Source organism: Gymnoscopelus microlampas (genome assembly GCF_963454915.1).
Source record: "Gymnoscopelus microlampas genome assembly, chromosome: 13".
NCBI classification, from domain to species: domain Eukaryota; kingdom Metazoa; phylum Chordata; class Actinopteri; order Myctophiformes; family Myctophidae; genus Gymnoscopelus; species Gymnoscopelus microlampas.
Window position 1 is genome coordinate 16,421,841 of NC_139950.1, and position 64,991 is coordinate 16,486,831.

Genomic DNA, 64,991 nt, shown 5'->3' on the forward strand with positions numbered 1-64,991 from the left:
GCCTATCCCAGTGTTGATTGTCAGTTGAGTTCACCTGTGTCCCGTTATCCCTGTGCCTATAAGACAGATCCTGTGGTTAGTTCATGAAAACACTTTAAGTTCATCTGATTTGCCTCCTGTCGCCTGCTTTTGGGTCCTCCTTACTCATTCCTGACAATTTGTATGTTCGTTTCAATTTGAAAAGTCCCTACTTTATTTCCTTTGTGTCTGATTAGGGCAAATAGGCCTAGGCTAATGAAGAAGTAGGCCATGATTTTGAACTAGATTTTTACAATCTTCATCATAATCAACATGTTGATAGCATATGCCTTAGCCCAGTGGTTCTCAAAGTACACAAGGGGTCCTTGAGGTTCCAGGGGTCCCCAGCTAAATTGATAGTTTCTGAAACCAAATGCACCTTTAAAGGTCACTTAGGGGTGCATTTGCTACCATATGTGTACACTCTCAGAGTTACGGGTGTCCGTGGACTAACATAGCTCATTGGTTCTCAAAGTGGGAAGTCTTTGTACATGAGATTAAGGTGCAAAATGTCAGTGCGTGTAAACCGCATAATCCACATAAAGTAGACTGACACTGGTATAATCTGCTAGTAGGTCCATGAGGAGGAGCAAAGAAAAGCATAACAATGGTCTTTAATTAAAACCGGGAAAGCACCAGTGTCATTTTTGATTTTTGCATTGGCTAATCAAAGATAGCAGATATACAAACTCACAGCGCGTCACTACTGATTTAGAAGTCATTTGTAGAATCGGTCTCAGGTCTTAATGGGTTAAAATGAAGAAAGTTTGAGAATCACTGCCTTTATAGCCTGACTCAGTGGTCCTCAACCTTTTCTGGATCAGGGCCCACTTGAAAACCTCAAAAGCGTTCATGGCCCACCCATCTGACTGCTTAAGCTTTTATTACCACCGTTACTGACATTTCGAGCGCTCTTCCTCAGCAAAGATAGAAAATATACCATGACTTTTTTTGGTATAGTGTTTTTTTTTTTATTAACGTTATACTATTATTAAAATGGTAATTATTTGGGGGCCCACTTGCAATACCCTCGCGGACCCCCAGTGGGGCCCGGCCCACAGGTTGAGAACCACTGGCCTAACTGGTCATGACTCATGAACTGAACTCATTAAATGCAAAGTCCTTTGCTAGTTAGTAGATCCTTTAGCAGCAGCAGTGGTGGAAAGTAACTAAGTACATTTACTTAAGTACTGTAGGCATACTTAAGTACAAGTACATTTTGAGGTATTTGTATGCTTTACTTGAGTATTTCCAATTTCCAATACTTTTACTTCTACTCCACTACATCTAGGATCCAAATATTGTACTTAAGAACTTACTCCACTACACTTATTTGAAAACTTTAGTTAGGCCACTTTGTAGATTTGGATTATCACATACAGTAACCCGTTCAGCCTATACATTTCGACCATTTGAAAATAGCCGCTCTACAAGCTCACAATGCGACACATTGAGCTTGTAGATCTGCTATTTTCAAAAGATTTTTATGCATTTGAAAACTTGAAATGGGACATTCCGCATAATGAGTGCTTTCTACTTTTGGTACTTCAAGTACATTTTGATTGCAATACTTTTGTACTCTTTACTCAAGTATTAATTTTGAATTCCGGACATACTTGTATCAGAGTATCGATACTTTTACTTAAGTAAAAAAAAAAAAAGTAGTACTTTTTCCACCACTGGCTAGTATGTAGTAGTCGGTCCTTTTAGCAGCAGCTATTAAATTACCCCTTTCAGCTTGTCTTTAAAACAACGCCTGATTCAATCCAACCCCCCGCCCCCCCACCCTCGGTCCGGAGGCACCCACTGAGGCACGGCCCTGTGCTGTGCACGTCACGCCCCTGCATTGGCCGCTAATTTCAGCCGTAAGAGGAGGGGATGGTCCTCCCCGATGGAGGGCTGGCCCACCACCGGAATGCTACGTGTCTTGGAGGAGTCCTTTTAAAAAGGCAGCCCTGTGCTATGGTCTCTCTACTCTCTTCTCTTCGATGAGGATCTAGTTAGTCTACTGCCCCGAAGGAGTTGTGAAATAAAGCTCGGACCGAGGAGCTCGCCGGCGGCCACACATCAAACCGAAGAGAGAGCCAGAGGGTCCATAGTGCGTCGGGGTTATAACAGGGTTATAACGATGTCTGGAATTAAAAAGCTTCGAACGGTAAGTTTATTGAGAGGTACAGTTTAGAGAGGGAAGCCTGGAGACAGTTGTCAAAACATCAGGAGTTGTATAAGAATGCACATAGGGTGTGTTTAGTCTACAACTAGGTTACAATGTATTCATGCATAATGTTATTGTCGGTCAGTGTTCCTGACACACTGTCTGATCAACTTAGTTATACAGTAACAAGTTTATGAGCGCTGTGTAGTGATTTATTGACCTAGTGATGATTGGATACCGCTTCATAGTCATGAATAAAAGGTGTAGACTGGTGCTTATAGTAACGGTCATTAGCCTACATACAGTGGTGGTAAAAGTACTATTTAAAAAAAAAAAAAACTTAAATAAAAGTATCAATACTGCCATGTAGAAATATTCTGTTAGCCTACAAGTAAGAGTCCAGAATTACAAATTTACTTGAGTAAAAGTACAAAAGTATTGCATCAAAATATACTTAAAGTATAAAAAGTAAAAGTACTCATTATGCAGAATGTCCCATTTCAAAGGTTTCAAATGTATAAAATGTATGATTTTCAAATAGACAAAGTTTAAATAGGGCTGAAGTGGTTAATGTCTACAAAGTATAAGTGAAAGTATACAAAATTGGAAATACTCCAGTAAAGTAAAAGCTCCTCAAAACTGTACTTAAGTACAGTATTTAAGTAAATGTACTTAGTTACTTTCCACCACTGGCCTACATAGTAGCCTATATGCTTCCAATGGCTCTCAAACGTTTTCATTTCAAGGACCCCCATAAGTGACTGTCAGAGTTACAGATCTGCAAGGGTCCATTTGGAAACCCCTCTCAAGGGAACCTGACTTTGAGAGCCAATGATTTATTATCCATTTGTAACACAGAGAGTGTACAGTATGGCTACACCATTAACCAAATGGACTCTCACAGAGTCGAATGAACACTGATTGAACTGTTTGGCTGGTGGGTGTTCTCAGTCTCAGTAAGAGCTCAGGGTTGCAGTAGGCTATTTGGCAAAAAACACTATACATTGTATTTTAAAACAATAGTAGGCTGATGTAGCTCTATTGAATCCATATGCATGTAGGCTACAGCACACCGGGTTCTGTGCACACTGCACACATAACTTAGTGGTGCTGCCGCTGTACATCTGGTTCTGTACATTTACAACACTCAAATAGTTACTTTGGCTCACAAATTAATCATAGGAGAGCCTCCTCTGGTGTTAAAGCACCCATGTTAAAGGTGCTCTAATGGCACCTTTGTCAAATGGTGCTATATGCTGTATTGTGCATTGTTTCTATTGCTGCATTGTTTCTGTTGTAACTAGCACCTTAGTCAAAGGGTGCAGGGGCGCCGATTTATGTGCACGCTACTTGTTATTTATTTATTATCTATTTGAACTATCTACAGGTGCCTAAACTATGCTGAAGAACCAGTACAGAACCAGTAGAGAACTTCTAAAGATGAACCATACAGTGACTTAACAGTTTTTTTTTATAGCTGTGCTATATATAGGCTACTGTAACCAACCACCCAAAGAACTGCATAAAAGGACCACTTCACACATTTTTTACCTATCTTCATATTATTGGTCCTCACGAATACAAGAACGCTCGCCCCAAAACACGCTCGCCCCGGTCAACTCCGGCGACCTCGGAACGGTCGCCACCGGGTATTCCTAAACATAACCTCAGTAAAACTATGCCTAACCCTAACCTTATTCCTAAACTTCACCTCAGTAAAACTATGCTATAACCCTAACCTTATTCCTATACATAACCCCAGTAAAACTATACCTAACCCTAACCTTATTCCTAAACTTCACCTCAGTAAAACTATGCCTAACCCTAACCTTATTCCTAAACTTAACCTCAGAAAAATTATGCCTAACCCTAACCTTATTCCTAAACTTAACCTCAGAAAAATGATGTCTACATAAACTATAATCTAATTCCTAAACTTAAGCTCAGTATAACTATGTCTAACTCTTAACTAATTTCTAACGTTATAACCTCAGTAAAACTATACAATACAAGAATGCTCGGGGGCGAGCGTTCCGGTTACCGTCCTCACTAATGCTCATTATAAGACGGCACCATTTTTGTCTACTTGGTCTGTGTCTCAGAGGAGTGCTGTGGGCAAATCCGCCTACCAGTGACATCAGCGGTTTGGTTCTCCCACCCCAAATCGGGACCCTTAAATGAATGAAAAGTAAAAGTACTCATTGTGCAGAATGTCCCGTTTCAAGTTTTCAAATGTATAAACCTCAAAATTGTACTCAAGTACAATACTTGAGTAAATGTACTTAGTTACTTTACACCACTGATAACCACTGACCCCACCCAGGGTTCAGGGTCGGATTAACCCTGGCCTTAGTGGTGTGGCTGGTGCCCTGGGCTATGACCCGGGGCACAGGATGTCTATGCAACCGGTAGTGAATGTTGAAAAACGGGACATTTGAGTGTTTTAGAGATGTTGGGAGTCGGGGATACCCAGCCTGAAACTGCATGGCACAAACCTGGCCAAACCGGGACGTCTGGTCAGCCTAATCTAACGTATCCCCATTGTTTGCAAACTGTCCCTAGAATAAACACTAAGGCATGGTGGAAAACCTGTCAACAATGTTGTAGTAGATTGTGATAACAGTATGAGCAGCCACACTTCAGGATTTTCTAAAACCAAAGAGGTCTACCGAATACCTACTGTATACCTAGGCTACTGTGTAGAATCTAACCCTGAGAGATTTTATATACTGATTTAATACTTAACAAATGTTATCTGTCCAAAAAAAAGTGTCTTTTTTTATTTATTTGTTTGCCTATAAGTTAAATGTTCTCAAATAGAAACTTGAATCAAATCTAAGTTTTTCAAATTGATTTGAACTTTTCGTACAAAATATCGGTCAACCAGTGAGCTAGGAGTCTCCAAAATAAGGATCGGCATCCGACCAAAGATTTTCGGCATCGGTCAGACACTTCATTTTCCCGAAAGTTTAAAACAATTCTGATCTACAAGCTCACAACCTCGTCGACGAGGTTGTGAGCTTGTAGATTGGCGATTTTCGCTACTTTTGGGTGACATTTTTGAACGACGAAGTACAGCATTACCACAAGGTTATGGAGATACAAGGTTTCTGCCAGACAGTGACGATAACTTGATGTTTAGCTGGTATAACTTAGTGGTTCTCAAACATTTTCATGCCAAGGACCCCCAAATTTATATGTATTTGGCCGCGGACCCCCATCTGAAAAAAAATTAAATTATTCAAAAGTTTCTAAAGATTTTTAGTATTTTTTCAAAAATGTTAAAAAATAGCAGATGTACAAGCTGATCTGCTATTTTGTAATAGCCAACGTATAAATGGATAGAGTGGTTAAAGTGATACTACATTAACCCCCCCGACACACACACACACACACACACACACACACACACACACACACACACACACACACACACACACACACACACACACACACACACACACACACACACACACACACACACACACTTTGAGAGCCAATGCTGTGACTGGTATGTTTCAGTTCAAGGACTGCATTTATCCTGACACACACAGCACTCATTCATGTGGATGCCAGCTTATACATTAAAGCATGCTCTGTGACATGTTTCTAACCAAATGTTATGTGGTGAGCTATGTCATTTAACACATAGGCCTATGTACCCTCCGTTTGAATGATGTCAAAAGTATTCCTCTATCTGTCCAATGAACATTACCAGACATAAAAAAAAGAATGTATGACCAGTGGTTGAAGAAGTACTCAGATTTTGCTACTTGAGCTAAATTAAAATGAGCAATACCACAATATAGAAATACTCCTTTACAAGTAAAAAGTTCTGATTCAAAATTTAACTTCAGTAAAAGCACAAAGGCATTGGCATCAGTATATACGCACAGTTCAAAAGTAAAAGTACTCAATCTTTTCTAAATTTATCAAATAAGCTCTACGTCATCCATTTTGCATGAACTATAAAATAAAGCTTAATTGTTAACGGATGTTTTGTAATAATAATTTAAATCTGCAAAGTAAGTTGTGAGTTCTAACTAAAGTTTTCAAATACTTATAGTACACTAAAGATATGTACTTTAGTGAAGTGAAAATATAAAGTAAATATATTTTGGTAAAGAAGACTTATTCATGAAGTAATATTCATGAAAGGCATACAAACGGTAACCCCACAAACTCACATAGTAATTACAGTATGTTCACATGCTGACACATAATGCCAAAGTGAAAGTACCTACAGTATGCTTCCATGAATGGTGCTAATTGTTTACAGCCCTCGGCCATTTTCCCTCTGTCTGTCTGTCTGTCTGTCTGTCTGTCTCACACTTTCAAGATTTCAAAACAATTCAAAAAATAGCAGATGTACAAGCTCGCAGCACTGTAATCTTGTAGATCTGATAAAATAAAAAATGACACAGATGCATCCCCGGTTTTAATGGGTCAATGGATGTGCTGTATTGTGCATTGTTTCTATTGCTAGTTAGTTACTATAAGAGTGAGTCATTTGAAATATTGTCCACTTGCAAAGTAACAGCACTGTAAATAGGGGCTTGACACTTAAAGTTTAGGGCATAATTGTCCCTTTTTTCCCCAATTTATACGGTCACACATTTAATTCCCAGCATGATGGCCATTTGCTGATGCAGCTGTACAACGGTGTAGAGGGGTTGGCTGTCTGTGTATCATACCATACATCTCTGTCGGGTGGAAACCTCATATGTCCAAAACTGTTACTTTTCAGGATTCAAAAACATCAAAAGTAGCAGATCAACAAGCTCGAAACGCTAGTAGATCTGTTACTTTTGATGCTTTTGTGTGATGCTGTAAAATTATCAAGTAGGGTGCTAATTTACGAAGAAAACCCCCCCACAAAAAGTTAGAATATGGAGATAAGAGGTTTCTGCCCGACAACAGCGATATGCATGTATACTGTATGTGTGTGTGTGTGTGTGTGTGTGTGTGTGTGTGTGTGTGTGTGTGTGTGTGTGTGTGTGTGTGTGTGTGTGTGTGTGTGTGTGAGGAACAGAGACAGACAGGTCTCTGTGTGGTCACAGTGCATGCAGTTCAGGAGGTGACAGCCAGGGAGCCCTGCGCTGTGAGGAAGGCTGAATAACAGGAGCCTGTGTGTGTGTGTGTGTGTTTGTAAACCAACACCGGGTGGGGTTGTACAGGCACTGGCAGTTTTACTGGTGTGCGTGCGTGCGTGCGTATTACTATACTTGTGAGAACCAAATGTACCCACAAGTATAGCAGAATTTGAGAAATAGACGTGAGGACAATTTTCCTGGTGCTCCGATAGGCTTACAAATTAGGAAAAGATTTAAGGTTTATACTTTCGCACTGATGTTGTGTACCAAAAAAAAATGCCGATCTACAAGCTCACAAAAATTGCCAATCTACAAGTATGACTGTGGGAAAGATCACCGCTTCTCAACATCAGGTCCGGGGACCACCAGGGGTCCAGGTGGATCCCTTAAGGATCTGTAACTCTGAGGGAAAAAAACACAGAGGATGTATTGGGGTCCCAGAGATTAAAACATTTATGGAAAAGTAACATCTACAAGCTCAAAACGCGTCGCTCCGCACTACGTTCCGAGCTTATGGATCTGCTACTTTTCATGCTTTTTTGTGTCACTGTAGTGTGATCAAGTGGAATATGGAGTTAGAGGCTTTCTGCCCGACCGCAACGGTATCAAACTGGGGTCCTTAGAAAAAAGCAAAGGAAAAGGGGATAAATGAATGGAAGGAGGGATGGATGGGTGCACAGCATGTGGGTGTGGGTATTCGGCCGGTGTGCCACATCATCACTAGGCTACCAGGACACACACTGGACACATTGTCCATGTGTACTACCTCCCTCTCTCTCTCTCTCTCTCTCTCTCTCTCTCTCTCTCTCTCTCTCTCTCTCTCTCTCTCTCTCTCTCTCTCTCTCTCTCTCTCTAGAGGTCAATGCAGCCTCTTTTAGCCACCGCCCCCCCTCCAGTCACACTTAGTCAGTGACTGCAGGGGCCCATTACATATGGTCAGAAAAATGAATGAAGTCATTCAGTGATTGTGTTCTTCTTACTAAGGAATTTATAACTGCAATCCCAGGACTTATTTTAATACATAAAACATTATTTTAACCCGTCTGTACGGTAGACCAGTAGCACCTCCCAAACCTTTTTCAGCTGTAGTAATAAAACCTTTTAAAAAACTGTGAAAATAGCCGATGCACAACGTGTCGCATCATAGTAGTTTAGGAACCAAATGGACCTTTCAGAGAATGTACACATAGAACCAAATGGACCTTTCAGAGAATGTTCACATAGAACCAAATGGACCTTTCAGAGAGTGTACACTGAACCAAATGGACCCTTATGGCCTTGAAATTAAAATGTTTGATGTGGCTTTAGCCTTTTGAATAATATTCTGTTTAGTCTTAGTCATATTTTAGTCACCTGAAATGTTTTAGTTTTAGTCTAGTTTTAGTTGACTAAACCTGCAGTTGATTAACTCGACTAAGAATTATGTTGGCAGGCCTCCGGCGTCGTAATGCCTGATTTGTACTTGGTCGTGTGCCTAAAATAGCTGAGCTTGGTTTTTATTTAGTTTTCGTCAGGAAAAAGAGGTAGTCCACAAACATTTTTCGTCATAGTTTTAGTGGACAAAATGAACACATGGTTCTAAGCAGGCATCCTTTGTATTGCAGGACCTCAACAGATCCACCAACGTCGTGTACCAAGCCCACCATGTGAGTCGGAGCAAAAGAGGCCAGGTGGTCGGCACCAGAGGAGGCTTCAGAGGATGTACCATCTGGCTGACAGGTAAAAGCATTCTAGTATAGTGGCTGCAGCTATCCATTATCTTATCAAAGTGTATTATTTATCAAATCAATGAGTCGAGTGCCGCACTATGAGCTTGTAGATCTGCTATTTCAAACATGTTTGAGGTCATTTTAACGTCTACTCAGGCTTTTGTGTTTCACCCCAGACAGTTTTTAAGTTGCTTGATTCAGTGTTTAGATATTTGATGTTCACTTTATCAGTTTGAAGTTACAAACCCATTGTAACTTCAAACTCCATTTTAACCATGTTAGATTCATTGAAAACACTCGTCCTTGGTTATGGTGTCTGATATCGTCCTTCTAATACGTGAGGAGACCGTGTTTTTTAAAGTACCTTTTTCATTTATCTTATGTTATTTTCATTTTTAAATCCCCCCCCCCCCCAAAAAAAAGAAAAAAGAAAAAACTAATTGAAAAAACACGTTCTTCTCACGTATTAGAAGGACATTATCAGTCACCAGAACCAAGGATGGGTGTTTTCAATGAATCTAACATTAAAATGGAGTTTGAAGTTACAATGGGTTTGTATAGGAAGGGGGCGTGCCTGATAAAATGAATATCAAATATCTAAATACTGAATCAAGCTACTTAAAAACTGTCTGGGGTGCTCTTTAATGTTACAATTACCCCAAACATGTTTGAAAGTGAAATATCCCGTTAACATCAAATAAATCAAATCAAATCAACATCATGCATAATGCAGGTTTGTCTGGTGCTGGTAAGACCACCATCGGCTTTGCCCTGGAGGAGTACCTGGTGTCTCACGCCATCCCCTGCTACTCCCTGGACGGAGACAACATCCGCCACGGCCTCAACAAGGACCTGGGCTTCTCTGCCACCGCCCGGGAGGAGAACATCCGGCGTATCGCTGAGGTGGCCAAGCTTTTCGCCGACGCTGGCCTGGTCTGCATCACCAGCTTCATCTCTCCATACTCCAAGGTTATTATTATTTATTCTCTCCGCCAGGAGAGTTTGTTTTCACTTTCTGAAACTGGGACTAACATTGGTCAAGCCTCACGTGACACGTGACAATCCGGTGAAATAGTGTGATCCGATTGGCTAGTGACGTATAGCGGCCTATAAAATACATGTGTCACTTTGACAGAGTCTGTGCCTCTGTCAAAGTGAGGTAAGACAGTTCCAACAATCCTGCATGCAAAGCAGATACTTTAATTAAGCTAAAGCCTCTCTAGATGGGAAGGCCTCGATCCTACAAATGCTTAGTTAACGGCTAAGCGCCCAAGCCAGCGAGCATGATTTCGAGTTGACATGGCTGAGAAATGGACAGATAGGACACTTACACAGACAGGAGGGATAGGACACTTACATAGACAGGACGGATAGGACACTTATACAGACAAGACGGATAGGACACTTATACAGACGGACTTATACAGACGTGTCTGTATAGGACACTTATACAGACAAGACGGACTTATACAGACGTGTCTGTATAGGACACTTATACAGACAAGACGGATAGGACACTTACACAGACAGGTCAGATAGGACACTTACACAGACAGGACGGATAGGACACTTACATAGACAGGACGGATAGGACACTTATACAGACAGGAGGGATAGGACACTTATACAGACAAGACGGATAGGACACTTACACAGACAGGACAGATAGGACACTTACACAGACAGGACGGATAGGACACTTACATAGACAGGACGGATAGGACACTTATACAGACAGGAGGGATAGGACACTTATACAGACAGGACAGATAGGACACTTATACAGACAGAACATTCCCAACATTCCCAACACAAGTCTTCTGGCGAAGAGTTGTGCTCCGAGGAGCACTTTTTCTAGTTATTATTATTATTACTGTTCGCTGACCAGCTTCATCTTTCCTTTGCGACAATTCTTACTTCTAACTTCTCTTTTTATCCCGGGCAGTAGAATCTCATTCCAACAGTCCAGTTTAAAGTAAAATAATCAGTGGTGTAAAGCAGGGGTTCTCAACCTTTTCAGGCCGCGACCCCCAAAATAATGATATTATTTCCCGCGACCCCCCACGTGCACGCGCGCGGTCCCGTTCGCGCGCGCAAAGGTTATTTAATTATAATAGGTTATTTGATAATTGTTTATTATCAAAACATTTTTGCAAAAAGTGGGTAAATTGAGTAAATTAACTGATAAAACATGAATTAATGATAACATAAAACAATATTTTGTTAAAAAAAAAAAAAAAAAAAAAATAATAATAATTCAAATTCACCAAAAAATCTGGCGACCCCCCCAAATTATTTGGCGACCCCCCTGGGGGTCGCGACCCCCAGGTTGAGAACCACTGGTGTAAAGTAACTAAGTCAATTTACTCAAGTACTGTACTTAAGTAACATTTTTAGGTATTTTTTACTTTATTGGAGTATTTCCAATTCTCTGTACTTTTACTTCTACTCCACTACATCTCAGAGGCAAATATTGTACTTTTACTCCACTACAATTATTTAAAAACTTTAGTTACTAGTTACTTTTGATTATCATTACAAAACAGCCCGATAAACATTTTGGCCATTTGAAAATAGCCGATCGCGACGCATTGTGAGCTTGTATATTTAAAAAAGATTTGTATACATTTTATATATTTGAAAACTTCAAAGGTTTAACTCCCCTTTGTCTGATGACATTTCAGCATCTTTGAACTTTACCAGATGTACCTGTCGGGTTTCTTCTATGCATACATTTACATAGTGGGAGGCACGCCTTTAATGAACATAACAATGTGTGTGCTGTCAGTGGGTGCATCCACACATGAGATACAAGTTGACGCCCGGAAGTCCCGTCCACTCCCATGTTATAGGAAAAACCGGACCGGAACTTCCGTTTTTTAACTTAACATGAGAGTGGATGGGGCTAGCGTCACGTAGCGTAGCTTTGCACGTCAGCGTACGCTCATGTGTGGATGCACCCACTGACAGCACACAAAATTAGTTAAATAAATGAAAAATGTCAAAACCAATCCATAAATGTTATATTATTTAAGCAGTAGTGACAAATCTACAAGCTCATAATGCAACACATTCTGAGCTTGTAGATCCGGCTATTTTCACTAGTTTGGGTCCCGGGGTCTCAAGCTAATAGGTTTGGGAACCACCGATTTTAATTTAAGTAAGTAAAAGTATCTAATTGCACTCAAGTACATTACTTGAGTGAATGCACTTACTTAGTTACTGTCCACCGCTGGAAAAGAAAAAGGATGGATACAGAGATGATTTATTGATTGATTTTATTTGGTGATATAAAAAAAAGAGCACAATAGCACTTTCCCGACATACAGTCAAATGCTGTCTTTCTTTTCCCTGCAGGACCGTGAGGAGGCCAGGAAGATCCATATGAACGCCGGCTTGCCTTTCTTCGAGGTGTTCATCAACGCCTCGCTGGAGGTGTGTGAGAGTCGCGATGTTAAAGGACTCTACAAGAAGGCTCGCGCAGGAGAGATCAAAGGTCTGTGTCCCTGACAACTTTCATATCAAAATATCTGCTGGTTAATGTTCACTTACACTCAGACCGCCAGTTAAAGGTAGGGTAAGTGATATGTTTTGGTTCAAACCAGACCCATAGAGAGAGAGAGTTACGACACGCTTTGATCTCGCCGCATAGCGGGCCGCTATGGGCTGTAGTTCCAAACATTGGAACTTCCTCATTGAGTTAGAACGAGCATTTCCGCATTCCATTCTTACAATGGGAGTCTACGCTAGTGTCGTCACTCTCATACTAGATCACGCTGGTTAAAACAAAAAGGTTGTTGTTAAAAGGTGAAACTGGAACACTATAAGATGAAGCTGATAAATGGGTACTCTCTCCTGATTGGCTGACATTTTGTCACCTACCTGAAAATTTATTTTCTGTTTTATTAAAGAGCTGGAGAGACAGGGAGACTCCTGTTACTGAACAAACACTCTATAGCAATGATTACCATCAGAATATAGTAACATACATGGATTTTTTTAAAACAACATTTTTAACTCAAATCTTTGCTTCTGGGGGTCCCTGGAACAAAATATTTTGAGATGGGGGCCGGCAACCAAATACATATCATTTTTTATGTATACATATGTTGTTCCAGGCACTTGGTGCCGCTGTACAAGCTTGTATATCTGCTATTTTTGAATAGCCAAAGTATAAAATAATGCTTATGGCTAAAATCTAAAATGACACAGATGCGTTCTCGGATCGAGTGGGTTAACTTTCCCTCCAGTGAATAAGGAGTTACAGTGTCAGTTCTCAATCTCACTTTTTTTTTTTAATCCATAAAGAGAATGAAAGAGAATATTAAATATCCGTGCATGCGTCTCCCCAGATCCGGTTTCACGTGCGTCACTGACAGTTGGCAGCAGTCTCACGCTTGCCAGCTCGCTTTGTTTGCAGACCGCTATTCTAGAAATCTTTCATGTTTATAGCTGCCCAGATGTCGTCAGACATAAATGCCATAAACCGCATCTCTTTAAATACTTTCTTCTGCTCAACTTCTGTAGTCTGTACGCTAGCTGTGGAAAGCTTGGTTTCTATTAACCAGTGTGATCCGGTCTAACCTGCCTACTCTGTATCCAGTAATTTGCACACATCAGTGACTTTCAAAGCAGGACTTGATCCTGGTCTAAGAAAACGGCTACTTTTGATGCTTTTGTGTGACACCGTAGTATGATCAAGTAGGGAGTTAATTTGGAGATACAAGGTTTCTGCCCGACAACAACGACATGGTCTTTGCACTGAACTGGCTGAGCCACCACCCCGTCTCTTAATGAAACTTCACCACTTTAACCCCTGTGTACTATATTGACAGCGGTCCTATATTACGACACGCCCAAGAAAAGGGACGTTGTTAGGGTTCATGTGGTTAATTACAGTGGTGGGAAAAGTACTCAAATGTTTTACTTAAGTAAAAGTATCAATACTGCAATGTAGAAGTACTCTGTTACAAGTAAAAGTCCGGAATAAAAAAAAAACTAAAATGTTTGAAAATAGCAGATCTACAAGCTTACAACGCGTCGCGTGAGCTTGTAAATCTCTCTGCTATTTTCAAATTGCCTAGGTATAAAATAGGGCTAAAGTGGTTAATGTATGTTTTATAATGTAATAATTTATATCTGCAAAGTAACTAGTAACTAAAGTTTTCAAATAATTATAGTGTAGTAAAAAGTACAATATTTGCCTCTGAGATAGAAGTATACTGTATAGACAATTAAAACACTCCAGTAAAGTAAAAGAACCTCAACATTGTACTTAATATTCTTCATGTATCTCCTTTTGTTGCCAGGTTTCACTGGGATCGACTCGACTTATGAGCGGCCAGAGGCACCAGAGCTGGTGCTGAAGACAGGAGAGCAGACTGTGAACGAGTGCATCGAGCATGTGCTCAAGTTGCTGAAAGACCAGGTGGGGAGGATGGAGCACACGCTACGTTCAATATTGATCGATTGAATACTTTATTAGTCAGAAATGTAAACAGCATGTGGTACAGACATGAACCCTTTAAGCATTAACCCCCAATCATCTGTGTGATTTTAGATTTCTTTGGCTTTTCAAAAATAGCAGATATACAAGCTTTTTTGAAAAATCGTAAAGATTTGTGCAAATCTTTGAAAATATGGACATTCGTGAAATATTTTGTTCCAGGGACCTCCAGAAGCAAAGATTTGAGTTACAAATGTTCGCTTTAAAAATATATATATTCAAAGATTTGCACAAATGTTGATGTTTTTCAAAAATAGCAGATCTACAAGCTCATAGCGCGGCACTTGGTGGCAGACACAAAGAGTCTCCTTTGTGTCTCCTATCGGAACCGCTGCCTACCGGTCCACTGGTCATCAAAGTCTATCTAAGTCCTAATAATGCACAATATCCATTTGTAACTCTGGGACTGTACAAACCTAACCAGTGAGGATTTTACTGTGTATTCGTGAAAGTAACGACAGTAAAAGATTTAAACTCACACACAGTCTATCTATTGGCTATTGGCCATAGCAATATTATCTCAGCATGACATACCTTGCCTTTTGTCTTTGTGTATGTAGAATATATAGTACTTATAGAATATTTTTGTTTGCCTGCATGAATATTGTAATCTTTATGGAATATTGTACATTTTCTCTTTGTGCATGTAGAATATAGTACCCAGTGGGGTCATGGAGGAGGTGAATGAACTCTTTGTTCCAGAGAATAAGCTGCATCTGGCTGTGGCTGACGCAAGCACACTACCCACCATCAATATCACCAAGGTAACACGTTTAATAACGCTCTGTTTTATAGCCTGCCTTTCTATCACATATCAGATGGACAGGGACGGGGGTCAGTACCGGTCAGTGTAAATACTGGGTCCAGAGTCCTCCTGAGTTGTTGTGACCAACACTACTCTCTAACTACTTCTAAAAACAGAATATAGGCTTTGTCTGTGTTGTCCAACCAAAGCATTTCTGAAAATATTTCAACTCTTGGAAAGCAAATACAAATGTGGTGCTCCTATTGTAAACAATTAGTGTTGTTCAATTATTTTAGCTACAGTGACATCACACCCTGTGAAATCGTAGATCTGCAATCTTCACTAGCTTTGTCATTTTTTTAAAGGCTTTTCACGTATGATGACATGCCCAAAATAGAGAAACATTATGAATGGATTACTTTATTAACTTTCCCCCTCCTTGTCCTGGTGCAGCTGGACCTCCAGTGGGTGCAGGTGTTGGCAGAAGGCTGGGCCAGCCCTCTGAAGGGCTTCATGAGGGAGAGAGAGTTCCTCCAGGTGATGCACTTTGGCAACCTGCTGGATGGTAAGACTCATTCAATAATTGAGAAGCCCGTTTTTCTGATACACTGATAATCGACTAAATCGATTAGAATGATTAACAACTTAATTAAGCCCTATTTTTTTTTACTTTCTTCGGCATGCAACAAAAAATAGTGAAAATAGGCGCTCTACAAGCTTGTATATTGGCTATTTTCACTATTTTCACTCTTGTAGATCTGCTTGTAGACCATCCAATTGAACACTCTCAGAGTTAAATTAACACTGATTATTGTACAGTGTAGATTGGGGGTCCCAGGGATAAATAAATATGGTATCTAATGGGGTTCCGTGGCCTGAACTTCAAAAAGGTTGAGAATCGCAGGACTAATGTCATGTTTTTGGACGTTTCAGGTGGGGCGATCAACCAGTCTGTTCCCATCGTGCTGCCTGTCAGCACTGAGACCAAGGAGGAGCTGGATGGGTGTGCTGCGGTGGCTCTGGAGTTCCAGGGTAACAGGGTGGCCATCCTGAGGAGCCCAGAGTTCTATGAGCACCGCAAGGAGGAGCGCTGCGCCCGACAGTGGGGAACTACCTGCCCACAACACCCCTACATAAAGGTTTGTTGCAAAGTAGATCAGTAGTTCTCAAACTTTTTCGTACCAAGTTCTTTTATTGACGTTTTACCCCCAAATTGATATATATTTGGCCACGGACCCCCATCTGAAAAGATTTAGTGCCAGGGACCCCCCAGAAGAGAAGATATATGTTTAGAAATGTCAAATGATTCAACATTTTTCAAACACTTTCAAGATTTTTCTAAAATGCTGCGACCCTATACATCTGCTATTTTTTTAGCGGCGCTAGCCGCTCTATACCTTTAGGTATAGAGCGGATATTAGCCCTCTATACCTGGCTTTTGCGTCAACGTTCTGATTGGTCAGGCTCGCCAAGGTTCTGATTGGTCAGGTCCGTCAACGTTCTGATTGGTCAGGCTCGCCAAGGTTCTGATTGGTCAGGTCCGTCAACGTTCTGATTGGTCAGGCTCGCCAAGGTTCTGATTGGTCAGGTCCGTCAACGTTCTGATTGGTCAGGCTCGCCAAGGTTCTGATTGGTCAGGTCCGTCAACGTTCTGATTGGTCAGGCTCGCCAAGGTTCTGATTGGTCAGGTCCGTCAACGTTCTGATTGGTCAGGTCCATCAACGTTCTGATTGGTCACTATTCATGACATCATAGTGATGTCATGAATAGTAACATAGTGATGTCATGAATAGTGACCAATCAGAACGTTGACGGACCTGACCAATCAGAACGTTGACGGACCTGACCAATCAGAACCTTGGCGAGCCTGACCAATCAGAACGTTGACGCAAAAGCCAGGTATAGAGGGCTAATATCCGCTCTATACCTAAAGGTATAGAGCGCGAAGTTTGTATATCTGCTACAAAAAGCTACGAAGATAGAAGCTGATAGAGTGGGTACCTAAAGTTTATTTTTTAGGTACCCACTCTATCAGCTATGACAGATCAGTTTTTGCCACTTACCTTGGAATGCATTTGGTGATTCGCTTCCAATGGCACTATTTAGTGCCACTGGAAGCCTTTTAATATTGTTTCTCTAGTAGAAACACATATCTATGACAAAATATATCAAAGGCGCCGCTACCTTCACACAGGTGTGATTTTTAATAGCTAGCGTATAAATGGATAAAGTGGTTAAAATCATTGTGATGATGTTATATATGACGCGTGTACAAATCAAGCTTGTAAGCGTAAGCCTAGCTTATACTTGGTCGCCCAATGGTATCACCATATTTAATTGTTTGCTAGAAAACATGTCATTTTCAATGAGTATAAATTTGGCTTTAGAATAAAATAATATCCATTTCCACTTACTGTCATTGTTTTTTCTCATTTTCGGAAGAAACAACACTACGTACGTTGCCATAAACAAAAACAATCTTGTTTTCCATGGACAACCAACAGTTTTGTCACACACAGAGATCATGTGGATGATTCTATGTCCTGTATCTTTTGCAGATGGTTATGGAGGGAGGTGATTGGCTGGTTGGGGGTGACCTCGAGGTGCTGGACCGAATCAGATGGAACGATGGGCTGGACCAGTACCGCCTTACTCCAATGGAGCTCAAGCAGAAGTTCAAAGACATGAAAGCAGGTTAGAAATGAAATGACATGATGCTAATACTAATAACAAATAAGATCTCAGATGTATACAACACTTATCAAAGTTGCTTTACATGGGGGAAAAGAAAAAGAAGAAATAAAAAATGGTGACCCACCTGAAAATGTATTGTCTGTGTACTAAAGAGCTGGAGGGGTGGGGGGACCCCTGTTACTGAAACCACTCTATAGCAATGATTACTATTAGCTATTAGGTATGAGCTATTTAATGAAAAACTTAATAAAAATCACTTACAGCTACTTTTGATTACACTATCAATGTACTGTACACAGCAGTCTGAAATTTGTTTTTCAGAAGCTCTTGACAAAGGACCTGGTGTAAAAGTGTGATGGTAAATTAAAAGCTGCATGAAGCCTGACTGAGTCACTGTGTTTTAAAACACTTTATGGAAGCATCTGTAAAGTGTTGAAGAATGAATGATGCAACCCTGTTCTTCTCACCTGCCCCGCCCACTTTGACTTGAATGCTGCGTTCATAGCTGTTCAACCACCCTATATGGTTGAGCAGAGTCCCTCAGGGCTCTAGTGTATTTTCTGTTTTCTTTTGTTGTGGGGAAAGCTTTTGCTGAAAATAGCCGATCGACAAGCTCACAACGAGTCGAGCTTGTCGATCGACTATATTAGTTTGCGAATATTTTCCCCACAATATGGAAGCTAGGGTTTAAGTTGTCTTAATTTGCGTATCTGCACTAGGGGGTATAAAGGTTGTGGCTCACAAAGCTACAGACGCTACAACAACAAGCTCGAGCTTGTGGATCCGCTATTTTCCCTATTTTAAAACAACACTCAAGTGGTTAATCGATTTGTTGATATATACATTTTATTTTAAAATATATATATTTAAAAACAATATTTGCAGCCCTACTCTGCACCCCGTTTTGTGAATGTTTGGAGTTTAAGTTTTGTTGTTCTTTTGCTGCTCTAGACTGTGCTCCTATCCTCTGAGCTTTGTTCATGGCTCCAGCATGTTATGTGTGATGTACACTTGCACAAAGTATCCACTGGAAATGTGAAGGTCCGGTTTGCGAACATAAAAACAATATTTACTTTTATAGTTTTATAGTTAGTTTATATTGAGTGCATACAGTGTGTGTATCTTCTACTGTAGCCACTGTTTGTTTGATTGTTTGATTGATTGAATACTTTATTAGTCATAAATGTAAACAGCACAAGGTACACACAAAAGTCCTGGGAACTTGTTTCCATTGTGGTCCTATGTATTCAATTCATACTACTGTATCTAATATAAAGCTTAATCTGTGATCCATCGCGTGACGGCGTCATAAGGCCAAGCTTTTCATCCCTATCCGAGTGGATCAGATTTGGATTTGGGGTCTTGAGGAGATTGTTTGATTAATCAAACTTGTATTTCTTTTTGACGTTTGAACGTTTGTTGACATAATTCTATGATCACAGATCGGATATCAAAGTGATCCCAGTGCGGTTCATTTTGGTTTTGTACAAACCAAAATCCAAATCTGATCCACTCGGATAGGGATGACAGGTGTTGAACTCCTGGGCCTCGTTAATCGATAAAATTATATATAATATCAAAAACTGTTGATCTGCAAACTCACAATGTGCCATGTCATTGCCATGACACTGTTGTAAGGCCAAGTATACTTGCAGCTTTTTATTTGTGTCACATGCTTTCGCAACAACAACCTTTGCTTTGATGTACCCTCCTGCAGATGCCATATTTGCGTTCCAGCTGCGTAACCCCGTCCACAACGGCCACGCCCTGCTCATGCAGGACACCAAGCGGCGCCTGCTGGAGCGCGGCTACCAGAAGCCCGTCCTGCTGCTGCACCCGCTGGGCGGCTGGACCAAGGACGACGACGTGCCTCTGGAGTGGAGGATGAAGCAGCACGCCGCCGTGCTGGACGAGGGCGTCCTGGACCCGGCCAACACCATCGTGGCCATCTTCCCCTCGCCCATGATGTACGCCGGACCCACGGAGGTGAGTTTTGATTTGATTGTAATGGCAAGGAGGAGACACTTGGTTGTCTACAGTACACCCTCCCTGGCCTCTGGTACCCATGTGTTGTTTATTTTTACACCCTCCCTAACAAACTGACCAGTAGGGGTCAGCAGCGCCAAGGGTCTACAGTGCAGTACATTGGGGTAGTGGGAATTTGCAGATTGCAGAACGATTAAATAAATAAAAAAACTAAAAATGTTTGTGATCAGGGAGGTTGTTGGTGTTACATCCAATGGTGGAAAAAGTACTCACATTTTCTACTTAAGTAAAAGTATCAATACTGCAATGTAGAAATACTCTGTTACAAGTAAAAGGCCCATGTTCAAAATGTTACTTGAGTAAAAGTACAAAAGTATTGGCATCAAAATATACTTAAACTTTAAAGTACCAAAAGTAAAAGTACTAAAATGTTTGAAAATAGCAGATCTACAAGCTCACGTATTGTGAGCTTGTAGATCGGCTATTTTCAAATAGCCCATATATAAAACGGGGCTAAAGTGGTTAATGTATGTTTTATAATATAATAATTTGTATCTGCAAAGTAACTAGTAACTAAAGTTTTCAAATAATTGTTGTGGAGTAAAAGTACAATATTTGCCTCTAAGATGTAGTGGAGTAGAAGTAAAAGTATTAAACATGGGGAAAAACTTCAGTAAAGTAAAAGTACCTCAAAATTGTACTTAAATATAGTACTTAAGTAAATGTACTTAGTTACTTTACACCACTGGTTACGTCATCACAGGTTGTCGGCAAACGTGTTATACGGAAAAGCGTGTTTTGAATGTGTATGTCTGGTGGAATCCCCCCTCAGGTGCAGTGGCATTGCAGGGCAAGAATGGTGGCTGGGGCCAACTTCTACATCGTGGGCCGTGACCCTGCGGGCATGCCTCACCCCGAGACCAAACAGGACATGTACGAACCCACCCACGGGAGTAAGGTCCTCACCATGGCCCCCGGCCTCACGTCTGTGGAGATCATCCCCTTCAGGGTAGCCGCCTACAACAAGGTTAAGAAGGCCATGGACTTTTACGACAAGGAGCGGTGAGGACGATGAGATGTTCATTGTTAACCCATCAAAAGCGGGAAAGCATATCTGGGTCATTTTAGATTTTAGCGTTGGCTATTCAAAAATGGCAGATCTACTCAGCTCACAGTGTGTCACTTTGTGCCGTGCTGCAAGCTTGTGCATCTGAATGATTTTTTAACAAAAGAACTTCTCTTCTGGGGGTCCCTGGTACATAACATTTTCAGATGGGGGTCCACAGCCAAATACTATCAATTTAGGGGTCCTTGGCATGAAAACGTTTGAGAAGCACTGATTTAAAAACATTGGCATTAATATTATTGGTATGAAATATGTTGAGGCTAAGGCTGGAAGTAGATTAACTACTTTAGCTCCAGTGATTAAGTCAACATGGATATCAGGTTTGTAAGTGGAACCTTTTGAAACATTGCAAATATTGTTGGGCAGAAAGCCACCACTGCTAGTAAGGTATGGCTTGAATGTTTGGTTTGCAACAGCAATACAACAAGATGAGGTGTAATATGTGGATCTCAGACTTCATGCAGAATGTCAACGATGTCAGTCATCTTAAGTACTATGATGGCATATATTTGGGCAAGCGTTTAACTGATTCAACCGCCAATGACTTCCGGTAATAAAGTCAATATTATTACATTTGTTTTTGCTCTAATCCCTGAATTTCATCTTTTTCCAGAAATGCTGACTTTGAATTCATCTCCGGCACCAAGATGAGGAAGCTAGCACGGAGCGGAGAGAACCCTCCAGAAGGCTTCATGGCTCCCAAAGCCTGGAAGGTTCTGACCGAGTACTACAGCTCTCTACAGAAGGACTAAACTCTTACACAACCCTAAAGGACAATTTAAGCTTGGATCGGCAAGTGTCAATCGACGCGTCGCACTACGTGTTTCATCTCATTTTGATATTTTTACTGTCTGCGACAGTGATCCTCAAACCTTTTCAAGGGAAGGACACCTGTATTTGGCCACGGACTCCCATCTGAAATGGTTTTGTGCCAGGGACCCCCAGCAGAGAAGATTTATGTAAAAATAAAAAGCAAGATTATTCAACATTTTTGATATTTTTCAAAAATGTTAAAAAATTGAAGATGTACAAGCTTGCAGCGTGACACCGTCGGCGGACGTCCTCCACGACACATTTTGTTTGTCGTTTTGAGGACACTTTCGTCTTGCGATGTGCCGTTCCAACACTTGTCGCTCCAAGCATGAAAATGACCTTAACACAACGCATGGAGCCACCATGGCAAAATCAATGAACCACATGGAACCCTTATTCATTTGGCGAAAATACCGTAAGTTATAGTTCTGCGCACTTGTAGATCGGCTGTTTTCTAGCAAAGAGATTTGATGTAAAGGCGAAAAAAGGAGGGGATCAAGTACAGAACCCTGGGGGATCAACAAAGTACATAGGGTTTAAGCGGTGTGGGGTTGGCGAAAGGACCTTTCTGTGTGGAGTTTGCATGTTCTCCCCGTGTCCCCTAGGGTAGGTATCCTCACAAAAAGCATGCAGTAATCCTGGTCTCTATACTGCCTCCCCCTGGTCAGCCGGGGCGCCTGATGGAGGGGAAAAGAACTGGTTGGAATAACGTGTTCCTTCCACACGCTACGTCCTACCGGGGAAACTCCCCCCTGTCAGGTGATCAGAAGCGGCTAGCTCATCATGCATTGAAGGAGGCATGAGCTCAGTTCTGGGCTCTCCCCAGGCTGGCAGAGGGAAATATAGGGCCCAGGATTACTTATGCAATTGGCACTGGGTGAAAAAATGGGTTACAAAATCGTGGGATAAAACTTTTGGGTAAAAAAAGAAAGGGTTCAAGCGGTTAACTCAGATTGTGTAAAAAATGTTTTCATTTTTACACACCTTACACAAGGACATTTGTTTCTCCAGTTTTACTCAATTAAACAACATGCTTTGAGTGCTTAAAGCCCAATGGTTAAAGCACTCTATTCTCAATCTCTACTTCAGTTAAGTTTCAGTTCAACTGAAACCTTTGTTTTTATGGTTTTATGCATATTAACTTCAACTATATACAGTATATGTGACAAAATTGAAGGTAGCGAGATTCTTCTTCTTATTTTTTACATTCCATCAGAATAGGGAACATTACATTCCTAAATCATTTGAGATATGTAGGTATATTATCTATGGTGCAAAATAGATTTGACAGTGTACCATATTGCTACCTATTTGTATTACATGGAAGTAAGTTACTTTATTTATGTTAATGTTTTGTATTGTTGTGTTTGATAAAAGCAAAATCATCATTATGTAAGTGCCTTGCCTAACGAATGTAAACACTATGAAACTGTTATTATATAAATGTATTGCTCATGCCACCGTAAAGGTGGGGTAAGTGATTCTTTTTTGTTTTGTTTAAACAAAACTTTTTTGTGTGAAAAGAGTTAAGCTCTATATTTTGATAGTAATCATTGCTATAGAGTGTTTGTTCAGTAACAGGGTTCCGGTTCCAATTTTGTCTGCTCACTTCTTTGTGTCATCACTACATCACCAATTTCTGCGGTTTATCCTGTATCCTGTATGAGTTCTCTCTTCTGATTGGATCAAATTGATATCCTGACCTGGAAACGTATATTCTGTTTAGCCTACTAAAGAGCTGGAGAGAGAGAGAGGGAGACCCTTGTTACTGAACAAACACTAAATAGCAATGATTACTATATATATAATTTTTTTGTCGCACCTTCGAGTGGTGACTTCCGTTCACAGATATCACTGATGCTATGAAGAAGGCATGTGTGTTTTATGCAATAAGAGCAAAGGATTTAAAATGTTAATGGGGAAATGTGTTGTGTATGAAAAATCAAGTGATGAAACATATTTATTACTGTCAATCGATCAGCGCCTCACTTTGAAACGTGCAGGCAAATAATGTTAATTGTATGTCCTTGAATGTATAGATTTAAAAAATAATATTGTCCTTTCACTATATGTCTCAATCTCATTTTTCTATTTCTAGCAATAAAGCTAATTGAACTACATTGTTGAGTGTCTAGCCATATATCAGATATTCAAGTTTGTGTTGTCCAGTGGTGGAAAGTAACTAAGTAGGCCTACATTTATTCAAGTATGGTACTTAAAGTACAATTTTGAGATAGCTCAGAGATGCTCGTAGGCCTGCGTCCTGCGTCGCTGACGCACCATATTGCGAAAGGACGCATTCATGACAACTCTAGTGCGTCCATGGGACGCACTAGAGTTGTCACCACCAACAGAGAAAAATATAACAATAATTTGCGGTAAAATTAGTGGTGCACGATAAGTATCGGCCCGATAATTATAGGTCTGATATCAGGAATTATGACGTCATCCCGATAAAACCGATAACATTAATAATAGCTCCGATAATATATAATATTTGTCAGCTGTGATCTGCATGGACTCTCTCGGTTAGGCACCGTTGGTGGAGAAGTATAACTCTCCGGTTAGACACCGTTGTACTGGAGAAGTATAACTCGGTTAAACAGCGTTGTGTGGCAGCAGCATCAGCACAGCCCCTCGCTGTTAGTCTACGCTACACACACAGAGAGAGAGAGAGAGAGACGGCATGAGGACCTGCTCTTAAACGTGTTAAAACGTCTTGGATAGACCACTGTCTGGAATAATAACTGATCATCATACATACAGGTCTACTACTAATCTTTGTTGCTGTTGTCATCTTAAATTGACCAGCCAAAGTAAAATCCCCGACAGAGTGATGTGGTGGATTAATGTTGCCAATCAGCTGTGTAACATTAGCAGGTTAACGATGGCTCGTTGAGCCTATGCATTTGACCCTGATTTGACCACAAAGGCAATCAAAAGCACTAATTAATGGCAGCTGTAAGTAACCGGTTGTCGTCTGTGTCTTGTGTATGTTTAATAGGCAACTGGATGTTTTCTGTAGCTTAGAGATATCATAACAAGTAATTCCCTGAAGAGGGTAGACCCTCTCCCTCATGCTAAACTTAAAGTGACTTATAAGGTTCCACTTCTCCTCAAAGACAACTTTATTTTCCTTTCTCAATGACAAGCCTAATATTATTATTGCATGTTGACTATGTGCAACAACTGCAAGCCAATGTTCATAGGCAGTGTCAGTATTTGTCTTCATTATTTCTTGAATTCCTATTTCTTTATTTGCCAATACTTCCACTGTAAGCCAGTGTTTTCAGTCTACACAATAGTAAAAATAAATTCTACATTCATAAATAATACAAAATAAAATAATAACAATGATTAAAAGGTTCTATGATTAAATGTATTCTATTGGTCAAAGGTATGTTAAATCCACCTGTTGCCCACTACTAGTATTTCTTACCATAAGGTGTGCTAATACTAAAGATTCATATAGATTTTTAAAAATATATTTATGATTTTTTAATATATGTATATATATCGGTATCGGTCTTGAAAAGCAGGAACGGGTCGCACTGATCTAGATCTGCTATTTTCACAATACGTATCTGTGGAACTGAATCAAACTAAATTAAGTGCCTCAACTCCTAATTCCTCAGGGTGGGGGGTCCCCAGTTAAAATATGATTCTTTTGGGGGGTCGCTGCCTGAAAAGGTTGAGATCCACTGCATCAGGATATAATGTACACAGTCACACACGCATAGAAGATATGGAGATTGGAGATCAAAGAAAACGATAGGGGGGGGGGGGGCGTGTAATTGGGGACCCATAAAATTTCCCTGGGACCCATCTAAATGACCACCCTTGCATCCCAGGACCCATTACATTGAAAACCTAGCAACATCACTGATAGCTACAGTACATTTACTTGAGTATTACATTTTTGTATGCGTTATGGCCTACCTCTACTCCGCTACACCTCAGAGGCAACTATTGGACGGTGGGGGCTCCTCACTGGCAGGTGAGTCAGTATAGGTGATGGAAAATGTACTCACATGTTTAATTATGTAAAACTAAAAGTATCAATACTGCAATGTAGAAATACTCTGTTATATGTAAAAGTCTGTCATTAAAAATGTACTTGAGTAAAAGTACAGAAGTATTGGTATCAAATTGTACTTAAAGGAATATTCACCAAAAAAATTACTTATTTTCTACACACCCCATGAAGCCTTGAATTCATGTTTTTTTCTTTTCTTTTTTGCATTCCTGAACCAATAATTTGATGACCGGGTGTATTTCCGGTAGGAGACGCAAAGAGTCTCCTTTGTGTCTCCTACCGGATACATTAGCCGGTAGGAGATGGTGATGAAATTATGAGTTTCGAGCTTGTAGATCTGCTACTTTTGATGCTTTTTTAAAATTTGAATCCTGAAAAGTAACAGTTTTGGCCAAGGACCCTATAGCTGAGACAAAGATGAAGCAGTGCAGGGATCCCCTCTACATTGTATAAAACTGTGTTTCAGAATAAACTTTTCTTTTTTTACTTGGTCTGCTCTTTTTTCCCCTCTACCTCTTTGCCAAAAATAGCCGATTTACAAGCTCACAACGCCTTCCAGTGCAAGGCGTTGTGAGCTAGTAGATCTGCTATTTTTGGCTAAAGTTCTCCTCAGGAAAGGGATTGCCAGGGTTCAAGTGGTCAATTAAAAAATCATATCACACAAAGATTTGTCAGCCCCCCTTAAGTAACTCTGAGGACCCCCTAGGGGTCCCGGACCCCTGTTGAAGACCCCTGCTTTAGCATATAGACAACTTGACCAAGGTTGCCATCTGCTGGCCATTTCTGAAATAATAATAAAAAAGAAAAGATGTCTGTATAGGATACTGTAAAGGTTATCGCTTGAACCCTACCATCCCTATTCTGGGGGAACGGTCGCCCCAAAATAGCAGATCTACAAGCGATGATGTACTTTATTTAGTAGGACATGAGAACAACAGTACATGAAAGTACAGATTCACAATACAAGGTCTACTAAACTGGAAGACTCATAAAGCACTATGCTTGTTTAAAATGAGATCCCCACACATACAAATCATGATGACATATAAGAGACAGACAGATATACACACTACTATATAGAACGTCATACAATCAGCTTACAGGTTACTGGTATGAAAGGTAAAGAATATGTACAAGAGAAGAAAAGTTCAGAGGGGGGGGGGGGGGGGTTGGTTAAGACTTTGACAGGGGCCATTTTTGAATTGCAGCCTCCTGAAGGTGTATCTTTAGGGCATTTTTGAAAGTGAGTAGGGATTTACACTCCTTTACTCCTTTTGGTAGGGAATTCCACATTTTTGTTGAATAGCATGAGAACGAGTTCATTCCCTTTGTTGAGCCAAATCTGGGTTGAACATGATCCGTGGAGCTGCCTCTGGTGTTATGATCGTGGACTTCATATTCGATAAAACATTGGGATCCCCCTGTATTTTGACATATACAGGGGGATCCCAATGTTTTATCGAATCTTGTAGACCAGGCCCATAGCAAGTTGCTGTACTCTGTCCTCAACCCTGAGCCATCCAACCCTAGCAAAATGAGCAGGGGTTAGATGGGCTTTGTGGTTGAGGCCAAGAAGTAGCCTTACTAGTTTGTTTTGGGATGTTTGGAGCCTTATTTTTAAGGCCTTGGTGGTGTTGTGATACCATCTCATGTAATACCAAGCTCATTGTGATCTTGTACATCGGCTATTTTCAAATTAGCCAAAGTACAAGGACTTAGAAAGTGAATATATGTTTTGTAATAATAATCTAAATCTACAACGTATACACACTACAGTTTTCAAATAAATGAAGTGGAGTAAAAAGTACAATATTTGCCTGGTGTAGAAGTATAAAGTATTGAAAAATCAAGAAAGTAAAAGTAGGCCTACTTCCAAATTGAACTTAAGTAGGCTACAGTACCTGAAAACCAGCAAGAGTTGTGTCACGCTATGATCTATGATATATTGAATCTTGACCATCAGGTCAAAATTTGTGTCAGATCCTGTGTCTATAGGTGAGACATGACCACTTTGCTCTATAATACTATTGTAGCCCTGAAACATGACTGTCATATCATAACAGTCATGACGAAACTTCAACCTGGTTTTTGCACTTTCTCCATTTACAGCCCGTACATCTACATAAACGTTTAGATTTAAAATATAAAAAGCTTATGCCATGGACTCAAATGTTACAATTCAGTTCGGGTGGGTATAAGTAACCGTATCTTCCGTATTGTTCAATAAAAAGTATTTTAATCCGATCGGCGGCCATTTTCTCATAGAGTTATAATGTACCAGATTGCAAAACACATAGGGCTTAGACCAGATGTTATGTTGAATAGCAAACATTACAGTAAGTACTTTTAAGTTAGTGGCTCTATTTATCCATTTCCATGTTTTATGTATACTGTTGAGTTTTGGTAGGAAAGTGTTAATGAATGATCAATCTACAAGCTCACAACCCTTTTCATTGCAATAGGTTGTGAGTTTGTAGATTGGCCATTTTCCCAGAAACTTTGTGAAATGTCTTGATTAATTTTGAATTAACACCACAAATCCCTGGCACAAAATTGGGGTGAACATTAAAATGTTTGAGAACCACTGAATGATGAATCACATTGAAGATTATTTAGACTAGTGTTTATTTTATCCATTATGTTGTACCACAAAACAACCCTATATTCATAGCCTATTTACCTACAAATGCTCACATATTAGGTTTAGTTCGACTTTCATTGGTTTCTCATAAGAATAAGCTATATTGTAGTGGATTTCATACATTGTGATGCCTAAAAACATTGTTAGGCCTATGCCTTTTTGAGATGCTGATGGAGATGAACAGAATAGTAATTTCTTTAGCTACTGATGATTCTATTATCTAATTTTAATATAAATTAGCACACTAATAATTACTGTTAGGCACTATTTATAGGGTTTGTATTGTTGATGACATATATATATATTATTGTGTTAGGACCACAATGGAAACCAAGTCCCCAGGACCTTTTTGTGTTATCCTTTTTGCCTTAATGTCTGACTGTACCACGTGCTGTTTACATTTCTGACTAATAAAGTATTTAATCAATCAATCAATCAATATTATCAATAAAATCGTAGTGCTTTGCGAATTATTTGGTGGACCACTTGCAATATTCTGATGCCCCACCAGTGGGCCCCGGCCCACAGGTTGGGAATTGCTGGTGTAAATATAATGACAGTATCATATCTGAACTGTGATATTGTGGCTGTAATAATATATTTTAATAATGTAATATTGTAGTGTAAATGTCATGACAGTGTCATATCTGAACTCTCTGTTTAAGAAAGTAGGTGAAATATTTCACTTTTACCTTGATATACTTTTACACTTTTACCTTGATATATCGCACTTTTACCACACGTGTGTGTGTGTGTGTGTGTGTGTGTGTGTGTGTGTGTGTGTGTGTGTGTGTGTGTGTGTGTGTGTTTTGAGTTTGAGTTTTGAAATAGTTTACAATTAGAAAAAGATTCAGGTTGTGGGTTATTAATTTAGTTCGCTATAGTTTTAGGGGCTAGGGTTAGATTTAGGCAAAATAATTATGACAATGTCATAAAAGTTTTAAACTGCTGTCGTAAATTGTTGATGTCCTCACAAGTATAGTAATACAAACGTGTGTGCGTGTGTGTGTGTGTGTGTGTGTGTGTGTGTGTGTGTGTGTGTGTGTGTGTGTGTGTGTGTGTGTGTGTGTGTGTGTGTGTGTGTGCGTGCGTGCGTGTGTGCATGCATGCGTGTGTGTGCTTGTGTGTGTGGAGGGGTCTCTTACATTTAACCATTGCTGGTATCATGAAACAAAGACTAACTAACACAGCGCTATAAAACAGTGCTTCTCAAAGACCCCCAGGGCCCCTGACTAGGGGGGCCACAAACAAAAAACAAACATTATTATTATGTCATGTATCTCCTATCCAACAACTAGCGTTATTATTTTAGTATGCAATAAAAAATGACATAATGATTTTATAATGGGGGTGTTTAGGGGGGGGGCACCAAATAAAATCTTGCTTAGGGCCACAAAAATCCTAGGGCCGGCCCTGTCCAGGGGGTCCCCAGCAAAAGTTTAACCACTTCAACCCTATACATTAGTTCTTTGAAAATAGACGATCTACAAGCTCACAACGCGTTCTGTTGCAATGCGTGAGCTTGTATTCTTGAAGAAGAAAAAAAACATTTTAACAACACAAATCTTGTATGGGGGTCCCTGGCACAAAATATTTTCAGATGGGGGTCTGCAGACAAATGAATAGGCCTACATAATAATTTGGAGCTCTTTGGTATGAATTTGTTCTTGAGAGCAACTGCTACAAAACACAGTTCTTGTTTGTGAGTGTCACTGTATTTAAATGACACTTTAAAAGTGACATTATATTGCAACGCTCCCTAATTACAGACACACGTGATCACTTTGACAGAAGGGAGCCCTAATGGTGTCCTTCCGCGACTAGGAAAAAAATAAATATCATTAAATCATTTATCAAAACTTGTAACAATTAAGACAGCCACGTGCGTGTCACATCAAATGCATGTAGATTAAAACTATATCAATCTCGTGTGTAGTATCCTGGTTGTGTAGCTCAGGTGTGTGTGTGGGACTATATCTCGTAAAAGCGGCAGGATATGTGTTGTAAAAAAATCCTAGCCTGCTCTATCTTCTTTTTTCCTTCGTTGGTGGAGGCCATGATGGAAGCCTGAGTTCAGCTGGAGAGAGAGAGAGAGAGAGAGAGAGAGAGAGCGAGAGAGAGAGAGAGAGAGAGAGAGAGAGAGAGAGAGAGAGAGAGAGAGAGAGAGAGAGAGAGAGAGAGAGAGAGAGAGAGAGAGAGAGAGAGAGAGAGAGAGCTAAGCAAGGGGAGGGAGAGAGATAGCAGAGCAAGGGAGAGAGAGAGAGCGAAAGAGAAAGGGGGAGAGAGAGAGAGCAGAGCAAGGGAGAGAGAGAGACAAGAAAGGAAGATGATTCCCCGGGACGGAGGAACTGTCAGAAGAATCCGTGCAGAGCTCTGATGATCCAAACATTCTAGTTCTATACATTCACGGTGGAGCCTGTCACTTTCCCCCCAGCGTTTCTCGGATCGGATCGATCGACGACCATGTTGATTCGTTAGGAGGAGAAAAAAAGGCTCTTTTTTTCCTCCGAGAAGAAGCAAGAAGCAGGAGGAGGAGGAGGAGGAGGAGGGGGGGTAGCAGCGTTAGCTATTGACGCTAACAGCAGCTATAGCCACGGTGCTAGGCTAGGCTAGGCTAGCCAGCGAGCTAGCTAGCTGGGTTAGCTAGCCTAGCCTCGGCTAGCTTCTCCCTCCTATCCGTGCAGAGGAGTGAGTGGATCCGGGGCTCTGCTCTCCCTCTCTCCCCCCCCCCCACCACCCCCTACCCCCCAGCACCAGCTCTGACTCAATCACAGCGGATAAGATTGGAGCCTTGACCCGCCGCGTCGGGTAGCAGCAGCAGGAGGAGGAGGAGGAGGTTTCTTCTCCCAACCAGGAGGACTTGCATGTGTGTTTCTTTTAGTGGGGGGTCCTGGTCCTGGTCCTGAGGCCGCTGCTGGGGGGGAGGAGAGGAGGACGAGGAGGAGGGGGGGGGCTCAAGCGAAAAGACGGGATTTCGGCAGGATTCGGGGGTGTGGGGGAAGAAGAAGTAAAGCTAGCTTAGTTAGCTAGCCTACCTTAACCCGCCGCCCGGGGCCTGGAGGAGCCTGGGCCTGCTTGCTTGCACGGCACGGATCATCATCGCCGAGGCCCCGTTTCTTTATGTGATCCAGCGAGAAGAAGCCATTCTAATCCTATTGACAAGGCACTGCTACCGCTACTGCTACTAGTTAGCCCCCGCTGCTAGCCTGCCGGGGGAGCCTGCACCAACCAACCAACCAACCACCAACACAGCGGTGCAGCAGTTATTTACCCCCACAGCGGGAGGAGGGGGGAAACACAAGACATTCTGGGACTGTGAACCATTTAAGAAATATATATATATATATATAAATATATATACTTTAATCATTTTCTTCAAACTATTAAAAAGACTCCTGCCCACTTCGCTTTTACAATGGCTGCGATTATAAAAGAAATGGTCAGCCGGAACAAAAGGAGATATCAGGAGGATGGCTTCGACTTGGACTTAACATGTATCCTTTTATACCGTTCTGTGGCTTTGGTTTTTTGTTATTATTATTGTTGTGAATCCAGGACCTCGCGTTATTAGGGGTGATGGTTGATGTTTGGATTATTATTTGTGTAAGACCTGCAGAGGAAATGTCAAACGGGCTACGCGGCTAGCACCAGTTAGCACTCCAGTCCTTTCATTTGGTTTGACTCGGTTAGGTTAGCTCGGCTAGTTTGATTAGACAGAGCTGTGCTTTCCAGCCCTAGCCGTTGCTGTCAGCAAAGCGTGTTTGAAAGATGGTGGATCTGTCAAAAACCACACAAAAAAAACGGGGGCACGCAATGCATACATGTCGCAATCATAATCTCTTTGCAACCCCCCACCCCCCTCCTGACAACCACAAAGCTGGATTATTCTCAAACATTTAGTATTTTTTAATAAAAACAGATAGACAAAAGCTCGCAATCTGTGATGTTAGCTACACCAGTCAGTCGCCCAGCCAGCTGTGTGACATTAAAGGGAAATAAATATGCCCCCCTTTGCTTTTGAAACACCCACCCAGGGCTGATCAATCAGGACCCCAGCAATTCATTTCTGTGAATGCAGGTCGATTTTCTGCATTTTTGTTAGACGCCCATTAATGTATAGTTTATAACAGTTTGGCTTGGTGATGATGATAATGTTGGCAATTGATGTGTGAGATTAATATTCTGGTGACTAGACAGAGTAATAATGACATGTTGAGAAGTGGCCCCATACTGTAAGCTCTGCTGCAAAACACCCCCAAAAGAAATATGCACAACCAGGCTTTTTCCTGGTGTCCTTTATTCTGCTGCATAATAATGTGACCCTGTACTTTTTGATAGATTTCCAAAGTGTCTGCCTCAGTGTAGTTTTCCTTCCCTTTTAGGACACTTTAACCCAATAATTGCCATAAAACATACTTGTGCAGTACTTCTTCATCGAAGCCAGTGACAGTTGTTGACCTGGTTCTGCTGACATGACCAGCCATGGTGGATCTAAAGTGGATATATAATATAACGCTATAAATTGTTGGTTAGCCAGCTTGGATTGGTCTTTACCATCATCAGTGTTGTGTAGACCAGTGGTTCTCAAACGTTTTTAATGAAGTTCACCCCAAACCCCCAGATTGATATTTATTAGGCCACAGACCCCCATTACATTGAGAGTGTACAAATGGACCTTTGGGGTCCATTTGGTTCCATTTGTACATTCTCTGAATTACACATCTATAAGGGTCCATTTGGTTTCCTAAACCTAACTATCAATTTGGCTGGGGACCCCCTGGAACCCTCCATAAGGACCCCTGGGGGTCACCCAGACCCCACTTTGAGAATCACTGATAGGCCCTAGCTATATGAATGTAATAAGAAGCTGGTTGATGGGATATTTTTGCATTGCTTTTCAGGTGAGTGTCCACTTGACTGTTTTTTTTTTAACACCACCTTTTGTAAGATCAAAGGGTGTCTTATAACATGGCAAACAAAATCAATGCAGTGCAGTTTCACAGCTTGATTTTTGGCAAATGAACATTTAAGTAGGTCAAGTAAGTATTTATTGGATTCATTTGTCATGGTTATGGTCTATTACTGTACTAACTTTTTTTTAAACATTTAATTTATTAGTGTAATCATAATCCACATACATATCGTCTCTGTCGTGTGGAAACCTCGTATGTCCAAAACTGTTACGTTTCTGGATTCAAATTCAAACCGTAAAAGTAGCAAACCGAGCTTGTAGATCTGCTAATTTTGATGCTTTTGTGTGATGATGAAGTATGGCGTTAATTTACAACAAAAAAAGTTAAAAGATGAAGAGGTTTCTGCCCGACAGCAACGATATACTTTGTGTTGCACACTCATGATTCATGATCTTTTCATGAGGTCAGATTTGTCACGCCTCAGGGTTTGATATGTGGTTGAATCTGGTGTCATCATTGACAGGTCTCATCAGCACTGTGGTGTGCCTCAGAGACAAGTGTGAGTAGAAGGGGGGGGGGGGGGGGGGGGGGTGTTGTCGCCGAGTAGGGCTGCAAGATACGGTTTCAAATCAATATCACCATTATTTCAATCTTTTGCCTCGATTCCGATTACCGCACAATCATAAAAAATAAGGGAAAATAGCTAATCTACAGTAGAAGCTCACAACAGTGAGTTTGTAGATTTTTCAAAATCTTTGTATGCCGAAGGGCTCTGTGGTTAATCAGACATAATTGATTTAGGTTTGTGTCGATTGGTTGATATGTAAGGGAAAAAATATATATATACTGTAGCGAAAAAAAAGAAAAACCTGCTTCTCGGTTATTCGATTAACCTACATTAGCAAGATTAAGTCGGTTATTATTGGATCTAAATATTGGTTTTGATATGTTGGGTTAATTGCCCAGCCCTAGCCTCTGAGACGAGTGTGAGGGTGATGTTGCTGAGCCAGGGGCATCGCTGCTCAAACTGATGCCATTCCAAGGACAGTTGGTGTGAAAGTTCCCTCTAGTTAAAATCCAGCCTCTTTTTTTTTGGACCATCCCTTTTATCATGTTCGGCACGGTGTCTAAAAACAATATGGGCCTACTGCAGTTATGTAATGCAGTATCACAGTTCTGGGAATTGCCCTTAAAATAGCGTACCAGTGATCTTGTATCAGCAGCAATGCTGTCCGAGTGCTTTCCCTCTCTCTCTCTCTCACTCTCACCCACCATCACTCCCTTTCTCTTCTACTCCCACTCTAATTCTCTCTTTCCCTCCCTTCCTTGCCCCTTTTCCCCAGCTCTCCTCCTTTCCTGCCCCCCCCCCATTCCCTCTCTAACTCTCTCTTTCCCCCGTCTTGCTCTCAGTAGTAGATTTGGCGTATGTACCGAGCTGAAGCAGGGACTGGCTTTGGAGTAGAGAAGCATGCCTGAAACGGCAGTTTTTCTTTTCCTTTTTTTTTCTCCCCCCCCACCCCCCCCCCCCCCTGCTCTCCTCGCAAGGAGCTTCCGTCGGGGGTCCTGCGTGTGCGTTTCCTCCCAGCTGCAGAGAACAAGCCCCCCCATGCCCTGGGCCCGGCCGAGTCTCTCTCCTGGGAGCACTGGAGCTTTTTAAAAACACTTAGAAATAGTCTGGGCTGGAATCACTTTACCACTGAGTCTGAAGGGTTATAGTAGCCCATGAAATGGCACAAAGCACTTGCGTCTGCGTCCTAATTAGGACTTTGGAGGCATTAATGGAAGTTATTACAATACAGTGTGTATAGACATGCTTCCATTTTAAGAACTATGGCAGCCTATATGCAAAGAGCGCCATTGATTTTGCTGGTAGGCTCATTGAATGAAAACCATAAGGTCTGCTCTGTGTTCCTGAAATGCATCTCATGATATGCTGCATTAGTACAGTATATGTAACCATCTTTAAGGCTGTCAACGGTTTAGTTTTTTTCTGCATGAATTCAGTTTAACCACTTAAACCCCAGCATCTGTATTGTGGGGAAAGCTTTTTCAGAAAACAGCAGATCGACAAGCTTACAGCGCGTCGCGGCAGAGCTTGTCGATCAGCTATTTTCAGCAAAAGCTTTCCCCACAATAACAGAATATACGCTAGCATAGAGCCCCGAGGGACTCCGCTCAACCATATGGGGTTTAAGTGGTTAAATGTATTGATCTTGTGAGTTTGGCCATCCTCTTGTAGTTCACTCTGTTTGACAGCAATCCCGCGTTCCATCAGTCAAACCCCATTACCAGAAGATCTGGCACGCACGCGCCTACGTGCATGCATGTGTGCGCTAGGGATGGAATGATAATCTTTATCATTTATCGTGATAAATAATCGTATCGAAGAGATTTTAATTTATGGTGAAATTGTCCTCCATCATACACTAGGATGAATTAGCTTTTGAGTTGCAAAATCAGTACCACTTAAACCCTCTATACTTGATAAAACGGACCTGTAAAGAGCGCATTTGGTACTCTTATTTCATTCTGCACAAACGCATTGTGAGCTTGTAGATCTGCCATTTTTGTCGAGCGTTCCCCCCAGAATAGGGATGCTGGAGGTTCAAGTGGTGAACAAAAGGGGAATTTAGAATTTTAAGCATATTTTGATTATCACGATAATATTGTTAATCGCAATACTTATTTGCCACACAATGTAATTTTCATATCGTCCCATCCCTAGTGTGCACTGTACACATGGTGCAAAGTTTAAAATGCTGCAAAGTGTACGTTGCCTTTGTCTCACCGTCACTATATACGTGTGTCATATATGTTTGGAACATTAAAAAAAAAGAAAGAAACGATAAGCCTCTGAAAAAGTTCTGCTCAAAATGAAAGTGTCACTTCCAATTAGAAATGTTCTGCCTTTTCTATTTCTGACATCATGAACACAGGAAATGTAAGAAAAAGGTTGCCCTTCAGTCGGTGGTTAAAATGTTGAATCCCACAGCTTATGTCGACGAGCAGACTTCAGTTGCAGGTAGGCGTTAAAAGCCGAGTCGGGTAGACATGCATGCCAACTCAATTATGCTTTTCTCTGCAACATGACACTGAATTGGATATGGGTCTTTACGATTGCATGAATATCCTAGTTTAATTGGTTCTGACATTTCCCCCCCACTATCCTTCACTGGAATATGGAGCCATGTTCGCTGATGGAGTCTTTTAAAGGATGGCAATAAGGTGTAGTTTATTGGTGGAACCTGGTGTGAATATAGAACCATGCTAGCTGATGGAATCTTTAACCACTTAAACCCTGTATACTTTGTCGACCGGAGTCCCCCAGAGTTCTATCTTTGGTCGCCTTCGTTTCCCCCCTCTACACCCACGGAAATGGACAATTTTGCAAGCTCACAACGTGCCACGTTGCGATGTGTTGTGAACTTGTATAATTTTATTTAGATTGGTTATTTTTGCAGAATGCTTGCCTATTATGACGTGTCCAGAATAGGGACGCTAGGGATCAAGTGGTTGAAGCATGACAATATGGTGTTTGCGGTGGAACCTGCCCGGTGTGTGTTGCCTACAGTTTCTCTCACGTCTCTCGGCCATGCCCGAGTGTGTCAGCCGATTTCAAGGCACCCTGAGCTTCCATCACACCTGTACACAAAACAACCAAAACTATTGCGGTATGGGTGGATATAGTGTATGTAATGGATTCCTGGTTAAAAAGCCTCCTCGGTTTCTGGAGGTCGGCGTCCTCTTCTGCATTCCATCGGTTCAATAATATTCCGCTCGGTTCGGCTGAGAGCTCGGAGGAGAGATAAGCCCAACATTTGCAATGATCTCAATATAACTTTGGGCTCTAAAAATACATGCAGGTCAGGCTGTAGAGCCTCTCCTAGTGCACCCACATGTGGGCCTGGCTCAAGCAGGAGCACTGTACTCCCGTCCCCTCTGCCTGCCTCTCACAGTCAAGGCCATCTGTCACAACAGACATGCACAAGCTGATCGGAGCCCTAGTTCCCATCTATCCTGACTATCCTGACCATACGATGACACCTCTTGTGTTCACATGACTGGTGCAAGGGTTAATCAAACTAATTGATTTAATCTATTAAACATAATCGTTATATTGTGAAATGATACATTAATAATTGGTCCCTATTTTTGGCACGTCATTACAGGTGAAGAAATGTAAAAATATTTTTTAAAATGTATGCCTAAACCCTAACCTTGCAGAAAATCTGCCTTAACCCAGGGGTTCCCAAACCTTTTTGGTCGTGACCCAAAAGAGAAATTTGTTTCCTGGGATCCAAACTAGGGATCCAAACTAGTGAAAATAGCCTATCTTCCATTTGCACTACTTCTAAAGTTTTTTTTAATGTATTTTATAATGGAATTTAGGTTTTCTTTAATGAATAAATGTGAGAAGAAAATAAATTGAAAGTGTATATAATATATTTTTTAATAAGAAGTAAAAATGGGTCTGCAACCCATAAAAATGGGTCCCGACCCACTGTTTGGGAACCACTGCCTTAACCTCAAAACCAATCGCCCACCTGGGCGAAACACCTGGGAAAGAGGGTGTCACCTGTTGTTACACAGCCACATGGTGCCTGATAGATTCAGGTATTATTTGACTGATGCTGCTCATTCAATTGTTGTGGTTCTGGTTGGGATGTTGGATGCTTTTTGTAAGGTTCAGCTTTGGTGCCTACACATGGCTGCAGGATGCTTGTAGTCACACACACACTAATGAAGTACATTGCCTTGAGTGTCTGTACTTAACCACCCCATATGGTTGAGTCCCTCAGGCTCTATACTAGTGTCTTTTCTGTTATTGTGGGGAAAGCTTTTGCTGAAAATAGCCGATCGTCAAGCTCACAACGCGTCGTGTTGCGAGCTTGTCGATCTGCTATTTTCTGCGAAAGTTAGATTAGAATGAACCAATTAAACCATATTTCAAATATAAATAGTATTTGTGATGCGATGCATTGAGTTTGTAGATCTGCTATTATTTTTTCAAAACTCTTAATGGAAAATGTATTTGATTTTAATACAGCAATGCATTGATATTAAAACAAAATGTACTAATATAATTTGGATTTAGTTTAGTATTTCTTTTAAGTACTCCCAATACTTTTAACTCAAGTCTGACTGAGCAACTTTCACTTGTAATAGAGTAATATTTGACCAGGAGTATCTGTACTTAGATTCAAGTACTGGGGTTGAGTACTTAAGTCTACCACTGGTCATAAAGGCACACATTGTTAACGCTCCTTGACCCGCGGCTGAACAGATATCTATCCTAACATCATTGCTATGGGCTTTCCAGCAGAGAGACTGGAAGGCGTGTACAGAAACAACATAGATGATGTTGTACGGTGAGTCCCGTCGCCTTGGCCTCAGGAGGGCACCTTTTAGGGCTGTCACGATTACAATATTTAGGTTGACGATAAATTGTCATACATAATTACTATTAATGATTTAATTGTGTTTTCGGCGTTGAACATATGAATTAAAATTACATTTCTGTTGGCCTTCTAGAGATAAATTGCTATTTTTTATATTATATTTTGATACATGATATTGCAAAAATAATAGCGATTATCTCAAATAATTGTGATTAGGAGATTATGTAATAATTGTGGACAGGCCTACTATCCAACTACTGGCCTACTGTCCAAAACATGTCTTTTTTTCAGGAAATAAAAAAGCAAATAACAAACTGTTCTAATGAGTCGAATGTAGTCATTATTTAGTCGCAAGCTCTTGTTAATACTTTTCATTAGTTAGATATTTATAAAAACCCACAGAAAGACTTCTTCGAAGCTAGCCGATCTGCAAGCTCACAACATGTAGCAATGCGTCGTGAGCTTTGTCGATAGGCTACTTCCGCGAAAACCTGTCACAGAAGGTTTCTGACCGACGCCGCCGAATTTGAAATTTGCCTCTTATCGGTTGGAAACCTCACATGTCCAAAACTGTTACTTTTCAGGATTAAAATTCAAAAGTAACAGATCCACAAGCTCGAAACGCGTCGCTTTGCACCGCGTTCCGAGCTTGTGGATCTGCTACTTTTGATCCTTTTGTATGACGCCTGTATTATGATCAAGTAGGGCGTTAGTTTACGAAAAAAACAAAGTTAAAATACGGAGATAAGAGGTTTCTGCCCGACAACGATTTACTAGGCCTGCTCACTTGTGGTCTTGTTCTCACTGTGGCTGTGCTCTTCTCTTTCCGCAGGTTTCTCGACTCAAAACATAAAAACCATTACAAAATCTACAACCTGTAAGTGTCCCAAATACTGTGTCCTGTTACTAATACATGATAATACTATTTAAATCCTAGTACAGCGCTTCTCAAAGTGTTTAATTTCAAGGATCCCCAGTTTGGTATGCATTAGGGCCGTGGACCAGTGTAACAGTATGGGTCCATTTAATTCCTAACTATCAATCATTTAGGTGGGGACCCCCTGGAACCCACTCAAGGACCCCTGGGGGTCCCCGAACCCCACTTTAAGAAGCACTGGAATGGATAAATTAATGGATAGACTGCACATAGCATAATAAGCAGAAAGTATGTACATGAAGTTAGACATAAGGTGTAAACCTTTTAGTTGTCATGGCATTATAGCAGTTATGAAACACAGGTCAGATACAGAACAGCTAAAGAGTAACAGAATAGAGTCAGCAGATAGTAACGCACAGGGATGAGTGAATTCCCTCCCTGTTTGACCGTTAACCGCTTCTGTTCTTCCAATTTCAGCTGTGCAGAAAGACACTACGATGCTGCCAAATTTAACTGCAGAGGTAGGCCTTCCCGTTTCTTTCTCTCACACTCACACACACACACACACACACACACACACACACACATGCGCGCACACTTCAGCGATCTCATGTTCTGTCCTGGCCTGAAAGCTAGACTTGTACAAGGTCATTGAAGTCTGTCTCTCTGCTGCTGTCTTTTAGGGCTGGGTGATATGCCTCGATTGAATGAAATTTAAAAAAATAAATAAATAGGCTTTAGATTGTAGATCAGCTATTTATGCACACTATTGCAAGTGTAATACAGGGATAAAGTGATTAATCAGTCAAATCGATTTAGTCGCGTATAAACAATGTCGGATATTTTTTGTGTCGATTCGTAAATATTACATTTAAAAAACATTAAATAAAACGAAAACTTGATTATTCAATTAACCTACATTAATCGCAAGATTTAGTGAGTGACGTGGGACAAGTCTCACTTGGATCAGCGGGGATCGCACCGCGATTATTGTTGTTTTGTCCTCCTGCGCGTAGCGGGGGAAAAAAAGCTGACCGCAATCCAGCTCTTGTCACCCGCGGGCGTGTGCACGAAACGAGCACGAGCGTGGGAATGTCCTGGTCCTCACAAGAGTAATGGTGGTTTTGTGGTTAAAATGATTCAGGTTAGGATTAGTCATCTTTGCTTCTGGAGGTCCCTGGAACAAAATATTTTACAAAACTATATATTCAAAGATTTGTGCACATTTTTACGATTTTTCTAAAAAATAGCCAAATCTAAAAATGACACAGATGCGAATTGAATGGGTTAAGAATGGCGAAAGAAATAGTAAAATAAAGAATTGCGCTATTCGTGAAATTCTTGTTCTGATATGTTGATGTCCTCACAAGCCAAAGTCTTAATACCAACCCGTGTCCATCCCACCCACATCAGTTGCACAGTACCCATTCGAAGACCATAATCCACCTCAGCTGGAGCTGATCAAGCCGTTCTGTGAAGACCTGGACCAGTGGCTCAGCGAGGATGACAATCACGTGGCAGCCATCCACTGTAAGGCCGGCAAGGGCCGCACCGGTGTGATGATCTGCGCCTATCTCCTCCACCGCGGCAAGTTCCAGGAGCCGCAGGAAGCACTGGACTTCTACGGCGAAGTCAGGACAAGGGACAAGAAGGTCAGTGGTTGGTCCTGCCTGGGGGCCACGAACGAACGCACGCTTTATGTAGAACCTATTGGTTCTCAAACTTTTTAATTTCAAGGACTCTCCAGTTTGGTATGTGTTAGGCCACGGACCCAGATAATTCTAAGAATGTACAAATGGAACCAAATGGACCCGTTACAAATGGAACCAAATGGATCCTAACGGGCCCATTTGGTTCCATTTGTACACTCTGGGAGTTATAGACATGTTGGGGTCCATTTGGTTCCATTTGTACACTCTCAGAGCTATAGACATGTAAGGGTCCGTTTGGTTACTAATAAACTTAAGTCATTTAGCTGGGGACCCCCTGGAAGACCACTACTTGTCCCGAACCCCACTTTTGAGGCTGGTTTCACATTTGGTCCAATTGCTGGGAACCATGCCCCGAGTACGATTTCCCTTTCCCCACCGGTCAACTTTCACATTAGTAAGTCACTGGAGTTTTTGGGGCAAGTCAATATCTCAAATCTGTAAAACTGTATTCATAGTGACTTACAGGGATAGTTCACCCCCAAAATGACCTTTTCTATTGATTAGTCACCCCATGGAGACTTGAATTCATGGATATGTTTTAGTTTTTGTCGCATTCCTAAGCCAATAATTTGATGACCGGTAGTAGGAGACACAGAGTCTCCTTTGTGTCTCCTACCGGAACCGCTGCCTATGAATGGCATGCCCAAAAATAGGGATGTTACTTTTCAGGATTCAAATAAAAAATGGCAAAAGTAGCAGATCTACAAGCACAAGCTTTTGTGTGACGCTATAGTCAGGCTGAACGATTAATCATTTTCAAACTGATTGTGGAACCATGCGAATCGCAAAGGCTGCGATTTTAACTATGATCTGACCCAGTGTTTACAACAATGCAGCAAATCGCCCTATCCACAAGCATATTGTGCAGATCTATGTCTATATTTGGCGGGCGACACCATGGATTAATGAATGAGCATATATGATTAGCCTTAGTTGTTGTCCTTTCCACTCCTGCACAGGAGCTCATTAAAAGTTATTTCCGTTCCAACAAAGTACTCCATGACTGCAGAATCTGTATCTTCTTGTAATCGTTATAAGTATAACATTAATTAACCTTAAATCCTTTATGCTAGGGTTGTCCTGATCACATTTTTTTTGCACCCGACCCGATTCCGATCATTTGATTTTGAGTATCTGCCGATACAGTTTTTTCGAAAATGCATTTTGGCAATGCATTAAGAAAAAAGAAAAAAACAACGCATTCAAGTTGTCCCTTAAAGTTCTTTTTTTATTTAATGGACAGTATCCAACATGGATATAGCTTATTTTTTTCTTCCACTTATCACAAGTTAGGGCAGCATTGGATCAAAATATACATCTTAAAGCTTATCAGTGGTGCACACCGTTTTGAGAGCCACTCACCCTAAGTGCTTGTCGCTGTGCTTGTTGTTTTGCAGGGAGTAACGATCCCCAGCCAGCGTCGCTACGTCACCTACTACAGCTACCTGCTGAAGAACCAGCTGGAGTACAAACCCGTGGCCCTCCTCTTCCACAAGATGGTGTTCGAGACGCTCCCCATGTTCAGCGGAGGCACCTGCAGTGAGTCACAATGCTGAATGTTCAGCTTACATGCCTGATTTATACGTAGTTTTTTGGCGACGTCGTGCTCAGTAAATAGCAGATCTACAAGCTCACAACGTGACGCGTTTTGAGCTTGTATATCTGCTATTTACAGCATGCAACACCAGCGTGCAGCTAAGGCCACGTTTACACCGTAGCGGAACAGAAAACGACAAATTGCCGTTACGTTCTCAATTTTTATTCTGCTTTCACACAGAGACGCCAAAGTGATTGAAAACGCTGTAGTGTGCATGCTAGGTGGCTAGGTGGCGGTGAGACACGCTACCAGATAGACCAGTCACGCATGCGTAGAACCAATTCCGTTCTACTTCCTATCATAGCTGTTTGTTTACACCGATGTAATAGCATAAGTGTAATAACGCACGCTTTGCCATTTCCCCCTTATTGCTCGTTTACATGTAGACACGAGGTGGAGCTTTTTCAAATATTTCCACTCTGGAAGGGGGTTTATCTTTGCTGTTGCCGTCTAAACGGAAGGCACATCTGATTTTAGATTTTGCGTTTTCTCTAGAGACCGATGTCGTCTAAACGGGGCCTTATCAAGCTTTAGAGCTACAAACTAAGATGTAGGCATGCGTGCATGCTGCTGTTCCATTGAAACGAGGGCTGGAGATGTGATGCACGCAGCCAAGCCGCTGGCTTGAAGCTGCTATAGAACCAGCTCACCTGTAGAGCCCGTCCGATGCCAGAATTATGGGTTCGATACTGTTTTCGGAGAGTCCTATTGGGCTAACCGATTAACGTTATTTTGAGCTATAGAAAAAACTAAAGTCAACTAATGGCCAATATATGGGTCCAGCTCTACTATAGAAAGGTCTGTGAAAAAAAAATATATATAATGTAAAATATATATACCTGTTTCTTCTCAGAAATCAAATTAAAAAACTGCAAAAGTAGCAGATCGACAAGCTCGAAGCTTGTACATCTGCTACTTTTGACACTTTCGTGTAACGCTGTAGCATGATCAAGGAGGGCGTTAATTTACGGCAACGATATCCTCCTTTTGTGCTGCATTTATCCAGGTGATCTACTTGATCCAGCTTGTCAGACCAGAGCATTTAGGTGGAGAGTGATCAGTTGGCTAGACATCATTTAAAGCAGTTGTTTCCCAAACATTTTCTCCAGCTTGAGAAGGAAACATTTGGTGTCTCCCCGGGACCCATATGTACCGAAATACATTATGAATCAAACACAAAAAAGCAGATCTACAAGCTCACATTCAATGTGTTGCAGCAACACGTTGTGAGCATGTAGAGCGGCTATTTTCACTACTTACAGTTTTTTTTTTAAATGTATGGATTATTATGTAAAACATGTAAACGTTCTTTTGACTTTCTTATTTTACAACTCTACTGTTGGAATAATAATGAAAAATATTTCGTAGGAAACAAATTCTTTCATATTTACTCACGACGCATAGAATGGATCTGTGACCCCAAAAATGGGTCCCAACCCACTGTTTGGGAAAGAGTGATTTAAAAGGCTAGTGAGAGAGCTGCTCATCTTCACATTTAACTTTATGGCAGTGATTGAATGTATTTAATGTGATCGTCAATCAATATCCTTCCTCTCCTTCCTATTTCAGTTCTGTGCATGTGTGTGTATGCATTCTATATGGAAAATTGTTCTTGTGCTGGTTTTTAAGACGAAACAAATCTTGTTATCTGCTCTTGACTTGGTGTCTTTCCACTCTAACACCTGGATGTCATCGCTGACGGGTGGAAACCTTGTATGTCCAAATTAAGCGTTACTTTTCAGGAAATGGAAAGAAAAAACAGTTATCATTTTAATCATAAGCTCTTGTTGACGCTTTTCATTCATTCATTCAACGTAAGACATTGGGTAATTGCGAAAACGCTTTGTCACAACTTTTACATGATACTGACAATAATCTAGGGTATTGATTTATGTTTAAAAAAAAAGAGAGAAATGGAGATACAAGGTTTCTGCCTGACAGCGACGTTGTGCTAAGCTGCCATGGCTGCATTCGTCCTTCTCTCTCCTGCTAACTGTCCTGTTGAAAAGACCCTATTCTGAGGTTGATGTCCTCTCTCTCTCTACAGCAGGGCTTCCCAAACATATTCAGCTCCAGACCCAAAAGAAAAGTTCGGTGTGACCCAAACTTTAAAAAAAATCCTTTATGAATTGACCTCTTAAGCCATATTTAAAAAATAGCGAAAAGGGCCGAGCTAAAAGCTCACAACGCATCCCGATACAATGCATTGTGAGCTTGTAGATCTGCTATTTTTGTTTCTATTTTATATATGAAAGCTATGCTGTGTTTGGGAACCTCTGCTCTAGATGGACACACATCTCTCTGCTTTAGCTCAAAGTACCCGCCCACCACAGGGGAAAAAAGCTCATTTTATAAACTCTTTATGAATTGTCAGTTATGAAAGGCTGAAACCCAGACAACCAGGCTGAGTCTGGTTGTTAAATTCTATGGGTGCAACAGTTAATCCAACGAATCGATTTAATCAATTATAAAATAGAAAAAAAAATCCCCTAATAAAATAATCTACTTATCGATAAGTTTAAAAAAAAAGTGAAAATAGTCTTATAGTCTTGAATCTGCTGGGTTCAGCCTCCGTGATAGGACATGATTGCAGATTTAGGGGCCGTGTCCACAGAAACGACTTGTTTTGGTTATCATGTCCAGAACGCTACACATAATGCGCTGAGTGAGATGCCTCTTCTCAATGATTGTGGGAATGTCTCTCCACCGCTTTTTGTGGACACAGTCCCTTAAACTCCCCCTTCTTTTTTTCTCTCTCCTCCTTTGAAAACATTTGTTCACGACTTAAACCCTATATGGTTGACTGGAGTCCCTCAGGGCTCTATACTAGGGTATTGTTTTCTGTTTTCTGAAAATAGCACATTGACAAGCTTGTCGATGGGCTATTTTCACTGAAAGCTTTCCCCACGATACGGATGCTGGGATTTAAGTGTGTGTGTGTGTGTGTGTGTGTGTATAATATCTGTACGTACATGCATGTCAAATCTGTGTGTTTGTGTGCCTTGCTGCTGTGACGTCCCTGCCAGGCCAGTAGGGGTTGTGTTTGTGACCATGTTGTTTCTCTCTCTCTAAAGGGGACAGTACCTTTAAAAACAGGAGTGAGCCGACCCCTCAGGGCTTCAAGAAAGGGAATTGGCATTGGGGTAAATGAGTCTTTTAATCCATTTTTATCTCATTTTTTGTTCGCTGTTCTTTTGATTTCCATACTTGGTCTCGCGCACCGGAAATAGCTGATCTCCAAACTCACAATGCATCATCGCGTTGCGGGCCGGAGAGCCTTGTAGAACAGCTATTTTCGCCGTGCGACAATCGGTGTGCAGTTAAGTATAAATCAGTCCTCGGGTTGAAAAGTTGCCTGCAGAAAAGATAAGAATCAAGAGTAAATTTTTATTGTCACATCATAGGTTTACAGATATAAAGAAGTGGGTGATATTTGTTTTTGTGCAAGCTACGTCGTTCGTTGTTTAGAGGAAAGAAAAATGGGGGGCAGAGAGAGGGAGGGCATGGAGAAAAACAGAAAAATCATAGATTTCTACATGTATGCACATAAAAGCATAAAAAAGCAGCAGGTATGTGTACATAAGGTTAGACAACGCATCGGTAGGTCCACATAAAAGTGTAGCAGTGGCTGTTTTACAGGCAAGTTGAAGACTCCTCTACCACCCATGACAACTGAGGTTCAAACCTCCTTTCTGCGTTTGGTTGGTCTCGGAACAAACAGACCACATCCACTTTATCAGAATAGGGTCCCACGTCTTCTTTGGTATCTGGGTCTCTTTGGGTGTTGTATTTCTGTTACTTGGTTTCTCTTCCTTAATTCTGAGAGAACTTTTTTTTTTTGGTCACATTTTATTCATGTGTAATTCAGGGTGGGTTTTCTTTTCTTTTTTTTGCTCCGTCCTGTCAAACTCATGACACTAATACTGGTATCCTGTCTGGCTCTCTGGTTCACCCTCTCCGCTTCTCCTTTCTCTTCCTTTCTCTCTCTCTCTTGACGTTTCCTTCTTCTGTCCCTCAACAATCTCTCATAAAACTATACTGCTTCCAAACCTCCGTCCCCTCCTCCCCGTGTGCGACATCACTGACCCGTTTTGCAGACCCCCAGTTTGTGGTGTACCAGCTGAAAGTGAAGATCCACACGTCCAACCCGGCTCACACGCGACGCGAGGACAAGCACATGTTTTTCGAGTTCCCCCAGCCGCTGCCAGTGTGCGGAGACATCAAGGTGGAGTTCTTCCACAAGCTGAACAAGATGATGAAGAAGGTTGGTTGCTTTTTTTTTTCTCATTGCGAGTGATGTACTGTACGCACGACAGGGGTTCTCAAACGTTTTCGTGTCACGGACCCCCAAATGATACGTATTTGGCCGCGGACCCCCCATCTGAAAATGTTTTCAATGAGACAGACTGTTCCAAAAAAAAGTTACTCTGTGTAAGGAAACATTGGAACGCTTGCTCTCAACAGCACAGTGGATGGAACGCTGGATAAAGTTCCTTTTGTAATAAGATACCTAAAAGTACCATTCACCTGACACCCCACAAGTATCACCACCTAAACCTAAGTGGTCTAAAGTTTTTTGGATTTTTTTTACTATTTTGAAAAACATAAAAACAAAGTTTAAATAGCCGATCTACAAGCTCACTATGTGTCGAAGTAGATCGACTATTTTCACCACACTGATACACTAGTGGAGTTTCTTTCAACATAAAGAGGAGGATGAACGTGGGTGGCTACCGCAGCTCTGCGAGAAGAGGTGTGAATTTTCCTTTCAGACGCACAGTCCAAGTGTAATATTATTATTACTCCTCTCATCAAAACTCCCGTTTGAGAAAATGTACATTAAAGCCATAACCCATAATATAATTGGTTTAGCTATTTTATTTAGCCTATTATTAATTTTAGCTATTCGTGCATGCATGTGTTTAAGTGTGTCCTTAACATGAAAACGTTTGAGAACCACTGATTAAAGTGAAAAAAAAAATGCTAGATTTCGGATGGTAAAAAATGATGTCACTTCTTCTTCTTCGACCCTCCAGGACAAGATGTTCCACTTCTGGGTGAACACCTTCTTCATCCCCGGACCAGAGGAGAGCGGGGAGAAGGTGGAGAACGGGACGGTGGTGAACGACGTGGTGGACGGCCTGGCCAGCCCCCAGGCCGGGGGCGGGCCGGGAGGGGGCCAGGCCCAGATCCAGGGCCCAGCGGCGGCGGCGGTGGTCCCAGTCCTGGCCCAGAGCCAGGGTCAGGGCCAGGGTCAGCTCCAGGGGGTCCAGGGCCAGCCGCAGAGCTCGGAGCGCAGGGACAGTGACAGGGACTACCTCATCCTGGCGCTCACCAAGAACGACCTGGACAAAGCCAACAAAGACAAAGCTAACCGCTACTTCTCACCAAACTTCAAGGTAGGGGGGGTGCAATAGCTTAATTTAATCCATCCAAATAATCTATTAATAATCAATCCCCATTTTGTGCATGCATATAGGTGAAGAGTTTCACAAAAAAAACTAAAAAACATTCAGAAATAGTGAAAATTGCAGATCCAATAATATACACTGAGCTTGTAGATCTGATATTTTCACTATTTTTGCATGCATACTTTGGCACACCGTTGTGTGCCAAAGTATAAAATACTTAAGTTGTTAAGGATTTGTTGATGTATAAAGAAAAACAAAAAACAAATTAATATAAAAAAAGTTTTTTTCGATTTCCCTTGGTTTCCGCACTATAAGGCGCGCCTTATAGTGCGCCTTATAGTGCGGATGCACCTTATAATGCGGTGCGCCCTATATATGAAAATAATACATTTATTGAAGGTGCGCCTTATACTCAGATGCGCCTTATAGTGCGGAAAATACGGTAATCAAAAAAGCTATTGATAGCATAATTGCCAAGAGGATAATTGATCGTTGCAGATCTACTTCAAGGTCAGCATAGAGACAGGATTTGATGAATGATTTCAGATGGGCTCCACAATAGTTTTTGTATTGTTCTGTGTCTTCATTAGCTTCATTGAAGCCGCAATCGTAAGACATGTCATACACAGTGAAATAATGTTATTTTTACCACTTATTATTAAATGTAGTTTTACCGAGTTAAAGTTAATTTAACGGAGGATTTTACGGTGTAAAATGACGCGTTTTGTTTTTTTGTCTTTGCGGTCTGTCCAGGTGAAGTTGTATTTCACGAAAACCGTGGAGGAGCCTTCAAATTCCGAGGCGAGCACTTCGACATCGGTCACCCCGGACGTTAGCGACAATGAGCCGGACCATTATCGATATTCCGACACCACAGACTCTGACCCGGAAAATGAACCTTTCGACGAGGAGCAGCACACGCAGATCACCAAAGTGTGAACTCTTTTTAAACAGGAAAAAAAAAGAAAGAAAGAAAAATATAAACCAGAAAGAGAGAAAGAGAGAGAAAGGAGAAAAAAAAACAAGGAGAAAACTTGAATATGAACTCAAAAAAAGAAGAACCTTTGTCCCTTCCTTCCCCCCCAGACGGCAATAGAATATCATCATGTCAGATGCCAATTTTAGGGAAAAAAGAAAAAAAAAGAAAAAAAAAAAGATGAATATCCTTGACCAATATATTGTTTTTATTATTCGTTTCTTCGGCACGGCCGTGTAACCATGTGCGAGGTATCGACACTGTTGCCCCGTGGGAAAAGGTGCTGTAGCTCTTTAAAAAAGAAAAAGAAAAAAAAGAAGTAAAAAATAAATAAATAAAAAAGAAGTGTTTATATATATACATACATATATGTGTATATATACATATATACATGCATATATAAAGAAACTTTTTTTTTTGTGTCAAAGACAATGGAAAGATTTTACCACAATCAGGAGACGGGGAGTTAGTTGACGTGTGGGAGAAGTTTAGAATGATATAAAACTAGGACTATGCTGCTCCTTCTCCTGTTAAACCAGGAGTTAGTTGACGTGTGGGAGAAGTTTAGAATGATATAACTAGGACTATGCTGCTCCTTCTCCTGTTAAACCAAGGCCAGTGCAGTGCTGCAGTCACTTTGTTTCTCCCCCCACCTCCCCCCCAACTTCTCCTCCTCTACTCCCCTTTCATCCCCTCCTCCCTTTAGAGCCCGACCCATGTGTCTGTCGGTCTGGGCCGAAAAAAACAAACATTTTCAAAATTATTCAAAACATTTGCGATGTAAAATGAATAAATAGCAGATGTACAAGCTCACAGCACACAAAGTGACTCGCTGTGAGCTTGTACTTCTGCTATTTTTGAATAGCCAATATATAAATGGATAAAGTGGTTAAAACGATTGTTATGCGATATTAATACATTTTGCCCTTGGAACCCCCCCCAAAGACCCCTGGGTTTCCCCGGACCCCGCTTTGAGAAGTGCTGCGTTATTGGCACTTACGCAGCCGATTGTGTGTCCGATATTTTTTTCTCGTTTCTTTTTTTTGCACTTTTCAACCTGTCGTCCACCTATTTGGGGACATGTTATTGTTTGTGAAACTGTTTAAAAAGTTTTTTAAAAATGTTCAAAATTAGTCTGCTATTTTTGAACATTTTGAATAGCGCTTAAGTGTTTAAATGAAATACATTCTAGTTGAACGTTCTCGAGTACAAACTAACCAATTTAAAAAAACAAAAAATGTTTTTTTCTTTTCAAATTAATTAGAAAATGCAGCACTTTTTTGGGGCAAAAAATATCGGTGATCGGCTGGTCTAGGACAGTGGTTCTCAAAGTCAGGGGTTCTTGAGGGGATTCCAAATGGACCCTTACAGGTCTGTAACCCTGAGAGGGGATTCCAAATGGACCCTTACAGGTCTGTAACTCTGAGAGGGGATTCCAAATGGACCCTTACAGGTCTGTAACTCTGAGAGGGGATTCCAAATGGATCCTTACAGGTCTGTAACTCTGAGAGGGGATTCCAAATGGATCCTTACAGGTCTGTAACTCTTACAGGTCTGTAACTCTGAGAGTGTGCAACATGGAACTAAGTGGACGTTCTGTTTTTGTACACTCTGAGGGCCTTGCGGTCTTGCGCACCGCGTTTCACCTTATGCCTAAACCTTTAAGGCATATTTTAACTATTTTGAAAACTTTTAAAATACTGAAAATAGCCGATCTACATCGACACGTTGTGAGCTTGTATATCGGCTATTTTCACTATTTTTAAATGTATTTCAAAGTAGTAAAAAATGCCTTAAAGGTTTAAGCAAAAGGTGTAGCGCAAGATAGGGCCCTCAGAGTCCTCAGAGAAATTAAACTAAATCGGCGTCGGGACTCCAAACATTCTTGGCAATCGGTCGGGCTCTAACCTCCAACCCACCTCCCTGCCCTCCACCCCCACCCCCCCCCCCCCTCCTCTCCTCTCTTTACTGTGAATGCTTCTTGTGCTCTTTGCAGGCTGTCCCACGTGACTTTCGGCCTTTTGTGCAGTGGAGACTGCATGCGGGCAGTGTGTGGGGGGGGTTGGGGGTAGTGGGGAGGGGAGGGGGGGGTCGGGGGGTCCTGAAGAGGCTGTGATGATGTCTAATAAAAGCATTGCCATTCCTTTCTCCCCCCACTGTGTGTATACGTTTAAATTATGCAGAACAAGGCATCCCATGTAATTGTCAATGTTTTTTTTTTTTTTTTTTTATCCTAAGATAATAAAAATATAATACCACGAAACAAAGCGCGGAGACAAGTTGTTGTTGTTTTTTAGTTTTTTTTGGCAATAATGTCGAAGATATACGTTTAAAGGTCGAGGGGGGGGGGGGGGGGGGGCGTGTCTGAATCAGTTTGATTGTCACAGGTTTACAGTGTACATCAGTGTCTTTGTGCAACCTCCGTTGTGGTGTTTTCAGGAAATACAGAAAAAGCTGGTGGGTGTGGAGGATGCGGATAGAGGGAGAGCGAAGAGAAAAACAGAAAAAGAAACATGTTAAAGAAAATCTAAAGATATCTACATGCACACATGGCATAAAAAAGGAGTAGCCTATGTAGATATGTATTAGAAGAAGTGGCGTCCATCCCTAAATGCATGTATGCAGTGTTTTCTGTAGGCTGGCATTCTATCCATTATCTTTTCGGTTAATCAAGAAGTTGTTTTTTTCTATTTAAAACATGTATATGATATATATATATATATATATATATATATATATATATATATATACATATATATATACACACACACATATACAGTATATGCCACTTTTATACTACGTCGCACACCGGTGTGCGACAATACCGAAAATAGCCGATATACAAGCTCAGTGCATCGCAGTGTGAGCTTGTAGATAATCTAATTTTCACTATTTATTTTTTTTGTTGACACATTTTCATCTTCAATGACATACCTGGAACAGGGATTGCAGCCCTAGTTCTCTTTATTTTTCTTCCAGAGGCAGCTAGCTGTGACGTGTGTGTGTGTGTGTGTGTGTTGTGCGTGGGGTTCCCCCAGTGCTTCTGTTGAGTCATAAGAGATTTCCTTGGTGTGCAGAGAAACATTGATGTCATGAAGGTTTATGTAATGGTCTCCTGTGTGTGTGTGTGTGTGTGTGTGTGTGTGAGAGAGAGAGCTTTGTGAGAAAACAAAACCGTTGTACTGTACAACTTGTACTGAGACTGGAAGTGGCCTTGTGGTAGTGCAGTTATGTGTATGTAGACCTTATTAATCCCACAAGGGGGAAATTCAGCAGTTTCAGCTTAACCCAGCTGATGGCTGCTCAGGTGGTCATATTGGCCAGTTGGTATCTTGCTCATGGACACCTTGAGAGATAGCCGGGGGGGCCGGGAATCAAACCTGGGACCTTTCTGTTTTCCCAGGCTGCCTCTACTTCCACTCAGTTATGGCTGCGGCAGCCGCCTATGCTGATATCAAATATTATTTTTTTGGGAAGCCTCGGCCTAATAATGCATACGAAATTGGGGGTCTTTGAAATGAAAAGGGTTGATAGTCACTGATGTAGGTGGAGTGAGGCAGGAAGGTCAGCGTGCGTGAGCTGAGCTCTGCACTGGAGGGTGAGGTAAAAAAAAATGCTGTGTAGCAGGTTGTGAACCACGTTAACAGTAACTTCCTGCTCCAAAGGTTATCGCTCTGAGTGAAGGGTGGAGCAGGGAACTACCGGAGGCTTTATTCTCAAAGTACAGCTGAGGTCAAAGAGTCAAAACTAGGGTGGGGGCAACTAACCGAAAACATACTGACGTTTAGAACCTCTAAACCAAGGGTTCCCAAACGTTTCAGTATCTGCAATGTATTATAGGATGGAATATTCCAAGGAGCAGGAGCATATTTCTTATATCAGTGAATCGACACTGTCGATTGTCAACAATATCGATTGGTCTGATTAAAGTCCTGTATTATACTTTCTTCTTTCTTGTACAATGGTGTTGTGGCGCACAAAAAAGCAATATAACAAAAGAGTGAAAATAGCTACAAGATCACGTAAGCTTGTAGATTGGTAGAAGAGAGAGAGTAGAGGGAGTGCATGTAGAAAAACATAAAAACATGTCAGGCCTGGACCGCTGGCGTAGCCTGACAGCGTGTCGCGGGTACGACTCCGGATCCCGACAGCCTTTGCTGCATGTCACTCCCCTTCTCTCTCCCCATTTCCTGTCAGCCTACTGTCCTGTCAAATAAACGCATAAAAGCCCCCCAAACAAACTTTAAAAAAAAACATGTCAAAAGTTGCTGTCCGGCAGAAACCAGCTAACTCCATTTTTCCACTTTTGCATTTTTTTCCATAAATCAGTGCTATTGAACACCCTTTACATCTGTGTGTTGTTTAAAAAAATATTGAACCAATGAAAAGTATTAAAAAACACTTATGACAAAACCAGCTAACTCCGTTGGATCCTCAAACTTTCTGCTAAACCAGCTTAGTCCACCAAAGGGGGGTGGAGTTAGCTGGTTTTGCTGACCCCAGGCTCCACCCCTTTTGACCTCCAACCTCATTGTGAGCTTGGAGGTCCATTTAGCTGTTCTTATCAATGATGAACAAAACCTCCTAACTCCACTTTTTGTTTTGTTTTTGTCATTTTGGAGTTATAGCAGAGATATACACACAGCATAAATAGCAGCAGGTCCTGTACTTTTACATGAAGTTAGACATAAGGTGCTGAAAAGTGGCAAGGCATCGGTAGGTCCACATAGCAGCATGTATGTACAAGAGCTGCAGGCTGCACACACTAATATATATCATTGCTGTCGGGCAGAAACCTCTTATCTCCATATTCTGACTCCGTAAATGAATACCCTACTTGATCATGCTCCAGCGTCATACGAAAGCATCAAAAGCAGCAGATCTACACGCTCGAAACACGGCACCAAGCTTGTAGATCTGCTACTTTTGCGGTTTTTGAATTTGAATCCTTAAAAAGCTTTTGGAAATATGAGGTTTCCACCCGACAGAGACAATATATTCTGTACATCATATGATGAAAGCAAATGAAAATGATAGAGTAACGTCATTAACTAGCATGTCACTAAAAGCATTGACATAAGACCCTTGATAATAAAATTGGTATGAGAAAGAAACACACACGTACGTGTGTGTGTGTGTGTGTGTGTGTGTGTGTGTGTGTGTGTGTGTATATATATATATATATATATATATATATATATATATATATATATATATATAAATATATAATATCGAGTGTATATAATATCCACCCCAGAGGCAGACAGCCACATAATCCCCTTCTGCTCTATTAAAACTTGGTCCCCGGTCCTCTCATGTTGATAGAGACATCAAAGCCAGCCAGTGTGTCAGCGAATGAGACAGGCAACTGTCGCTGGAGCCTTACAGTAATTGGCTGAACTGAGAAGGAAAGGGGGGAGAGCAAGAGAGAGAGAGAGAGAGACTGTGGTGGATTAATAATGGATGTGCTGTTGTGGGGTCGGTTGTGAGAGAGCAGAGAGAGAGGGCCTGGTGCTCTGCTCTCCACAGGCAGATGGAACTGAAGTGAATGAGAAAAAAAAGAGACTCTTTTGGTGGAAGACAGTTTGAGAGGGGGGTGGGGGGGCATGCTAGTTTTGATTGGTCCCTGGCACACAGCAGGGACTTCTCATATCGTCGCTGTCGGGGCAGAAACCTCTTATTTCCATATTCTAACTTACGTTTTTTCGTAAATTAACGCCCTGATTGATCATACTACAGCGTCACACAAAAGTAGCAGATCCGCAAGGTCTCTCGCGACATGTTTCGAGCTTGTAGATCGATCTGCTGCTTTTTCGGTTTTCGAATTTGAATCCTGAAAAGTAACAGTTTTGGACATAATTAGGTGTCCTCCCGACAGAGACCATATATATATATCCAGTGGTTTATGTCAAGGACCCCCATAACTCAAGAGTGCACAAATGGAGTCAAATGGGCCTGTCATTATTTGGTTCCATTTGGTTCCTAACTATCAAGCATTTACAGTAGCTGCATGGGGGTCCCGACCCACACTTTGAGAACCACTGATCCAAACCATCTCCATATGCTCTCTAAAGTCTAAAGCCCATGTTCATACTTTGCCGCTGAGAGTAGCCCGATTGTCCAAGTGAAACCCCGAGATCTTTGGCAAGCGATGCTGTTTCAGTATCACATGTTCATTGCAGCACCCAACTGTGCTATAAAGCAGAGGTTCTCAAAGTAAAAACAGTTTAAACACTCAAGCATCATTTTCTTTTTTGGTTATGTAAAAAAAAAACTGGGTCACATTGCGATGCGTTGGGAGCTTGTAGATCGGCTATTTACTTTTTTTAAAAGAAGAAAAATAAAGACCGTTGACAAATCTTCTCTTATGTGGGTCCCTGGCACAAAATGTCTTCAAATAGGGGTCCACGGCCAAATAAATACATAGCAATTTGGGGGTCCTTGACAAGAAAAGAAGGTACAGGCACTATAAGCTATACACCTTTTCGGTCTAGCTGTTTTGTGCAGTTTTTGTGTTTGTTTTGTAGTATGAAGTGTCATATTTGTACATGGCTAATGACCGAAATGAACTATTACTGCTACTACTAAAATGTTTGAGAACCACTGCTGGGAAAGAGTGGGGGATCTGACACAAAATGCACAGATTTAAACACAGTATTATGATGAAATGGGGGGGGGGGGGGGGGGGGTCAGCTTGGCCTATAAAGAGCGGATAAACCCAGGCTGGTGGTAACCCCATTTCCCTCCCATCTGTTGGTAGCAGTTTGCACAGAGCTGGGCTCAGAGCTGAGCTGGCCAGGACCTGCCAACCCCTCCCCCCTCCCCCTCCCCCCAGCGCAGCCCTCTTTCTCTGGCTCACTGCACAGCTGTGTTGCGTTTGGATTAGGCCAAGAATAAAACAGGAAGTAGAAATTAAACAAAGCTTTGAAAAAAGAAAAAGAAAAAGAAAAGAAAGAAAACACGCGCGCACAAGGACACGCACACACTCGCGCACAGCGCACGCAACACACACACACACAGGCTCCTAAGTTACCAGAGCCTCGGCAGCACGTCTGATGGTCTGTGGAAAAAGTACACTTTTGCACACACAAACATACACATGCACGCACTCTCTCTCTGACATACAGACACATGAGCTCTCTCTCTCTCTCTCTCTCTCTCTCACACACACACACACACACACACACACACACACACACACACACACACACACACACACACACACACACACACACACACACACACACACACACACCACAGTGGAGCACACAGACAGACAGTAACATGCTACAGAGTGAAACTGCACCTCCCACAGATGCATAGAAACCCACTCAGCATCTCAAAGCATCTCATTTCTCCCTGTAAATGCCCACAATTCTGCTCACATACAGGCTCTTACAGAACGCCTCACACAGTCTCTTATGCTCATATACAGTCTCTTACACAGTGGTTCTCAAACCTTGTTGAGAGTGTACACATGGAACACATGGTTCCATTTGTCAGATTTAGAGACCTGTAACTGTCCATTTGGAAGCCCCTAAAGGAATCCCGAGGGTCCCTGGACCCCACTTTGAGTCTCCCATTCGTAATGTTCTGTTGTGGTAGGGCTGCAGCCCCAAGTGTCAGTCGTTGGTGCTGTATGCTGCTATTGTTGCTTTTTAATCAGATCTTTGACATATTCCATTATGAGATGGTGGATGCGGAGCGGACACCCCACAACAATTATCAGAACATGATTAAGCCCAGGTCTCTTTACACTCTTACACTTATTATAATCACATTAATACACCAAGAGCATGTCTTGATTTAATGAAGAAGCAGCCACGCAGCGGCCTGAACATCTGGAATGCGTGTGTTCTGTGAGCAGAAAGCACGGCTCTTACCCGGTGTTGTCGATGGTCGCTTTGTGAAAAATGAACATTTCCTTGCTGTCAGGCCGAAACCTCTTATGGCTGTTATAGAGGCTACTATACACCTGTAGGCTCCGTGCATAACTGTTATGAGGCTAGTGTATACCTATAGGCTCTTTGCATAACTGTAGGCCCAGGTCTTCAGAAGGTGGCATACCCATTTCCTGTTCATTTTCCTATAGCTTTGTTTGATTGAATCTGAAACCGATTTGAACCGGAAACGCGCGTAGGTGTCATAGTTTTTTTTTTTTTTGTCTCCTTTATTTATCCAGGGTATAGCACAGTGTGCTCATTTCCAACACCCTGCACACACGTAGACACACACAGACAGACACACACATTACCAGTACAACCACAGTCTTATACTGTTGGCCACTGAGCAGCTTCACCAGTGTTGCCAACGCTCGTGAGAGAAATAAGCCAACCGACTTCCAAAAACAAGCCAAATCTTGCGAGAGAAATAAGCCAAATCTCACCATAGATATATATCATTTCAATTACTATGTATAATCATTTATGTGTTGGTTATTTGTTATAACATTGCACAGATCGACTCTATCACTCAATGTGATTCACACTACCACAAACCTATGTGGAATTATAGTATACATCAAAGACATGTTGGCTTTTTAGATTTGCCAAAGAAGCCACCATGTTTTTAAAACAAGCCCAAAAAAAACGCAACTCACGACTCGTAATTTCTTCCTGCAACTCTGGAAAAAAACATGCCAAAAGTCACAGTAAATAAGCGGACCGGGTAACAGTTGCTCAAGGGCACTACAGCGGTATTGGGGGAGGGGTGAGTGGTCGCCATTCACTTTACCACCTTCTTGTCGGATCTGCATAATGAGTACTTTTACTTTTGGTACTTTAAGTATATTTTGATGCCGATACGTTTGTACTTTTACTCAAGTGCATTTTGAATACAGGACTTCTGCTTGTAACAGAGTGTTTCTGCATTGCAGTATTGATACTTTTACTTAAGTAAAACATGTAAGTACTTCTTTCATCACTGCCCACTAGTATAGTATAGAGATAGACCCCTGGGGGACCCCGGTCAACCAAGTGTAAACGGGTTAAAGTGGTTAAAAGGTTAAGTTCTCGTCCTTGGGAGGGGAGAGAGGGATCGCTCTGATTTCTCCGTTCGTGTGAACATGCACCAAAACACTCTCACTCTCCCAGAAAACAGGAACTATAAGTGAACAGGGAAGTCAAATGGAGAAGGATCTACACAGTATATAGGCCTAGGTGGTGAATGGAGCGCTGCAGTTTGCAAGTGAGACGTTCACATGCTAACTGAATGGGTGCAGAAATAAGGTTGGCAGCTATCACACTGTGTGTCAGTAAGTTGAACGGACGCTTTCACATTATTATTACTCTTTACTGTCAAGACTGACTCACCTAATGACTCACATGATCTGTGTGTGTGTGTGTGTGTGTGTGTGTGTGTGTGTGTGTGTGTGTGTGTGTGTGTGTGTGTGTGTGTGTGTGTGTGTGTGTGTGTGTGTGTGTGTGTGTGTGTGTGTGTGTGTGTGTGTGTGTGTGTGTGTGTGTGTGTCTTTATGAATAAGAGAAGCACATGGAAACGGTTACTGTAGTGCTGTCGCCCTGACTCCACCCCTTTCCCCAACGCACGCACGCACGCACGCACACATACACACACACAGCCACTCGTTCCCATCATAGGATCAATGAAGAGCACACATGTAGAGTAATAGAAGACATGCATATACTGTCGCTACGGGCAAATGACGTGTAGCTTATGTAAAAACACACACACACACACACACACACACACACACACACACACACACACACACACGCACACATACACACACGCTTTACTGTAAAGACTCACACACACACACACACACACACACACACACACACACACACACACACACACACACACACACACACACACACATACCCACACACATACCCAAGTACTGTAAATACATACACAACTACTAATCACAGTCATTCATGTACACACATACACACACACATTTCTACGACAAGAACATGTATTGTGTTTGACTGCATCTGCGTGCATGCGTGCGTGCGTGTGTGCGTTTGCGTGTGTGTGTGCGCGCGTGTGCGTGTGTGCGTGCGTGCGTGTGTGTGCTGTGCACATAAATGCATTGCGTGTGTCAGCAGCAGTGAAGTCTGTACATTTATCCAGTGGTGTAAAGTAACTACGTACATTTACTCAGGTGAGGTATTTTTTCTTAACTGGGATATTTCCAATTTTCAATACTTTTACTTCTACTCCACTACATCTCAGAGACAAATATTGTACTTTTTACTCCACTACAATTATTTGAAAACTTTAGTTTCTAGTTACTTTGTAGATTTTGATTATTATTACAAAACCACTTCAGACCTATATATTTAGCAATTTGAAAATAGCATCTACACGCTTGTAGATCTGTTTTGTATACATTTTATACATTTGAAAACTTGCGAAATGGGACCTTCTGCATAAAGAGTACTTTTATGTTTGGTACTATAAGTATATTTTTGATGCCCATACTTTTATACTTTTACTCAATACATTTTGAATACCAGACAATTTCTACAATATGGTATACTTTTACTTGTGAGTACTTGTACAATGTGAGTACTTCTCCCACCACTGCATTTATCAGACTTTTAGTTTGATGAGCTCTCTGGTCTCTACCTGACTTCCTACCACTGATCTGAGAGCTGCGCTAATCCTTCCCTCAAGCCCCTGTCCTCTCTCTCTCTCTCTCTCTCTCTCTCTCTCTCTCTCTCTCTCTCTCTCGTCTCTTTCTCACCCCCCCCCTCTCGTCTCTCTCTCTCTATATATATGTCTCTTCTCTCGTTTCTTCTCTCTCTTCTCTCGTGATGGTCTCTCTGTCTGTCTCTTTCTCTCTCTCTCTCTCTCTCTCTCTCTCTCTCTCTCTCTCTCTCTATGAGGGACTATGAGGCACATGACTGATGATGACATGTACCTAATCCTCCAGCTGATAACTGACATCCACTCATCCTCATCGTCTCATCCCTGATACATCCCTGTACACAAATCCTCAGGGTGGCTTTCTCTCCCAGAGTGCACTAATGTACATGTTGTACCCTCTAGGACTCTAGGAGTGTACAAATGTACACTCTAGGAGTATATACATTTGTACACTCCATCAGTTACAAATGTATATATTTGACACTCCATCAGTTATAAATGTATATTTTGTACACTCCGTGGGTTACAAATGTACATTTGTACACTCTGTGTGTTACAAATGTATATTTTGGACACTCCGTGGGTTACAAATATATATTTTGTACACTCCGTGGGTTACAAATGTATATTTGTACACTCCGTGTGTTACAAATGTATATTTTGGACACTCCATCAGTTACAAATGTATATTTTGTATACTCCGTGGGTTACAAATGTACATTTGTACACTCTGTGTGTTACAAATGTATATTTTGGACACTCCGTGGGTTACAAATGTATATTTTAGACACTCCATCAGTTACAAATGTATATTTGTACACACACACACACACACACACACACACACACACACACACACACACACACACACACACACACACACACACACACACACACAGAGCTGTGCGAGTTAACCACACCTAACCCTGGCATCCCTATTTTAGGCAAATTTGTCCAAAACGTAGCCTCTGTGATCACAACACACTATATCGTTGCTGTCGGGCAAAATCTCCATATTTTAACTATTTTTCTTTCTCCGTAAATGAATGCCCTACTTGATCATATTACAGCGTCACACAAAAGCAGCAAAAGTAGCAGATCCACAAGCTTGTTTAAAGCTCATCGATCTGCTACTCTCTAAAAAGATTTGAATCCTAAAAAGTAACGGTTTTGAGGTTTCTACCCGACAGAGACGATTATGTGTTGTGAGCTCTACCAGTAGTAGTTTGGAGAGTGTGACAATGGTGTTATAGCTATACTGTATGTCAACTCAAGGCATTCTACTGCCCATGTATGATCGCAAAGCGCTTGAGAGTTTGCCAGTGGTGGAAAAAGTACTCAAATGTTTTACTTAAAAGTATCAATACTGGCTGCAACGTAGACGTTAGTAAAAGTCCGGAATTCAAAATGTACTTGAGTAAAAGTATTGGTATAAAAATGTACTTAAAGTACCAGAAGTAAAAGTACTAAAATGTTTGAAAATAGCAGATCTACAAGCTTACATGCGTCGCGATGCGACACGTTGTGAGCTTGTAGATCGGCTATTTTCAAATAGCCTATGTATAAAATACGTTCTAAAAAACACGTTGACAGCTTGCAGGCCTACAGATCTGCAATTTCTTTGCAACAAAATTAACAATGGGGGAAACACATTTTAAAATGTTCTTACCTGTAATGATAATGCCCAAGTTGGCCACGGTGTGGGCACCTAGACTCCAAAGTAGCTTGATAGTGTGTCGCGGGTTCGAGTCCCGACCCCGACAGCCTTTGCTGCATGTCATGTCACTCCCCATCTCTCTCCCCATTTCCTGTCAGCCTACTATCCTATCAATAAAGGCATACCTTTTTTCTTTTTTAAAGCCAAAAATAAGAAAACGCCCAACTTGGTGAAAGGAGTTATAAATGGTGTTTTTTGTTCGTTTTTTACTGACAATAACAGGCAGGCGGAGATGATTCACAGTGTTGTACCTCCACAGAGCTGAGTGGACCACATCCAACCCAATAACTGACACCTTTTACTCTTTATATAATAGTACGCTTTTTTACACGAAACAACAGCAATTGTTTATGCTTTGCGGGAGCACATTTTCAGACAAAACTCAAGTTTACATGGATTAAAGTTCTCAGTTGTCACGAAACATTAATGGTCTCGGATATTTCGTAAAAGCAAAAGCCAAAGCCTCAACATGTGATTTATTGTAGTAGAACAGCAGCAGCATAGGTTTTATAATGATAATACCTAAACATCCTCATCTTACATACTGCGTTAATCTGTTTCTAGGAAACAGAGCACTACATAGTAACAGATTAAAACAAAGTGGTTCTTCAGTCATGAGATTTTATTTTTGCTTTATTCCATGAGTTTAGCAGTGGTGTAAAGTAACTAAGTACATTTACTCAAGTACTGTACTTACTGTAAGTACAATTTTGAGGTATTTTTACTTCTACTCCATTACATCTCGGAGGCAAATATTGTACTTTTACTCCACTACAATTATTTGAAAACTTTAGTTACTTTGTAAATTTAGATTATTATTGCAAAACATACATTAACCACTTCAGCCCTATATGCATTTTGGCCATTTGAAAATAGCCGATCTGCTATTTTCAAAAGATTTGTAATACATTTGAAAACTTTCAATTCTGCATGAGTACTTTCTACTTTTGGTCCTTTAATTGTTACCAATATTTCTGTACTTTTACTCAAATAAATGTAGGCGTTCTGACTTTTACTCGTAACAGAGTATTTCTACATTGCAGTATTGATGCTTTTACTTAAGTAAGAAATGTAAGTACTTTTTCCACCACTGGAGTGTAGTTCTTTCTGTAGGGCTACAGTGGGCCTACGTCTTTGCTCTTATCAAATACAGTTTACAGCATGACACGAGGTGCAATAAAATGTTTTTATTGATGGGCGAGCCCAAAGTTCATACAGCCATTATGTTTTAGTGGCAGTAAAGTATACGTGTACAAGCACTTTTTTACTCTGTGTATTAATGAATCTAGCTTGGAACGTCTGTGTGTCTGTGTGTGTGTGTGTGTGTGTGTGTGTGTGTGTGTGTGTGTGTGTGTGTGTGTGTGTGTGTGTGTGTGTGTGTGTGTGTGTGTGTGTGTGTGTGTGTGTGTGTGTGTGTGTGTGTGTGTGTGTGTGTGTGTGTGCGTGCGCGCGCGCGCGTGCGTGCGTGTGTGTGTGTGAATTTAATTGGCAAGAAACGTACATTATTGAAGCCTATACCCGTATATGGCAGTGGTTCTCAAAGTGGGGTCCGGTGACTCCCAGAGGTCCTCGAAGGAGTTCCAGGGGGTCCCCAGCTAAATTTGTTAATTTGTTCATCACAATCGGTTTAACCGCTTTAACCCTATTTTGTACTTCGGCTATTCAAAAAATAGCCCGTCAGTCTACAAGCATGTGAACTTGTAGATCCACTATTTTTGAAAAAATTTGAAAGATCTTGAAAAAATGCAAAATATTTGGAATAATTTTGATTATTTATTTTACACAAATCTTCTCGTATGGTTCTCCCTAGCACAACATATTTTCAGATGGGGGTCTGTAGCTAAATACAATATATTTGGAGACATGCTTGACATTAAAATGTTGCTGTCGGGCAGAAACCTCATACCTCCATATTTCGTTCACAAATGGATGCCCTACTTCATCATACAAGAGCATCGTACAAAAGTAGTGAAAATAGCGTTGAAAACACGTTGTGAGCTTGTCGATCGGCTATTTTCACTATTTTCAAATTGGGTTTTAAAACAATAATAAAAAAAGGAATCGTTTTGGACCTACAAGGTTTCAACACGACAGACAGTGACGATATGGAATGTCTTCTTAGGGGACCACCAGACAGAGGATATGGTCTCTGTCGGGTGGAATCCTCATACGTCCAAAACTGTTACTTTTCAGGATTCAAAATAAAATTAAAATGAAAAAGTAGCAAAAGTATCAGATCTACAAGCTCAAAACGAGTCGCTTCGTGCCGCGTTTTCAGCTTGCAGATCTGCTACTTTTGATGCTTTTGTGTGATGCTGTGGCTAGTATGATCAAGTAGGGCGTTTATTTACGAAAAAACACAAAAGGTTAGAATATGGAGATAAGACGTTTCTGCCCGACAGCAAAAATGGGGTTTGGGGCCTGCCAGCAGCCAGTCAACCAGCCAGCCAACCAGCCAACCAGCCAGCAAGTCAACCAGCCAGTCAACCAGCCAACCAGCCAGCAAGTCAACCAGCCAGCCAACCAGCCAACCAGCCAGCAAGTCAACCAGCCAGTCAACCAGCCAACCAGCCAGCAAGTCAACCAGCCAGCCAACCAGCCAACCAGCCAGCAAGTCAACCAGCCAGCCAGTCAACCAAGCAGCCAGTCAACCAGCTAGTCAACCAGCCAGCTAGTCAACCAGCTAGTCAACCAGCCAGTCAACCAGCCAACCAGCCAGCCAGTCAACCAGCCAGCCAGTCAACCAAGCAGCCAGTCAACCAGCTAGTCAACCAGCCAGCTAGTCAACCAGCTAGTCAACCAGCCAGTCAACCAGCCAGTCAACCAGCCAGTCAACCAGCCAGCAAGGGCTTTGGAAAGGGAGGCTGTGATTTGACAGAATCCCATGAGGGTGTGGGGGGGGTGGGGGATTAGGATTAGCAGCTGTTTCCCCTCAAACAGTGAGCGAGACGACACGGCATGGCTGCACCACGCTGACGGCAAATTAAATGATGAATAGAACATGCGTGCATGGTCTCAGATAATGTGCTAATACCCCCCCCCCCCCCCCCCCCCCTCCCCCTCCCCCTCGCTTCAGAAATATAGCGAGGAAGAAGGTGTCCCTTCCTTGAACCCGGCTATGTGAAGCTACTGTCTCTCACACTCACACTCACACACACACACACACACACACACACACACACACACACACACACACACACACACACACACACACAGTATATCGTTGTTGTCGGGCAGAAACCTCTTATCTACA

At 41.5% G+C, this 64,991-nt stretch overlaps 2 protein-coding genes across 5 annotated transcripts; both read left to right on the forward strand.

The window, feature by feature from the left end:
- Positions 1–1,965: 1,965 nt before the first annotated feature.
- Positions 1,966–23,965, forward strand: LOC311059384 (bifunctional 3'-phosphoadenosine 5'-phosphosulfate synthase 2-like). Its single transcript, XM_084077266.1, has 12 exons — positions 1,966–2,173; positions 8,871–8,985; positions 9,709–9,944; positions 12,333–12,471; positions 14,285–14,403; positions 15,132–15,245; positions 15,680–15,791; positions 16,160–16,365; positions 17,785–17,920; positions 19,638–19,906; positions 20,739–20,968; positions 21,646–23,965. The coding sequence occupies exons 1-12, from the start codon at positions 2,147–2,149 to the stop codon at positions 21,782–21,784; spliced, it is 1,842 nt and encodes a 613-aa protein (XP_083933392.1). The 5' UTR covers positions 1,966–2,146; the 3' UTR covers positions 21,785–23,965.
- A 6,718-nt stretch (positions 23,966–30,683) lies between these two features.
- LOC311059080 (phosphatidylinositol 3,4,5-trisphosphate 3-phosphatase and dual-specificity protein phosphatase PTEN) lies at positions 30,684–51,340 on the forward strand. Of its 4 annotated transcripts, XR_014602121.1 has the most exons (11): positions 30,684–32,016; positions 38,720–38,804; positions 39,667–39,711; positions 40,189–40,232; positions 41,125–41,363; positions 42,821–42,962; positions 46,095–46,163; positions 47,118–47,284; positions 48,057–48,428; positions 49,185–50,778; positions 50,943–51,340. XR_014602121.1 is itself a non-coding variant. In XM_084076701.1 (10 exons), the coding sequence occupies exons 1-10, from the start codon at positions 31,938–31,940 to the stop codon at positions 49,368–49,370; spliced, it is 1,419 nt and encodes a 472-aa protein (XP_083932827.1). In that variant the 5' UTR covers positions 30,687–31,937; the 3' UTR covers positions 49,371–49,749. The 4 variants fall into 4 exon arrangements, 3 of the variants coding, with proteins under 3 accessions (XP_083932828.1, XP_083932827.1, XP_083932829.1); XM_084076701.1 differs by lacking the exon at positions 50,943–51,340 and having other exon boundaries at positions 30,687–32,016; positions 48,057–48,419; positions 49,185–49,749; XM_084076702.1 differs by lacking the exons at positions 46,095–46,163; positions 50,943–51,340 and having other exon boundaries at positions 30,685–32,016; positions 49,185–49,749.
- Positions 51,341–64,991: the final 13,651 nt, after the last annotated feature.

Coding starts and splice junctions, on each gene's coding strand:
- LOC311059080 (XM_084076701.1), top strand. CDS start 31,938: ATGGCTGCGATTATAAAAGAAATGGTCAGCCGGAACAAAAGGAGATAT. Junction 38,805..39,666: donor AACATAGATGATGTTGTACG/GTGAGTCCCGTC, acceptor CTCTTTCCGCAG/GTTTCTCGACTCAAAACATA. Junction 39,712..40,188: donor CATTACAAAATCTACAACCT/GTAAGTGTCCCA, acceptor TTCCAATTTCAG/CTGTGCAGAAAGACACTACG.
- LOC311059384 (XM_084077266.1), top strand. CDS start 2,147: ATGTCTGGAATTAAAAAGCTTCGAACG. Junction 2,174..8,870: donor GAATTAAAAAGCTTCGAACG/GTAAGTTTATTG, acceptor TTTGTATTGCAG/GACCTCAACAGATCCACCAA. Junction 16,366..17,784: donor CACAACACCCCTACATAAAG/GTTTGTTGCAAA, acceptor TATCTTTTGCAG/ATGGTTATGGAGGGAGGTGA.